The sequence below is a fragment of the Pongo abelii genome, chromosome 6 (assembly GCF_028885655.2).
Source record: "Pongo abelii isolate AG06213 chromosome 6, NHGRI_mPonAbe1-v2.0_pri, whole genome shotgun sequence".
NCBI classification, from domain to species: Eukaryota; Metazoa; Chordata; class Mammalia; order Primates; family Hominidae; genus Pongo; species Pongo abelii.
This window is the reverse complement of record NC_071991.2, coordinates 141,785,495-141,856,484: the sequence shown is the minus strand read 5'-3', so window position 1 is coordinate 141,856,484 and position 70,990 is coordinate 141,785,495. Positions and strand designations below refer to the sequence as shown.

General features: G+C 45.7%; 2 protein-coding genes and 1 long non-coding RNA gene across 3 annotated transcripts in view; 2 read left to right on the top strand and 1 right to left on the bottom strand.

The window, feature by feature from the left end:
• NOBOX (NOBOX oogenesis homeobox) overlaps positions 1-6,422 on the top strand; it is a 13,255-nt gene extending 6,833 nt beyond the window's left edge. Inside the window, 8 exon segments of the mRNA XM_002818618.4 lie at positions 1,397-1,466; positions 1,739-2,302; positions 3,031-3,233; positions 3,480-3,586; positions 3,861-3,946; positions 4,165-4,393; positions 4,758-5,062; positions 5,805-6,422. Of these exon segments, the coding sequence (XP_002818664.4) occupies positions 1,397-1,466; positions 1,739-2,302; positions 3,031-3,233; positions 3,480-3,586; positions 3,861-3,946; positions 4,165-4,393; positions 4,758-5,062; positions 5,805-6,106 (1,866 nt within the window). The 3' untranslated portion in view covers positions 6,107-6,422.
• Positions 6,423-22,667: 16,245 nt separating this feature from the next.
• Positions 22,668-47,888, bottom strand: ARHGEF5 (Rho guanine nucleotide exchange factor 5). Its single transcript, XM_009243374.4, has 15 exons — positions 47,801-47,888; positions 37,488-40,617; positions 36,906-36,963; positions 36,408-36,472; positions 35,963-36,216; positions 32,006-32,166; positions 31,299-31,451; positions 30,899-31,028; positions 30,570-30,644; positions 30,040-30,129; positions 28,423-28,580; positions 27,637-27,798; positions 26,129-26,199; positions 24,438-24,542; positions 22,668-23,402 (listed from the first exon to the last, which is right to left on the bottom strand). The coding sequence occupies exons 2-15, from the start codon at positions 40,603-40,605 to the stop codon at positions 23,245-23,247; spliced, it is 4,758 nt and encodes a 1,585-aa protein (XP_009241649.3). The 5' UTR covers positions 40,606-40,617; positions 47,801-47,888; the 3' UTR covers positions 22,668-23,244.
• LOC129060509 (uncharacterized) lies at positions 47,868-67,546 on the top strand. The gene is made up of 2 exons (XR_008527297.2): positions 47,868-47,964; positions 64,909-67,546. It is a non-coding gene; the product is annotated as an uncharacterized LOC129060509 (long non-coding RNA).
• Positions 67,547-70,990: the final 3,444 nt, after the last annotated feature.

Sequence of the window (70,990 nt, the reverse complement as noted above, 5' to 3'; positions counted from 1 at the left end):
AATCCCATAGGACACGTGCTTAGGGAGCACCCACAGTGCTGAGTACCAGGCTTTTTGCTACAGTACAAACTCTCCTAAAATGCTATAAAACAAATTTGTCCCTGCTTCCCCATACCACCAGCCAGCTTTGTCCCTTCACTTCATAGAGGCCTGCTCACCCTTTTCACCAGTCCAGACCCTCTCATGCAAGTCGGGTCCAGCCTGTGTCCTAGGAAAGGACTTGGAACAGCACCCTTGACCATGACCTTTTTCCTTGACACTCTGTTACAAAGTCATTCCCAGGGCCAGGTGTAGTGGCTCACGTCTGTAATCCCAGCACTTTGGGAGGGCGAGGCTGGTGGACTACCTGAGGTCAGGAGTTGGAGACCAGCCTGGCCAACATGGCAAAACCCCATCTCTGCTAAAAATAGAAAAATTAGCTGGGTGTGGTGGCACACACCTGTAATCCCAGCTACTTGGGAGGCAGAGGCACAAGAATCGCTTGAACCCAGGGGGCCGAGGTTGCAGTGAGCCAGAATTGCACCACTGCACTCCAGCCTGGGCGACAGAGCGAGACTCTATCTCAAAAAAAAAAAAAAAAAAAAAAAAAAAAAAAGTTATTCCTTAAGACCTATCTCATGCAATTTTCATTAAACTAACAATAGCTCTTAGTCGTTACTTAGCATTCATTACAAATGTTCCAATTTAGTTGGAAATGATAAAGCAGCTCCCTGAGCTGAGGGTTCTTGGAGTTATGAGTCAGTTGGGAGGTAAAAGTGGGGGGACCATTTGATGGCCCCAGGAAGGACTCCATGTGGTAATTAAGTACACAGAGTACGTGCTCAGGGTGCTGTGTGATCTTGGACATATTACTCTGCTGTCTCATCCTCATTTCTTCATCTGTTAGAAGGGAATATTAGCAGTGCCGTTCTTGCAGAGATTAAATATGCACTGTGCTAATCTTTGAAAGGTGCTTAGCGCCATGCCTGGAACATGGTAAGCTCCCAATGCATCAGTCAGCTCACAGAAAGGAAGGCAAGCTTTAGGGATGAGTGGTAGGGTTTTTAGTTCTAGCTGGGTCCCAGTTTCCTTACTTGAAAGAGAGGTTGACCAGAGAGTGAGATTCTGCTTTGCAGGGAGGGGGAGGAAGTGGATGTGCTGGATGGTAGGTGGAGGGGGAGTGCAGGCGGGGTGGGGGGCATGTATGGAGCTGAGGAGAGTTGGCAGAGACAGAGTTCCATGGTTCTCCCTGTTATCTCTTTTGATGCTCTTGCCTCAGCTGCTGGAGACAATTGAATCCTGCCTTGTCCCTTCTCCAAGCAATAATGCCTGTTGTGCAGCAGAAACAGCATCCCGCCTTGGGAGAAGCAGAATCTCTGTCAATCTGTTTCTCTTTGTCTTCCTGGTCCATCCCCAGCCCCAACATGATCCCTTAGAGATACCTGAACAGTCCCTCAAACTCATACCCCTGGTGTCTGGGAAAAAGGGAACTCACAGGGAGTGAGTAACCCCAAATTAGGAGATACCATGAGCTAAGGCCATCTCAGAATTGCATAAATTTGTCTACATTTTTCAAAGAAGTTGGGTTATCTGACTTAATCCTCACAATAGTCAAGCTAGGAAGGTAAGTGTGGAATTATTACCCCATTTCATAGGTAGACAAATTAAAGCTTAAGATCAAACTGTTTGCAAAACAGGAAGCGGCACTTCCTCTTGGTCCAGTTCTTCCTTCTCCCTGGTGCTAAGGTCACTGGATGTTGGCTCCCCACAGGCCCGGAAGCTGGAGAGAAGCCCCTGGCTGCAGGACCCGGGAAGGAGGAACTGCCCCGGGGCTCAGCCCCTCATGCTCAGGACACTCAGAGTGAGGAACTGCCACCCTCCTGCACCATCTCAGGAGAGAAGAAGCCGCCAGCAGTCTCTGGAGAAGCCATCGGGGCTGATGCTGGGAGACTGTGCCCGCCTCCTCGCTCCAGGGCTCCCCACAAAGACAGAACTCTAGCCCGCTCCAGGCCCCAGGCACAGGGGGAAGATTGTTCCCTCCCAGTGGGAGAGGTGAAGACAGGAAAGAGGTCCTATTCTCCAGCCCCCGGGAAGCAGAAAAAGCCTAATGCCACAGGTCTGGCCCCAACATCATCTCCTGGTGCCCCTAACTCAGCTCGTGCCACACACAACCCAGTGCCCTGTGGGTCAGGCCGGGGGCCCTGCCACCTGGCCAACCTCCTCAGTACATTGGCGCAGAGCAACCAAAACAGAGACCACAAGCAGGGGCCCCCGGAAGTGACCTGCCAAATTAGGAAAAAGACACGAACTCTATACCGCTCAGGTAAGTCCCTAAAGAGAGGAAACTGAAGAGATCTGAGGTCATCCTGGGGAAAGGTGGGGCTGTGTGAAGAATCTACCCCCAGGAGACCCAAGGGATGGGGTTAGTTTGTATGTCACTTCATCCCGGATTCTCTCTTGGGCCGTGGTAGTGCCACTATCTCTGACCCTCAGAGGGAAGGTTGGGTTATCACATCAGAAAATGAGGTTGGAGCCGGGCACAGTGGCTCATGCCTGTAATCCCAGCACTTTGGGAGGCCGAGGCAGGTGGATTACCTGAAGTCAGGAGTTTGAAACCAGCCTGGCCATCATGGTGAAACCCCACCTCTACTAAAAATACAAACATTAGCCAGACATGGTGGCCTGTGCCTGTAATCCCAGCTATTCGGTAGGTTGAAGCAGGGGAATTGCTTGAACCCAGGGGGCGGAGGTCGCAATGAGCTGAGATTGCGCCACTGCACTCCAGCCTGGGTGACAGAGTGAGACTCCGTCTAAAAAAAAAAAAAGAAAATGATGTTGGGACCAGGGTAGAAGAGTAAGGAAAGTAAACATACAGCTCTCTGCTGTAGCACCTAAAAGCGAGAAGGCCCAGCCCAATAGGAAAAAGGCTTTGGGAAAGTGTTGGGTTAGGGGCAGTGGCCCCATCTGTTGGAGATACTTGGTGAGCATCTTTCTCTTCACCTGCCTGTCACTGGCATTTGTCCTCCTCACACAAGTTTCTTCTTCTTTCAGATCAGCTGGAGGAGCTAGAGAAGATATTCCAAGAAGACCACTATCCTGACAGTGATAAACGCCGGGAGATTGCCCAGACGGTGGGGGTGACCCCTCAGCGCATCATGGTAAAGGGGGCCTGCTCACTGGTGGCAGGGTGGGGTGGTGGAGGGCCCACCATTGAAAGTCTCGAATTGCAGAGTGAGTGGTCAGCGGCAGCCTGGGTAGGAGCTGAATTGAGGCCTCAGACATGGCTGTGTCCCTGACTGTTTCCAGAGTGCCACAGCCTGAGAGCATTAGGAGAGGAAGGCACTGCAGAGACTTTTGATAAAACCAGCCTGACAGAGGCCTCAGAAGCAGAGTGCTGGAGTGACCTTCCAAGGTCCTGTAGCTCCTTGTGCAACAGCCAGGACCTAAGCCTCAGTCTCTGCCCCCCTTCTCCAGTTCTTCAAGCACCTTTCCCCCCATAGGTGTGGTTCCAGAATCGCCGGGCCAAGTGGCGAAAAATGGAGAAACTGAATGGGAAAGAAAGCAAGGACAATCCTGCAGACCCTGGCCCTGCCAGCAGTCAGTGCAGGTCAGAATTCCTCCTCTTTCTGTATCATCCCTGTGGGTAGAAATAGCGTCCGAACTGGGATCCTGAGGGTCTAGAAGGAGAGCACTGGAAGGCTAGGCATGAGTCCTGGGGTTGCCAGCTAAGGTTTAGGGAGATTTTGGCTGCCATGGGATTGGGATGTTGCCAATGCCCTGTAGGAGGCAGAGTTTGGGAATTGGTGTCTCTCCTGGCAATGAGGCGCCTGTGCAAATCCAGAGACCACCAAAGCTACAGTCTTCATTCTTCCTGCCTCCAGCTCTGCAGCTGAGCTCCTACCTGCTGTGCCCATGGAGCCAAAGCCTGACCCTTTCCCTCAGGAGTCCCCTCTGGATACCTTTCCAGGTGAGCTCCCACAAGGTGAGCTGGGGGAAAATGGTAACTAAAGATAGTGAAGACAGGCCTTGTTTGATAGAGGTGGGAGTGACTGGAGTCCTCCAGTGTTTCGGCCAGCAGGGCCTATTCAGGCGGACCTGGGCATGGCTTGTGTCTACCATTCAGCAATGCCAAACCCGCCTCCCATTTCCTTACCCTTATAGCCCCTCTTTGCCTTCTGTTCCTAGAGCCCCCCATGCTGCTGACTTCTGACCAGACTTTGGCCCCCACCCAACCCAGTGAGGGTGCTCAGAGGGTGGTGACCCCCCCACTCTTCAGCCCCCCACCTGTGCGAAGGGCTGACCTTCCTTTCCCCCTTGGCCCTGTCCACACCCCCCAACTGATGCCACTGCTGATGGATGTTGATGGCAGTGACAGCAGCCACAAGGATGGCCCCTGTGGGTCCTGGGGGACAAGGTAAGGAACCTGCGGGGGTAGGTCACTCAAGTTATCTGGGCCGGGGGTAGGGGAGTGCAGATGGAGAGAAGATAGACACAGAGAGGAGAGGGTTAACTGAGAGGAGCACAGAGTAGTACAAGAGATGGAGATGAAAGGGATAAGGGGATCTGGGGAATGACCTGGGGGATCACAGCAATAAAGCAGAAACAAGGGCAAGATGCTAGCAGCAGGAGCGGGGAGAAGAGGCAGCTGCAGCAGCCTTGCAAGGCCGGGGTTTCCATGGAGATGGGAAGGAGGTGAGAGGAAGGGACTCAGCTACTATGGTAGGAACGGGGAGCTCCCCCACCCCTGCACCTCACCAGCTGTTCCTCTATCCTTGCAGCATCACCCTGCCACCCCCCTGTTCATATTTGGAGGAGTTGGAGCCCCAGGATTACCAACAGAGCAACCAGCCAGGACCCTTCCAGTTCTCCCAGGCTCCACAGCCCCCACTTTTCCAGTCCCCTCAGCCCAAGTTTCCCTACCTCCCCACTTTCCCCTTCTCCATGCCCAGTTCACTGACGCTTCTACCATCCGAAGACTCTCTGTTTACGTTTCCCTGTGGCCCCAGCGGGGGCACATCACAGGGCTATTGCCCAGGTGCCTCCTCAGGGCAGATCCTGATGCAGCCACCTGCTGGGAATATGGGTGAGTTGAGGCTGGGAGAGAAGGTCCCCTTGAGATTGAGGAAGGTGGGAGGGGACAAAGAGCAACGTTATCTGGAGGGTAGACTGAGGCAGGTCATTGGTGGTGAATGAATCCTTCTGTTTGCCCCTAGTTCTCTTTATTAAGCTCTTCTCCCTCGAATTCTGCAGAGGCTGCAGAGCACAGTGAGTTAGCAGAGAACTCTGGAGTTTGGCATTAGGAAAACAGGTTTGAAGTCCAGCTCAGCCAGTTACTAGCTCTCCTGAGTCTCAGTTTCTGGGACTCTGAAATGGGACTCACAGTTCTATGTCAGGGAGGGATTTGGTGAGGATTAGAAACAATAGGAGTGAAAATACTTGGCATAGAGTAGATGGCAGCTAATATTCTGCTGGGCCACTTGGACCTCTGAAATCCTAGAAACATCCATCATATTAAAACTAGATTCTAGCAGAAGGGGAGGAAAGATCAGTTGGTTCCTGGTCTCCTTGTTGTGTGTATGAAACAGCATTGGCCTGATCCATGATTCACTTTGTGTCAATGTTACTAAACCACAGGACCTCGAGTGCTGGAGCCTCTGTGGTCCTAAGGACAGAGCCCAGGGCTAGAGTTTGACCCAGACTTGCACTGAGGTCCTAAGCTGCGTCTATGTGTGTTGGGGCACGGGGGGATCTGTTGTAGAACACAGTTAATGATAGTTGATACTCTCGGTCCTGTCTGGTAATTCCTACACCCTCTGACCCCACAGGTACAGCCTCCTGGAGTGACCCCTGTTTGCCAGAGCTGCCCTTCCCTGGTCCGTTCTGCCCGCAAGCTCTGGGGCATCCCCCAGGAGGGGATGGCTACTTTCCTGATCTATTTCCAACTCCCTGCCCCCAGGCTCTGGGCAGGCAGCCTTCGTCAGCTCTCTCCTGGCTGCCTGAAGAGGCCAGACCAGGGACTGGGCCTTTACTCAGCAAGGCAAAAGAGGAACCGCCAGCTGCTTCCCTGGATCAGCCCCCAGCACTGGAGGAGGCTAGAGGGGATGACAAGAATAGCCATGTCCCCTAGTTGGGGGGTCAAAGAGTGAAAAGAGGCTGCTTGGTGGGATAGGATTGGGCCCACTGAGAGGACAGGGGTTGGGGGTTTGGGAAAGAGTGTGGACTCTGTAGACTGAGGGGAGAGTCAGACGTTTCCCCTGTGTAGGCTCATCTTGTTGATATGAGAAGGAAGAAAGAGGGCTGGCCCTTCCCTTTTCTTCACACTCTGTGTGGGGGTCCTGAAGGAAGCAGGTGGCCTGTGTTACTTCTGAATGTTGTATCAGGTGTTTTTGTTTGTTTCCTATCCTTGCTTGACAAATGAGCTGGAGTGTCCACCGTAAGCAGTAAACTAGTCCGTCTTGGGGTTTTCTCTGTGGTTATGTGTCTCAATTATGTGTCTCCGCACTCACACTAATGAAGAGCTCCATTTTCGTCCTTTTATTCCACTTGGCTGAGCAGTTATTGGATGCCACTCTCAGGTGGGCACCACTGGGCATGACCACATGGAGGGCCTCTTCCCTGGGCTCATCTCTCCCACTAAAGAAGGAACTGGGCACCTTGGGCTTTTCCTTCGGTCCTGACATTTAACCATATTCCATTCCCAAACCCATGACTGACCCTGAGCAAATCTGAGTCTGGGCCTTTCTCTGGAAGTTGGGCCCCATAGGGACAGGATCACAAGAGAAGCCTGAGAATATCTGAAGTCACTTCTCTAGTATTGTGAACTATGAGTTATTTTCCCACAGCTCTTTTTTTTGTGTATGGGGGGCGGGGCTGGGGAGCACTCCAAGGATAGCAAGTAGACTGTTCTCTCCTGCACAGGAGGATGTGACAGCATCCCCAGACTATAATGGCCCAGACCTCACTGGGCCAGGATGAAGGGTCCAGAATGTTTTCTGTCTCTCCCACCCTAGCTTGCAGAGGCACCAACAGACACTTTGCTAAGCACCTTGAGAGATCACCCCCTAAAATGATCACCAACCATTTCATGCTTAACTCTCACCCATAGACTGCAATTTTACCTCCTCCATTTGTTTATGGTTACCGTTTGAGGTTGGGTGCTAATCTCGGGAGGTTTGGTTATAGGTTGAGATGTGGGAAGAGGAGGGAACAAGAGAGAACTTAACCGAAGATGGAGAATGCTCCCTAGATGTCTGCACAAGGGGTCAGGAGCTCAGGAAAGAATGGACACTGAATGAGGATGTACCACCCTCCTGTTCATTGCACAGAGTGATTCTGCATCCACATTGAACTTGAATAGCTTCCTTCTGTCCTCTGGTGGTGAGCCAAATTAGGCAAATGACAAATTAGGCAATGAAGGAAGAAACATCAATTAGACCCTATTGGTTCTATGCTTGAGATCCTGCTTTAGTATGTTAAGGGCTAAAGGGAGCATGAGAAGGAGGGTAAACAACCAATTTGTATAAAAAGAGAAGTGGGTGGTGCCTGGGAGATGGGAGAGATGGGACTGAAAAGGACCAGAAAGATGAATGAAGGGTGAAGACAGTAGTATAAGAAGTAGCAAAACATTGACTGGGTGATGAAAGAGAAAGATAACCACAGAAGAAAATCTATCGTAAAATACATTTAAACAGAAAAGGTAAGGCACAGATCTGGAGATTGGAGGAAAGGGACCTGAGGGGTCTAAAGTAGGAAAGAACAGGTCAGGAAGGGAACAAAGGAAAGAGGCTAGGGGGTGGGAGAGACAGGAGATGACACGTGAATCAGGAAGTGGAATGGAAAAAGAGCAGAGAAAGGCTGGGCGTGGTGGCTCATGCCTGTAATCCCAGCACTTTGGGAGGCCGAGGTGGGCGGATCATGAGGTCAGGAGATTGAGACCATCCTGGCTAACACGGTGAAACCCCGTCTCTACTAAAAATACAAAAAAAAAAAAAAAAAAAAAAAAAATTAGCCAGGTGTTGTGGCAGGTGCCTTTAGTCCCAGCTACTCAGGAGGCTGAGGCAGGAGAATGGGGTGAACCTGGGAGGTGGAGCTTGGCTTGCAGTGAGCTGAGATCGCACCACTGCACTTCAGCCTGGGAGACAGAGTGAGACTCCACCTCAAAAAAAAAAACAAAAAAAAGCTGAAGGGACAGGAAGATGAATATGAAAAGGGGGAAAGTCAGTAAATAGTTACAAAGATCAATGTCCTCCTAACAGATAAAGAAGAGGAGTGTTTAGGGATTAGAGAGGTGTGATTAAAACAATAGATAAGTGCAAGCCAATGAGAAAATGTCTCTGAAAGGATGCGGAAATCCACCAGAGGGGCAGAAGTCAGGAGAAAACCAGAAGGTCAACTTGGCTGGTATGTGATGGAGATTGTAATAGCCAGGTTTCAGTACCCTTAATTTAGGGACTAGGATATGTATCTGTTAAATTATGAAATGTTTTATGATGCATAACAACTGAGTTTTTAAAAGTATATATTTACATATCTCTTTTTATTTTCACATTCTGTCTCATGAGGCTCATGAAATGAACAGCCTAAAGACAGACATAGGGCAAAATAGATGGAAGACTGTAACTGCTCTTTCTATTAATCACCAGAGCATTCTGTTGCTTTCAAAGCCCTACATGGTGGCTGGATATTTTCTCCTCCAGATCTTAATTGGTTCGTGCTCCCACTATTCGATGATTAGCAGCACCTCTGTATGGAGCAAATACAGCATCTAACACCAAGAATCGAAGGGAAATCAACTTCGACATCTGTCCTTACATGCAACTCTTAGATAAAAAGTGTTGATTTAATAGCATACTAAAAATAAAATGAGTTAATTGAGAATTAAAAACAAACACTAAACAAAGAGAAAATGGTGAAAACTTCTTAGAAGCATGGAAACTTAGGGGTGAAAGAAAAAAATCCAAGCTCCTGACTTGCAGGAATCTCTTCTACCCACCATTGATGGGGCATCATTCAGTATTGTTTTCCCAGTGGAGGGCCCGGGGCTTGGGGCTAACTCCCTTTCACAAGAACCTGCAGAATTTTTGAACAGCTTTATTATAAAATTCTTCTACTAGAAATAAACCAATATCTTGTTTGATTGATCTGGGTTTTGTTTTCCAAGCACTACAAAAAATAAATCACAAATCTAAGGACTGTATATCGTTCCTATTATAAAAGCTTTGCCTTCTACAGGCGATGGTGGGAGCTCTGTGCTAGCCCTTATGGGGCTCGGGCTCCAGGCTCTTTGCCACCCTGTATGCCTCTTTTCAAATAAATGTGTTTGCCCATGTTCCTTTTAGGAGTGGTGTCAGAAATGAAGCCTACTTTGAATGTGGTCTGGTCAACACTTTGGTACAGCTGTCATCTCCACTAAATAGGATACCCTACAAATGGTGTCTCTATTAAAAACACATTAGCATTTTTGTGCAGCTGGTTCATATTCTTGGTCCAAAACTATGACCTCTAAGTCATTTAAATAGAAGCTGTTTTAAAGGCAGTTCACCCTCCTCATTTTGCACTTGGAGAATTAACATTTCTAATCTAAACATACAGAGATTTATATGGCCTGTTCAGTTTCATTTTGTTAATTTTAGCCCAATATTGAGCTTAAGATGCTCTGGAGTTCTTACATAATATTAGCCATTTTTTTTGCAGTTTTGTTCTGCCTGCAGGTCTGATCAATATGTTTTACACATTTTATAATCAAATCATTAATAAATTAGTAAACAGAATATAGGTCAGCACAGGACATTTTGGTACTCCTCTTTGAAAATACTCCATTAATGGGTACTTTTTTTTATATAGAGGGTTAAACTAGCTACAAATCTTCCTTAACTGTATTATCATCCCATACCATCCTTTACTATCTCCCTTAAGGATTTAGGAATAAAACTCCTGTATGATTCAATAAAATCAAAAACATATTCTCTGTATAGCACTCTGATAATATAACATTCTTGTAAACGTAAATATATAACAAATGAGACAGATTAGTTTGGAACACCTGTTGTCTTTTCTGGCTATTTTTTACCTAAGTGTTCATAAGCCATTTTCAAAAATCTCATAGAATTCCTTAAGATTTTACGTTAAATTTATTTTCCTTTAGTTTCAACAAATCATGTCATTGGAAATTAGGATATTTGCCTCTAGTAAGTCTTGGAAACCCTCTCTTGTCCTGTACTAGAAAACACATAGGATGATTTAAAAGTTATAAGGCTCCAATTTGGGTTTTTAAGTCCATCTTATTATTATTATTTTTTGTCCAACTCTTTTTTTTGTTTTGAGACTGAGTCTCGCCCTGTTGCCCAGGCTGAAGTGCAATGGCATGATCTCGGCTCACTGCAACCTCTGCCTCCCGGGTTCAGGCGATTCTCCTGCCTCAGACTCGCGAGTAGCTGGGATTACAGGCACACGCCACCACGCCCAGCTACTTTTTGTATTTTTAGTAGAGATGGGGTTTCACCATGTTGGCCAGGCTGGTCTCGATCTCTTGATCTCATGATCTGCCTGCCTCGGCCTCCCAAAGTGCTGGGATTACAGGCATGAGCCACTGCGCCTGGCCCAACTCTTTTAATTTCTAGAATATTTTCATTTCTTTGGGAAGATAGTCTGAAATAAAACTCAGGTGCATCTGCTGTGTTTGTATTGTATGTTGACATTATGATGTCTGCCAGCAGGAGAACATTTCTCTTTTCTCTCTCCTTCCTTTCCCAAGTTTGGTTTTATTATTATCATCGCTAGTGTTACTGTTCATATTGGTCTTCAGCATGCTTGCAGAGCGGAGTTTCTTCCAGGCTTCTCACTTTGAGATACCGTCTTTGGAATTCCAGTGTGTGCTTTCTTTTAACTTTTGCATTTTTTCAACCTTTTCAAGATCTGAGCTTGTCTGTGTAGCCACATTGTCACCTTTTGGATGACTTCCTTTGTCGCTGGTTGTAATGATGAGTGATTATATCTTTAGAATTTTGTTTCTGATAGTTCCACATCGCTTTGAGCCATCCTCAGGTGGAAGAATCTTGTGCTTCTTGCAGGAAGCTCTAGCTTTTGTTCTGGTTTTGCGTGGAGAGGGAGCAAAGTTTCTGCATGCTGGAATGGAACAATGGTCCAGGCACTCTGCTTAGAACACGAGACAAATGCATTTCAGCCTTGCTCCTATTCCATCTGCTTCCTACCCTCCCTTCCCCCAGCCCACGTCCTCCTCCGCTAACAACCTCAGGACTTCGCAGTTGGCCAGAGCAGAATCCTTCCTGGCAAACTCCAGAAAAAAAAAAAAAAAAAAAAAAATCTGTCCAGTCCTCCAATTTCAGCTTTCACTACTAGTATCTTTCCACTAGATGGCAATCTACCACCAGTTTCACTGTGGCCCTAAAATACTCTGGTTGTTTACAGCAAGAGGAGTCCATGCGAATTGTCCTCAATTCTTTCTCCAAAATGCCCCAGAGCCCCATCCTGTCAACAATATCGGGCTCAAAGCTGTTAAAGTCATTTGGGTTATAGCTTGGTTTTCCAGATTAAAGAAAGGATGTGCAGTTAACTTCGAATTTCAGAAAAACAACAAATAATTTTGTAGCATAAGCCTGTTCCTTGCACTATTTGGATATCTTGCATTTTTAATTTTTTTTTTTTTTTTTTTGCTAAACCTGGCAAATCCTAGTTGTAGCACTTTGCTAACGACATCTACATCCATGTTAGTTTCGCAGTTCAAACAGATAATCCTGAAGTTGGCCTCCATGTTTTACCCAACTTTCTTGCTATTCAGACGCCTAGGCAGTCCTGGGTTCATTGCTGGCATTTTAGTAACCCCTCACCCCACCCCTCACCATTAGGACTCTCATACAGTCTCTGCAACTGTCCAAAAACATCATTTCCTTTCGTGTTCTAAAATCTGTTTGATGCCCATTCTATTTTTTGTTCCTGTAGGCTGAATATTTTTTTAATTTTGAGACAGGGTCTCGCTCTGTTACCCAGGCTGGAGTGTAGTGGTATGATCACGGCTCACTGCAGCCTTGATCTCCTGAACTCAAGCAACCCTGTCGCCTCAGCCTCCCGAGCAGCTAGGACTACAGGCAAGCACCACCATGCCTGGCTAAATTTTTGATATTTTGTAGAGTTGGGGTCTCACTATGTTACCCAGACTGAGCTCAAGCAATCCTCCCGCCTTGGCTTCCCAAAGTTCTGGGATTACAGGCCTGAGCCACCTCACCTGGCCCTGAATCTTTTATATTATTTAGATAATTTTATGAGATAGCCCATTAGAATTAATTTTAAACGTCTATTTAAATATTATTTGCGGAAATGGAACACAAAACAGAAACAGGCTACAAAAGACAATTAGGCTTTTGTTGGTCCCACTCCAAGTAAATGGTCTTTATTAGTCAACAGCAAATCTGCTTCCCTGGAAATGATGCACCTTCTTCATTCACCCCAAAGTGCTGATATTCGAGTCCAGAGGGCCAGTCCGGGAGATTCAGCGTTCTTATGTTTGTAGTTTAGTTCATACTGTTCTTTCATAAATACCCTTTCATTTGAGTTTATAACAAAGCCCTGAGATATAGGGCAGACATCCGTTACATCAGGTGACGGGGATTTCCGGGCACAGATAGTACTGGGTGAACACAAAGATAAACAAAATCTCATCTCAGCTTTCAGGGAACTGCCACTCTCTCTGGGGAGTCTGACAATCACATGACCAGTTACAATACAGGGGGCCAATGCTGTGAGGTGCCAGCCTGGGAACAAAGAGTGGCAGGAACTCAAATGGAGGAAAAGCCATGTAAGAAAGCTCTAGAGTCTAAGGTATTAGAGCCAGCTCGTGAAGGAACAGTGGAATCTGGATAAGCAGAGAAAGGAAGGAAGGATATTTCAGGCAGAAAGTATAGCCAGTATAAGACCACTGAGATTGGTAAGAGGATGAGAGAGATGCTCAGAGTGGTAGGGTTTGAGTGGAGGGGCTGGGGTGGCAGATGAGGCTGGCAGGGAGATTGGGAAAGGCCTCACACAATGCGGAGTGTTTGCGTGTATTCTTTCGGCAAACAGTGGCACTGGCAGTTTTAACTCATGGTCATGACTTGCCCACATTTGTGTTTTAGAAAGTTGAACAGGCCGGGCACGGTGGCTCACGCCTGTAATCCCAGCACTTTGGGAGGCTGAGGTGGGCGGATCATGAGGTCAAGAGATTGAGACCATCCTGGCCAACATGGTGAAACCCCGTCTCTACTAAAAATACAAAAATTAGCTGGGTATGGTGGCGTGTGCCTGTAGTCCCAGCTACTCAGGAGGCTGAGGCAGGAGAATTGCTTGAACCCAGGAGGTGGAGGCTGCAGTGAGCCAAGATCATGCCATTGCACTTCAGCCTGGGCAACAGGGCGAGACTCCATCTCAAAAACAACAACAACAAAAAAAGAAAGTTGAACAGAGAGATTGATAGATGGAAAGAGGAGATGCAGGGACATAATCCAAGGCTACTGAGACAGCCTCACTGAGAGACGTGTAGAGTAGGGCAGGGTAAAGAGAGAAGCGTGAACAGACTCGAGGAATATTTTGAGATGGAGTTTCGCTTTTGTTGCCCAGGCTGGAGTGCAATGGCACTATCTTGGTTCACTGCAACCTCCACCTCCCAGGTTCAAGCGATTCTCCTGCCTCAGCCTCCCAAGTAGCTGGGATTACAGGCATGCACCACCACACCTGGCTGATTTTGTATTTTTAGTAGAGAGAGGGTTTCACCATGTTGGTCAGGCTGGTCTCGAACTCCAGACCTCAGGTGATCCACCCACCTCGGCCTCCCAAAGTGCCGGGATTACAGGCGTGAGCCACCGTGCCCAGCCTTGACGAATATTTAAGTCAGAATCAATTAAATAGATAGATAATTAACTGAAAGAAAATAAGACTTTGGTAACTAAGAAATGCTATAACTGAGAAAAAATAATGGAGATTGTATTATGCCGTTTTTGCATTGCTAGGCTGGATAAATAAAAGAAGTTTAACTGGCTCATGGTTCTGCAGACTGTACAGGAAGCATGGTGGCGGCATTTGCCTGGTGAGGGTCTCAGGAAGTACAGGGTCATGGCGAAGGCAAAGGGAGAGTGGGAACGAGCAAGGGAAGAGGAGGAGGGTGCCACACTCCTTTAAACAACCAGATGACCATATATGGCATGAAATCAAAGCGAGAACTCAGTCATGATTGCAAGGACAGCACCAAGCTATTCATGAGGGATCCTCCCCCATGACCCAAACACCTTCTACCAGGCCCCACCTCCAACATTGGGAATTACATTTCAACGTAAGATTTGGAAGGGACAAACATCCAGACCATATCAGAGAGGAAGTAAATTTAGGGAAAAGGAGAGCTTCGTTTATATATGTTGAGGATAAAATTCCTGTAGTTATCTGGTTAGATATGTGGTTATCTGGGTAGAGGAGGGTCTGTAAGTTCCCCCCATAGGGTAGAACTTACAGACCTTTGTTGTAAGAAAAATATAGAACTAGGGTCTGTAACAGAGACAAGGACTAAAAAGACTAAAGGCAGCTCTTAGGCCTATTAAGCATAGAGAACGCTAGTTCAAGTCAAGAGAAAGTCACGCAGGCACAGCACGTAGCAGGAAGGAAAGTGGTCTTAGGCAGACTCACTATGTTTCCTACGGAAACAACAACATAGTAAAGGAGCACTGGGCAGAAGAAAAAGTGGCATTGATATGGGTCAGGGACAGCCTGAGAGTACAAGTAGAAAGAGCTCCGAGAGGTGCTGGATTGGGAAATGATCAAAAGCCCAAACAGGGCCGTAGGTCCTGGAGGGGAGGTTGAACAGGTGTGAAAACATAAATGCAATTATCCAAAGTCACAGAGCAAGAAACAGGTTTAAATGATTACCTAAAAATGCCTTAACCAAGCTCAGGTGTGGTGGCTCATGCCTGTAATCCAGCACTTTGGGAGGCCGAGGTGGGAGGATGACTTGAGTCCAGGAGTTCAAGACCAGCCTGGGCAATATAGCGAGATTTTCCCCCCCATCTCTATTTTAAAAATTATCTTACAATTATCTCTTAAAAAAATAAAATAAATGCCTTGACCAAGTCTAGATGGAAGTCTTTTAATTTTTTTATTCTCCACTTCAGCAAGTGTAGATGGAAGAGTCTTGCTTTGGGAATGCTAATATATCTTTGAAAAAACTGAAAGAGCCTTAACAAGTAAAAGGCTATAAATGATAGGCAATTTTGTGTGCTTGTATGTTTTACAAGACCATGAGGAGCTGAAATAGCTTACTTAATCCAGAAATTGGTCCTTACACAAAATATTAATGATGATGCTAGATATTTATTTGGCATTCATCGTGTATCTAGCTCTCTGCTAGGTAATTTTATTTCACAACCACCCTATAAGGTATTCTTTGACAAATGAAAATCTGAGACTCAGAGAAGTTGGAAGTATTTGCCCAAAGTTGCAAAAGGAATACATTCTGGACATGATTTAAGCCCATTCATGAGGTGTCAACTGCAATAAGCAATGTCTAGTGATAGTTTTAGAAGGAGGTGTTAAACAAGGTCAAAAGCTGGGGTTGGGTGGGGCGTGTCAGAAAAGAGTGGGTATAAGCTAGATTCGAGTTAGAATCAAATCTTTCCACAGGCCCTGGGTCTGTGTTTAAATAACTTAAATGCTCAGTACTGTTTAGTTTGATTTAAAAAGAAATAGACACATTATTGTGATATGTAAGAGGGAAGAGAGAATAGTCGTCAAAGGGAGCAGGAAGCTGAATGTTCCAAAACTAGAAAGGGAGTTGGAATGTGTGAGAAGAACAGGTAGTGAGATTAGTGAACCTGTAACCTAAGGGGCAGTGTGAGAAACAGAGGGGGCTCATGGACGCTGGATGGCTAGGTTGGGCCCAGCATTATTACCTGGTAGACAACGAGAGGGGTAAAGAATATAAAGTCAAATTTGAGACTGTGGAACACTCTTCCAGATAGATTGTGGGTGAAAAGACTGAGAGCAGATAGACCAGTGGGGAAGTCATTCCAGTACCCAGGGATGAGGGACCCAGACCAAAACAGCAGTAGGGAAATAGGAAAGCAATCAATGTGATCAATGCTGTGAAGAAATCAATGAGTTGATTGCATGGGTAGGGAGGAGAGAACGTCAAATGGACTCTGGGTTTCAGAGCCCAGGCATCTGGGAGTAAGATGTGCAAAATACACAAGCCCAGGGGAGGAGTTGGTGTCAGACCCAGGGTTGTAGCGTCTGCACCTTACTTGCTTCTTCATTCTATAGCCTTTACATTTTATTTGTTTCTTCATCTCATTACCCTGGCAGGTTGCCTCGCACACATTCCTACTGCCACAGTTTCATTATCTGAGAATGGAATTTCCACCCACAGAGATTCCAGGGTGCTTTCTGGTACACTTTCATTCTATTGGTTTTTATGTCATTCTTTCCAGGTAATTCTACCCAACGTGCCCCTTCTCAAGCTCCTGGACCCTTACCCCAACCCATATTCTTCTAGCCTGCCAGGGATACAATCCTCTGTTTCTCAAAAGCCCCTTCATCTGAGCTACCAACCACAACAAACATTTAATGTTTCCAAGCATTCCAATTTGACTATTTCATTATTTCACTTCATTGCCCCATACAAAACAGATTGTTCATTTTGGTCTGACTTTTCTATTACTTCCTGTAAATTACTTAAATTGGTGAAATCAGGTATATTTTCATACCCGATAAACAAAAAATGTTCCCAGAACCATATTTAAAAATGACTGTCAAACACTTTAAAAAAATACACATTTGGCAGGGTGCAGTGGCTCACGCCTGTAATCCCAGCACTTTGGGAGGCCAAGGTGGGAGGATCACTTGAGTTCAGGAGTTTGAGACCAGCCTGGGTGACATACAAAGACCTCATCTCTACTAGAAATCAAAAAAATTAGTTGGGCATGGTGACACACGCCTATAGTCCCAGCTACTCTGGGAGGCTGAGGTGGGAGAATTATTTGAGCCCAGGAAGTCAAGACTGCAGTAAGCTGACATTATGCCACTGTACTCTAGCCCGGGCAACAGAGTGACATCCTGTCTCAATATATATATTCATTTCTCTTGGTTTCTTAACTGGAACATACCTTATCTTTTTTCCCTTATATTTGTTAATGCAAATATTATTTTATTTAATTCATTTTTTTTTGAGACAGAGTCTTGCTGTGTTGTCCAGGCTGGAATGCAGTGGCATGATCATGGCTCACTGCAGCCTCAACCTCCTGAGCTCCAGCTATGCTCTCACCTCAGCCTCCCCAGTAGCTGGGACTACAGGTGTGTACCACCACACCTGGCTCATTTTTAAATTTTTCGTAGAGATGAGGCTTTGCCATGTTGCCCAAGCTGGTCTTAAACTCCTGGGCCCAAGGGATCTGCCTACCTTAGCCTCCCAAAGTGTTGGGATTACAGAGGTGAGCCACTGAGTCCATCACAAGTATTATTTTATTTCAGGGAGGAAGCCCAGTCTTACTGCATAAATCCCATTTCTCCCAAAGATCTGTTTGTACTCTCCTCCCTTGAATCTAAGCAGCCACCTCTACACACACACACACACACACACACACACACACACACACACTGGACTCTTCAGTTCTTTAAGGCCCTGCTTGTGCAAGGACAATGAACTTCTTTGAAAACACCACCTTGATTCGTGTTTTCTGGATCATGTTGCCTGACTAAGCTCAATTCCATAACCCAAACCTGCTTATTAACAATTCCACAAGTCTGACCACCACCTCCTCCTGCTCTCTCAAAAATATTCTGCCTGTGCATTTTCTGTTCACTCAATCTTTGCACTGTATGGCAAGTCACCTTCACCCTTTGGGTGATGAGCAGAAGCTCAGCAGGTCACTTGCTTACATCCTAGCAGTGGACATGGAGCTGGACAAATCTGTCATTTATAAGCAACTGGCTGTATGACCTTAGGTAAATCACTTCCCCTCTCCAGGCTCCACTGTAACCAGTGAGGGTGTTAGACACAAAGACTTTCAAGGTTCTTTCAAATCCAGCAGTGGATAATTTTCTCATTTGCACCACATGTTGATCTCAATAAGAAAGTACTTTAGAACGGGCTGGCTGAGTCCCACTGAGGGCCCATCATTTCTTTGCTTTCTGCATTTCCCTTTTCTCCCTGAGACTGTCTGTTTCTGGGATAGCCTACAGTCTGTCCTGTTGGGCTGCTATGACTCTCCCACAATATCCCACAGTCTGTTGCTCTTGCCCACCCTTTCCCCAACAGTCTGAATGTTCTCCCTGGTGCTCAGGAGCCCCTTGGTCTAAGCAGATGCAGAGCCCCCATCTCACTCAGCACACCACGTGGACTGGCTCCCTCTCTCCTTCTGGGTTTCCAACTGCATTGTTCAGAGCTAGTTGCCTCTCTGAAATGCTCAGGTAAACTGCCGGAAAATATTCATCTCATCGGCCCCTTGGTGCTCCTGGAGAATGCTGTGAGCCAGACGCAGCCCCTCCCTAGAGCAAGTTCTGCCCTCAGCCCATGACTCATTCACGGAGCAGCAGACACCAGCTACCCCCACCCCAGCAGCGCGGAAAAAGTTTGTAATGCACACCAAGCCGGCTCCTCTCCTACACAGATGCCCCACTCACAGCCACTCAGAATCAACACCCTCACTCACTCACCTTCACTGCCCGAGTTTTGTCTGTGCCCTTAGCCTCGTTTTTGCGACGCTCCTTGGGAACTGCAGGGTGAATGGATGCTCTTCCAAGGAAGAAGCTAGGGAAATTTCCACTCCATGACTGTCATTTACAATGGGCGGGTCGGAAAAAATGGGTCAAAGACTATTAAGCATAGAGAATGTTTTCTAAATCTAAGCAAGAAGTGCATTTGAATCATGACTGAGTTTGGCATCTGTCTCTCTTCAGCTCATTTACTCATAACCTTTGGCCCTTCCACACACCTGACTTCAGAGTTAGAAGATTACCCTCAACTACAGGCTTGGAACTGCTGTAATCACATAGCTTCTGAGTCATGTTTACAGCCAGTGTGGCTCTGGGGTCACTGGACTGTGTTAGTGATACAGCGGAGTTACCACCACAAAAGATATTTACGTGTAAGTCTGAAACATCAACAAGTATAAACCTGCACAAGTCTCAGTGATGTGTCTTGAGGGGATGGGTGGGGAATAACTGTCTGTGAAGGGCCACTATACCAAAACACTGGAATTCTCATTTGACCCCATAAACAAGAGGAGTTTATGATAAGGGCAACATCACTAAATACTTAAAAAGCACACAGACTATCAAGAATAGACCAGGCCAGGCGCAGTGGCTCAAGCCTGTAATCCCAGCACTTTGGGAGGCCAAGGTGGGCGGATCACGAGGTGAGGAGTTCGAGACCAGCCTGGCCAAGATTGTGAAACTGCGTCTCTACTAAAAATACAAAAATTATTCTGTGGCATGCGCCTGTAATCCCAGCTACTCGGGAGGCTGAGGCAGGAGAACTGCTTGAACCCAGGGGCTGGAGGTTGCAGTGAACTGAGATCGTTCCACTGCACTCCAGCTTGGGTGACAGAGCAAGACTCCATTTCGGGGGGAAAAAAAAAAACAAAGAACAGACCAACATGAGGTCCCTAAGGGAATCAAGTTTATTTAAGGGGGTAAACGTGTGCAAAGGAAGAGGAACCAGCAAATGTAATCTGGGTTTTAAAAGACATTTTGTTGTTGTCGTTGTTGTTGTTGATGTATTTTGGGGGACGGAGTCTCGCATTGTCACCCAGGCTGGAGTGCAGTGACGTGATCTCGACTCACTGCAAGCTCCGCCTCCTGAGTTAACACCATTCTCCTGCCTCAGCCTCCCGAGTAGCTAGGACTACAGGCACCCGCCACCACGCCTGGCTAACGTTTTGTATTTTTAGTAGAGATGGGGTTTCACCGGGTTACCCAGGATGGTTTCGATCTCCTGACCTCGTGATCCACCCGCCTCGGCCTCCTAAGGTGCTGGGATTACAGGTGTGAGCCACTGCGCCCGGCCTTAAAAGACTTTTTAACCATTTCTATCCTAAAGGCTAATTTAAAACAAAATCAGTCATAGAACTCAGATTCATTTTATCTGTCATGGATATAAAAGTTATTTGAGACAAAAAACAAAATTAGGGAAAATAAACACATATTAAACTGTGTGCCTTCCAGATACTTGTAGCCTGGTCTTATTAAAATCACTATAAATGGCCAAGACAGAGCAAGTAGTGCACAGTTAAAAGCCAAAGGTCATAGTTAACTTTAAGTAAAAGTTGGTAGTAAGAATAAACTTTAAAAAATAGCTTTCTAAGCTGTGTGCTTAGGCAAACATGACAGAAGTCCAGTGTGGTCAAGTGCACAAATAAAACAATTGAGGACGCACCTATATGATTTTAAGCTCCAAGCATATTACAATTCAGAAAAGGTTCTATGAATAGAACTATTTTTGACATCTCCTGAAGACACTACTCAATGCATTGTTTTGCTTAAGAAAGCAACAAAATACTGAATAATCATACTTGCTTCAAATGCAGTTCTGTTCAAAAAGTCTTGTTTAATGATTGTTTTCATAATCTCTTTTAAGAAATGGCCAGGTAATGGTTCCAGTAATCACTGAAGAAGTTGAGTTCAATTCTGGAAATTTGAAGACGGAGGGGACAATGAGTGAACCTATATTCAATTTTTCTAAACCTAAAGTATAGTTCAGTAATTCAACTGAAGAGACATTACTCATATCTAAATTTCTCTTTTTCTTTTTTTAACCAAGGACTTAAAAGACAGGTAAAGCCTAATGCTTTCTAATATCCCAGATCAGGTGAGTATAACCCAATTAGATGAATCCATACTAAAAATCTAAAGAATAGTTTTAGTTAGAAGTCTTATAGAACTTATGTTCAAAGGGATGAGAAAGCCTTAACAACTTCAAGCAAAGAAGCAGTCATGCAACTCAAAAAATTATTTGCATTCAGAAGCTGATATTGTACCTCTCTGAGAAAATAATGGAGAATTTGCCTTGAAAATAATATAGGGCTGGATATGGAACTGTTTGAGCCATATGGCCAGTATTCAAATACTGGTTTGTACAAATAGTTTGGATTATAATTATTGTTATTGCAATCAATATGAATCAATTATTATTTTATATGTTAGTATATGCAAATTATAGCACATACAAATAATATATATTATTTACTTTAAAAATCTGGCTTTTTGAAAAGAGTGAAAAACCTCAATTGAACTTCTCTAAAACCATCCTATTTTGGATATTTTAGCAATGTCATCTTGCTTATGATAAAATAATATTAGCCTACAACTTTTTTTTTTTTTGACATGGAGTCTCACTCTGTTGCCCAGGCTGGAGTGCAGTGGCACAATTTTGGCTCAGTGCAGCCTCTGCCTCCTGGGTTCCAGCAATTCTCCTGCCTCAGCCTCCTGGGTAGCTGGGATTACAGGCATGCACCACCATGCCCAGCTAATTTTTGTATTTTTAGTAGAGACAGGGTTTCACCATGTTGGCTAGGCTGGTCTCGAACTCCTGACCTCAGGTGATCCACCCGCCTTGGCCTCCAAAGTGCTGGGGTTACAGTCGTGAGCCACCGCACCCAGCCTAGCCCACATCTTAATGATTATAGTGATAATTTTTTTCAACATTAAGTAAACTGGCCAAACACAGTGGCTCACACCTGTAATCCCAGTACTTTGGGAGGCCAAGTCAGGAGAATTGCTTAAGGCCAGGAGTTTGAGACCAGCCTGGGCAGCATAGCAAGATCCTGCCTCTATAAAAAAATTAATTAAACTTAAAACATTTAAAAAATAAAAAATTAAGCAAGCTAACATGTTAGGATACTTTGAAAACAGTGTGTCTTATTAAAACGACGACAATTATGTCACATCATTAAGTGGGCCTAGGACAAATTTTATAGCATCATTCTTACCTTTGTACGAGGCTGCAATGCAATTCTACTTTTAAGCCTCCTAAATATGAAACAGAGTAGTAGAGTGTCAAAGGAAGGACTATTATAGATGAAAAGATGGCATAAAACATGACTATGGTATTGTTATATATGGATGCTAATGAGAAAAAAATTTAGTCATATTCTTCAACTGAGACAGGCAACCTGAAAGAAACTAGAGAATAACACATTTGTTAGAGTTAAGTAGGGCTTTGGACGTTACTTGGTTCAAGGCCATGTTTTACATTTAAAGGCACAGAGACACAGAAGGGTTGAACTGTGGCAGTGTGGGGCCTGCAGTTTGGGTCTTGTGACTTGGATCCCAGGCATCTTTCCATTCTGCCTTTCACAAAGAAGAAAGCTAAAGCAGCTGAGAAGATATTTTCACAATAATTCAGGTCAGAATATAAAATCATGGATGGTCCGAGTCAGATTTGCCCAATCCACCCAAACTAGCCTATACCTATACCTTACGGGTACAGCAAAGATGGGGTTTTCATCACCTATCAATTATTTCTAACTTTTTCTACAACCTCTGAAGTTGTAACAAGCAGAAAACCTGTCCAAACTCTCAGGGGTCAGAAAGCAGGAGTCAGGAACTGCCATCACCTATGCACCACCTTAGTCTTTTATGACACCTAAACCCAACAGGCTGGAACTCTTGGGATTCCATGTTTTGAAGCTTTTTCAGTGCTGAGGAGTTTGAGAAGAAAATACTCGGAGAAGTGCCAAGTTTATTAGAGTGAGAGAGTATCACCCTCACATTGCCACCAACAGACATAGATCTCAGAGACACACTGACCTTGCACCATAATTATGGAGAATTTCTAGGTTGGAAGATACTTTAGAGGTCACCGGGCTGACCCTCCCATCTGATGTGTTAACCCCTCTTAAACATCTCCCGCCAGGAGACTGAGGTCAGATTCTGTTTAACATACGGCTATCACTGAAACTCTGGCCAGCTCTGAATCTGCAGCCTGGAGGTGGAGAATGTTTAAGCACTGTAAGGCAGTAGAAGGAAAGTTCCTTGGCTCAGGCCCCAATGGTCCCTTTTTTTTTTTAATGATAAAAGGTTCCCAGAGTCCAGTGCAAAGTCCCTCGAAATCCCCCCACCAAGCACAAAGCACAAAAGGAGGCCTGGGCCGAGGGACTGGGTTAGCTGGATTTTGTCCTTGAGCTTTGAGAAGGCCTAGTTCTCCATCCACAGAAGGCCTCTCTTGCAGGGTTCTGGGGCCAGCCCTTGCCATGAGCAGCTTGTTCTTCAGCTCAGGAAACTCCTCTCAGAGAAGACTTAGGCTTGCTGTTCCACCAGCTGTAGTCTGGCAGTCTTGACTCGATGAGCTTCCTTCAGGTTCCGCGCACGGACCTCTGGGTTGGAAATGAACTCCACCTGTTGCACAGGAAACCAGCCTCGCTCCCCGTCTGAGAGCCTCACGCCCTCCAGCCAGCCTGTGGGCACAGGGTGAGTGGGAAGAATTACCTGGGAAAGGCTCACGATAGCTTCTCTGGATCACCTTCCTGGAGACTTTTCTGAATCCTCAGGCTGAGTGAACTGGGGAGCCTCCAGCATAAACCCAGCCTCCAAGTGTCCTAACATGGCGGCCCTGGGTATGGCCCCAAGTCTACAGCTGTCCATTCCTGAGTCTTCACCACCGTTATGGTTGCATCGTGTCCCTCCCAACATTTATGCTGATGTTCTAATCCTCTGTACCGCAAAATGTGACCTTACGGGGAATGAGGTTGTCACAAATATAATTAACAAAGTTAAGATGAGGTCATACTGGAGTAAGGTAGCCATTAATCCAGCATAATTGGTGTCTACATAAAGGAGGAAAACTTGGGCTGGGCGTGGTGGCTCACGCCTGTAATCCCAGCACTTTGGGAGGCCGAGGCGGGGTAGACTGCTTGAGGTCAGGAGTTCAAGACCAGCCTGATCAATATGGTGAAACCCCATCTCTACTAAAAATACAAAAATTAGCTGGGTGTGGTGGCTCATGCAGCTATTTGGGAGACTGAGACAGGAGAATCACTTGAACCCAGGAGGTGGAGGTTGCAGTGAGCCGAGATTGCGCCACTGCACTCCAGCCTGGGCAACAGAGCAAGACTCTGTCTCAAAAATAATAATAATACATAAAATAAAAAAAAAAGGGGGAAAAACTTGGACACAGACACAGGAAGGCAGCTAGCCACAGGAAGGCAGAGGCAGAGATTGGAGGGATGCTGCCACAAGCCAAGGAACAGCTGGGGCTACCAGACTGGAAAAGGTACGGAAGGATCTTCCCTAGAGGTTTCAAAAGACACATGGCTCTGCCCACACCTTGATTTGGGACTTCTTGCCTCCAAAACTGTGAGAGAATGCATTTCTGTTGTCATAAGCCACTCAGTCCATGGTACTTTGTCACGGCAGCTGCAGGAAGTGAACACACTCCCAGCGCTGCCCTGCCTGCAGTGCCTGGCCTGCTGCTCACACGTGCTCCTGCTTACCGTCACTGCTCTGCTGAGTCACCATCACCACGTCGGCTTTCTCCAGTGCCAACTCGTCGTTCTCTCGGGGCTTGTAGGCTCGAAGGCACTGTACCTGGGGGGAGTCTTTGGAAGAGAAGAGTGGGAAGAGAGGTTAGGAGAGGCAGGGGATTAGAACACAAACAGGGACTTGGAGGGGGGGTGGCGTGGGAGGACTTGAGACAGAGACAGATTTGGGCTGTTGAAAGTCACAGACAAAAGAGGAAATTTGAAAATGGTTAATAAAGAAATAGACATACCAGAAATGAAATGGACCAAAAATTCCACTTCTCCAGAGGAGACAGGTTGAGAACTACATTGTAACCACCTTTAGTTCCTCATCTCAAATACCTGAGATCCAGCTAATGACCCACCTTCCCTCTGAAACCCTCCCTGACTCTAGTCTTCAATGGGTTCTGAACTCTTTTAAGATTCTTTGTTCATGCCAAGGCATTTATCGCTTATTTAACTGCTACATGGACGTGTTTTGCCTCTCCAACTGGATTATAAAATCTGAGTCTGTGTCTTATTCTTCATTTTCTTCCCAGTACCAGATGTGGAACCAAGAAAGACTTAACCAGTGGAGTCCCAGGTCTGACCTAAGCAAGAGACTGAATGCCCTGGAGCTTCAGTTTCCTCATCTATCAGTGATCAAGATGGTTATTGATCAAGGTTGATCAGATGAATCTTGAGGACATTCAAGATTTCTCTATTTCTATGTTTTTGAGAACCAGGGGACATGTCCATAGATCTGAAGCTCAAGAAAACAACCCTCAGAGAATACTTCACCTCTCAGTATTCCATCATATGTGGGTTTATGGCTCTTTTATGTTACCACACTGCCTTGATTCTCTTGTAAAATAAATGGAATACTGCATTACTATTTGCTTTCTCAAGATCCTCCCCATCTGCCATTCACAAGGTCAAAATGAAGGAGGAAGAATGCTCCTGCGCTCCTCACCCACTGGGGAACTGAAGCCAGCAGATGGAGCGCACAGGGAGCAAGTTAACAGTGTTCAGTTGCTACACGGCTCTCCTACTTCATTCCTACGGTTCCTTGTAGTTGTTTGTTTTCAGTCACTAAAGGTCCAGGGTTGAGATCAGATTCTCTCTGGATTTAAATTAGGGAATCTTTGCTGGAGGACAACTGTGGGGCTGACATGAGAGGCATAAGTCCAGTCCTGGTGTGAACACAGACACATACATAATGTGTGTGTGCCTGTGGCTCCCCATGGGCACCCAGAAGCCTGGGGTAGGTGACCTCAGGTCATCCTCTTAGGAGAAGTGTGGTCAAGATAGATCTGGGGTGCTATCCTCCTGCACACCTCCCACCACCATCAGGCTTTCTTCCCCTACCCCCACAAGACCTTCAAGCAGGTAAAATCTAGGCAAAATAATGTCAGCTTAGACTTAAGGGGACAAATATTTTTTAAAAGAGCAAACTATTGCCCAAGGAAGGGAATGTATGGGGAAGGGGGACTGCCATAGTGATGAGCAGTTTTAGGCAATATATTTCAGGTTTTTAAGCTCTAGAGGCCAATCTTCCACCCTGACATTTTACGGAATATCAACAAATGGAAGCCTAGAGTTCTCACCCAGCCCTTTAAACCCCTGTATCCAAAGGTGACATCTGACCCTGCTTGCTTTTCTCTCCCTCTTAGACCCTCACTCACTGTAACACTCCAGAAGGTCCAACTCCTCTCTTGGCATGGCCAAGGCTGAGATCCACCGAAGCTTTTCACTTCTGAGAAAACAAAGCAGGGTCATAGCATGAATTGTGGGGGTGTAGGAGGAGGGCCAAGGATGGGGATGTCAAGACTGTGGGAAGGACTTATCTAGTCCATGACTTCTATCAAAAACTATATAGGACTCTTTTTGGTTGGAAACATGACACAATCTTGAACTATATGTGAATGTGTCTTGTCACACTTTACTTTTCCTCTTCTCTTTCCAGAATTATCCTCCTAATGGCTTCTCATATCTTCCAAGTTGGGGCGTAAAGTCCATTAGTCATAAAGTCTATAGATTTTCTGTTTTGGAAATTGTGCTAAGCGAAGTGTCCATCTCAGTTTAGAGTCCCTCCATCATTTTGCATGATTCTTGACACTTGCTTGCCTATCTCCCTTCAACCAAATATCTCAGAGATGAACATTGTTTCATAATAATAATTAGATCAGGGAGATATGTCTACTGTTTTATTTGTTGTCGTTGCACAGTGTAATCCAAGCTTAGGTTTGTAATCATCTGAAGGTTTTTGCATTCTGTTAGCCTCTGTGCCCAGTTGGGCCTAGGTAACTGGGAACAGACACTATTACTGTTCCAGGCACAGTGCCCAAAGCACCAAACCAACAACATGCATCTGCACCTGATTATTTGACTTACGTGCCGTTTTGCACACAAACTCCTATACTAGTCCTTCTGTTCAATAAATGAGAACAGGTGTTATCAGTCCCACTCTGAAGTATCTTCCAAGGGACAAAACTGAAAAAGTGTCTACAACATAGGGATTCTCAAACACTTAGATATGTCAAACTTTTAAACGACTGTTCATATATCTTTTATAATAGCAATAACAGCTACAAGCTTTTATATGTTCAATATTGCAGGCACTGTGTTCCAGATTTTATAGGTACTATTAATACTCTCAAAAATGTATGTCTGTGTGAATGTATTTTATTTTATTATTATTGAAAACATGAGCAAATCAGTATTCTCAACACTATGGATTTCTGGTCAACAGAGGACTGGTTTGGAAGATGCGAGCACAGAAAGTAAAAGTCACCCAGCACTTGTCTTATTCACGTCTGTGCCCACCAGCTGGGGCATAGAAGGGTTTCTGCCTCAGTCATGGAGGCATGTGCTCACAGATATCAGTATTCCAATCCCTTGCTCACTCCATACCAGTCCTTCTCCTTTCTGATACTACACAGACCTTGTCCTTCTTGAGTAAGAGTATAAAATAGATGCTAAGAGGGTGACTTTGTACCCTCTCCCACCCCAATCTCCTGCAAGTGATCCATTAGTTCTAGGAGTTTGAATTTCTCTATGGTGGTCCCCAGTCCAGAATGGGCTAAACGAGGCTGTGGCTGTCTTCTGGACACATTTTCTGCCTTGGTCTCACTTCTTTTCTAGGCTGCCCATCTTCCCCCACCCCCAGTTCCTCTGCCCAGCCCCATCTCACTGAGTCTCCGTGCGGAAGAGGAACTCGGCCTGGGCGCCTTGAGTGTTCTGCCGCAGAAAGAGTCGGAACAGGTTTTTGTGAGGTCCATGTAGCTTCATTTCACACTTTTCCCCCCGAATGGAGGAGAAGGGAGCATGGTCAAATACCAGGAATCGGCTACCCCTGCAAAATACAAATCCTTTCAACCTGATTCTAGAGTTTCCATACTTCACCTACCCTCATAACCTTGGGTTCGAAATCCCTACATCTACAGCCTGCAAATTCCCACAAAAACCATAAGATGGTCCTAACTTGCTCCCAAGATGGTAGCTCCAGGGTCCTCAGGGATTTGTCCTAGTCTGGCAAACCACACACCTAGTGCAATGGATACATTACCACTTTAAAGACGTGAAGAGATAGAATTAATATACATTTCCCAAGAACCTTAAGACCAGAGACTTAAGATCTGGAATTAGCTAAGTATCTCTAGAATAGTAGGTTGAGGCCAGTCCAAAGAAGCCACAAATAGACTCATGTGAGAATGTGATAAGCTAATTTGCTACATTTTGCTCTGTGTCTATAACATAGTACATGTCCTGCCATGTGGTCTCATTACATAGTTTGATGGGATCCCCTTTTTGCTTTGGGCTTGTTTTTCTCTTCTCTAGGCTATGACCTGGGATCTATGGGTTAAGCCATTGAGAAGGGCTCTTCTAGGAACATGATCCTTCTCTCTCCCTTTCAGACCCCCCTCTTTCCTCATCCCCTTCCCCTCTTGTGCCCTGGCCTGCCACTCCAGTCACTGACTCTCGGGGCCGAGACAGCAGCAGACAGTCATTGAAGAGGTGCAGGTGGACTGGACGCGTGTTCAGCTTCCTTCGTAGCCCTGGGGAAGCACTGAACTCCAAGGCTGTCAGCTCCCCACTCTTCACCAGCCAGCGTGACTGAGAAATGAGCGGGAATATCTACAGGGCAGAGGAAGAGAGAGAAGGCAGTGTCACAGACGGGAGAAGCATGAGGTTTGCTCCTGGTCCCACCCTCCTCCCCGTGCCACTTCCATGCAAGTTCCACCTTGAACGAGCATCTCTTCCACATCTGCCTTCTAGCTCATAACCCATCACTTAGATTCTCTTTCTCCCTGAACCCTCTAACTACCACTGTCCACTGGTGTGTGGCTCCCATGGTTGTATGCTCAGGCAAATAGAAGATGCCTATGGTCCAACTCAGGATAGTGAGTGTGTGGGACAGCTCTGCCCTAGAAGCCTGAACTGAAGGAGGGATGGAAGAGTCCAATCAGGGTATGTGATGGAACAAGTCAGTGAACACTATATGTGTCTTAGAGGTTAAAATATTAGAGGCAGGTCTGGTATCAATTCCATTTTTTATTATACCAGAGATATGTGAGCAGTTGGAATCAAATGTGGGGGTGAGAAGAAGAACTAGGTGGGGCACCTTGGAGCTGGAATTTGGTTAAAGATGAGGGTGTGATCTATGCTTAGTATGTGAATAAGGGATTTTCCTTCTTTTTCAGGAGTGTAAAGATAGTATCTGTTCTAAGCACGGGCATGGTGGCTCACGCCTGTAATCTCAGCACTTTGGAAGGCAGAAGTGGGCGGATCACTTGAGGCCATGAGTTGGAGATTAGCTTGGCCAACATGGTGAAACCCCATCTCTACTAAAAATACTAAAATTAGCCAGACATGGTGGTGCAGACCTGGAATCCCAGCTACTCAGGAGGCCAAGGCATGAGAATCGCTTGAACCTGGGAGGTGGAGGTTGCAGTGAGCCAAGATCGCACCACTGCACTCTAGCCTGGGGCAACAGAGTGAGACTCTGTCAAAAAAAAAAAAAAAAAAAAAAAAAGATGGTATCTGTTCTAAGTTGGAATTTGAATGTGGAATGTCTATTTTAGATTTGTATTTCAATGAGGGATGTTGGCCCTAAATTTGGATCCAATCTTATGTGGGTTTGATTAGACTAGAAAGAGATTTGATAAAGTAATAAATGACTCAAGCACCAAAACATTCTTTTATAAAGGCTCATCCTGAAAAGTTCTCTCTCATTTGCCCATTTCTCAAATGCACCCCCCTTGTCCTCAGGTAACCACTGTTCCTTTTTTTCTTATTCTCCTTCCAGAGTTTCCTTATGCACACACAAGCAGATACCTGTATAGATTTGTATCCTCCCACTTTTATACCAAAGGTGATATAATACACACACAATTCTTTACCTTCTCTTTTCACTTAGCAATATGTCTTGGAGACCGAAGTAGGCCTCCCAGAAATAGGACAGAACAGAAGGTGGGAAGAAATGAGGGGAGGGGCTGGGGATAATGTGAGTAAGGTGGTTCCAGGTTAGGGGGTGATCTGCAGGACCTGTTAAGGGAGTTCATGGGCAGGGATGGGGTGCGTGGGACCGACTCACTTTGCACTCAAACTCAATCTTCTGGCTCAGGTAGATTAGCTCCTCTGTCCGTCGCATACTCTGGACATTGTTATTGCAGTCCCGGATCAGCTAGGGATGCAGAAAGTGGGGAAAGGGGAAGGGCACTGTGTTAGAGGCTTTGACCTTTGAGTCCCCTGCAAGCAATCTGGAAATAGGTTATGACAGCCTCGGTCATTTTTCCCAGGCTGGAATTGGGCAGGCAGTATCAAGCACAAGTCCTAGGCAACTTTGTATGACCTGGCAGAACACTCCTGGACTGAGTAAAAGTGAGACTGAATGTGGGGGTGATGGTGGAGAGGGCACAGTCCCTTGATGTGGAGTGTGCTCGGTGTGGGAGAGGTGGACGTGGGGTGTGTATGTTTGTAAGTTTGGCGGATGCAGGGAGGTGGCTGAGCTCTCCCAACAGGGTCCCACCTCCCATGCTCCCTGGAGTAGTCGTGGGCCTAGGTGGGAAAGACCTCTCTGAGAAGAACACACAGAGGGTCAGAGCGGAGGTGGTGGCTGCCTACCTGCTCCAGGGCGTGGTGCGCCTTCGTGGCCTCTGCCTCCTCCGAGGAGCCAGGCTGCGTTCTCTTCAGAATGTTCTATTGAACAGACAGTAGGCAGGAGTGAGATGGGAGGAAGAAATGGGAAACAGGAAGAAACGATTGGGGGCTGGTGAACGGAGAAGCCCAGGGACCACATTTCAGCAGCAAATATTTCAAAGCAAGCAGGCAGTGGGCAGCACGGAGTCAGGATGTGGACACCTGGCAGAATAATGGTTGGTCCTTTGTTGTGGGTCTTCCTAAGGGCATCCCTTTGAGTTAAGGGGAGAGGATCAAGGTAGCATCTGCCCTACCTGGAGCAGCAGTTTGAGGCGGGTGATGCGTTGGAAGGGCAGAATCAGAAAGGACTTGAGGGAAAGGCGCTGGCAGACGGGGTCGCTCTCCAGCTTCTCCAAGACCTCTCGGAAATTGCTGTTGCTATTCCTGCACGGAGAGCGAGTCTTAGGGGAGGGGGGATGTAGGGAGCAATGGGGGATGCAGTGAAGGCACGGAGAAGGGAGGTCAGTGGAGTATCTGTGGGCTGGGAAAGAGCGGTGGGAGCTGATGTACAGGGCGCTAAGATGTGATGGCTGGGGGAACCAATACAGAGGGTGGAATGGGGAAAGTGTGCTCTTGGGATAGCCCTCTGGGCTGGGGACTGGTGCATGGTCACCGCAGGGCCTACATGGGGATTGAATGGGGGATGAGTCTCACATCAGGCTCTGGAAGGTGCGTTCCTGATAGGTCTGGTTGGTGACATAAGGCAGGTAGACCCGGCGGAAGTCTGGGGCGTGGTTCAGGACTACGTCACAGACTTGGAAGGAGAAGATATTGTTCTCAAAGTTCTCTTCCAGGTCCGAAAGGAACCTGTACAGGATTTAAACCAGTCTCATGAGACTTCTGGACCTCAGCTAAGCAGTTAACTGGCCCCTGATGTACACTGAGCAAGTGACTTCTTCACTCCATTAGCCAATAACTTCTATTGACTCTCTGCTCTGTGCTCCTTGCTATGCACTAGAATTTGCTCTAAAACTGTCCTGAGTTTGAGCCTGATTTAACACTTTTATTCTAATATTCCATTTCTCATTCTTCTTTTGACCCTGTTCAGGTTTTCTGATCTTTAGATGGTTTTTCCACCTCATCTCCAATGCAGTGCATGACCACAGTAATTCAAAACCTCAACCTAGAAAGCATTGCTCATTTACTTATCCATTAATGGATCTATCCACCCACAGGCCCTCTCCTCTTCTTGCCATTCTTCTTCCTATAACCATCAGGAATCATGGAAGAAACTGAAGCCCAATTTCATCCCATAACTGTGAAAATGAGAGGGTTTCTAAGGGGGGAAAAAATAACGGAACATTTAAAGCCTAACAACAGTAAGCCTGAGTGAGTGGTATTTGGGAGAAGGGGAGTCTCACATGGCGCTGACGTCTCGCACATCCTGTAAACGAGAGAAGAGCCATTGGTGCTCCTGGTTGGAAAGTGTGGCCCGGAGTGAGGTTGAAAGTTGGAAATGATCCACAGCTATGTTTAGACTGCGCAGGTAGGAGGCCTCTGACACAATCAGCTCAAATTTGACCTAGGAGGTTGGAGATGAGGAAGATTAATTAAGGATTTTATTTACCCCCTGGAATATGCCAGCCACTGTGTAATGTTTTGGGGGTAGAGCGGTGAGCAAGATCCTTTTATGGTTCACAGTCACACCAGAACCTAAGTTGATCTGCGGGGAGAGGAAGAGCATTTGAGTAGGATTTAATCTAGGGTACAGGTACAGGCCTTCAAAGGTGTAAGAGAAAAATATGCTTTCAAGAAATCTAAATAACACAAAAACAAGAACAAAAAAATGAGTAACAAAGTGAGATGAATATGTTAATTTGCTTCACTAGGGTAATTCTGTTACTATTTATATGTATCCCATAACATCATGTTGTATATCTTGAATAAACACAATGAAATTTATATTAAAAAAGCTAAGTAGACTGAGCGCAGTGGCTCACGCCTGTAATCCCAACACTTTGGGAGGCTGAGGTGGGTGCATCACTTGAGTCTGGGAGTTCAGGACCAGGCTGGGTGACATAGAGAGACCCTGTCTCTGCAAAAAATACAAAAATTAGCCGGGTGTGGTGGCATGCACCTGTAGTCCCAGCTATTTGAGAGGCTGAGGCAGAAGGATTGCTTGTGCCTTGGAGGTGAAGTTGCAGTGATCCGAGATCACGCCACTGCACTTCAGCCTGGGTGACAGAGTGAGACCCCATCTCAAAACAAACAAACTAACTAACTAAACTAAATAAATTGAGCATTTTTTGAACAAAGTGTACAGCAGTAGTGGCAAGAGATGAAGCTGCAGCAGTCGAGGAGGACTGAAGGGTAATGTAAACAATGTAAAATTGTTTGGACTTAAGACAACAGAACAATGAAAACAGGCTTTACATAGGAGAATAACTTGACCAGATTTGTTTTTTATAAAGTTATTTCTGTGTGTGAGTTTTTTTTTTTTTAATTGAGATGGAGTCTTGCTCTGTCACCCAGGCTGGAGTGCAGTGGCATGATCTCAGCCCACTGCAACCTCTGCGTCCCAGGTTCAAGCAATTCTCCTGCCTCAGCCTCCTGAGTAGCTGGGATGACAGGCGTGCACCACCACGCCCAGCTAATTTTTGTATTTTTAGTAGAGACAGGGTTTCACCATATTGGCCAGGCTGTTCTCGAGCTCCTGACCTCAGTTGATCCACCCGCCTCGGCTTCCCAAAGTGCTGGGATTACATGTGTGAGCTGCTGTGCCCAGCCTGTTTTTTATAAAGTTATTTCTAAGCAGAATGAGAAGAAAAGATGAAAGGAAGCAAAAGCCATGTTAAGAAACTGTTGTAATAATTCCACATGAGAGATGAAGGCCTGAGTAGCCATGGAGCTGAAGAGAAGTCGATTAATTTTATAATTATTTATGAGGTAGAATTGGAAGGGTTGGATTATTTGCTAGAAATGGGGCCTCAAAGATAAGGAAGGTTCAAAGCTAATGTTTTGTACTCACAGCAAAAGCTTTTTGAGTCAGGCACCTGGGTGAATGATGGAGTCATTTACTGAGCCAGAGAACTTTGAAAAAGGCATAGATTTAGGGGATGAAGGTGATGAGCTCAGTTTGAGGTTTGAGGACAGATGAGAAGCAGGAGACAGAAGCAGGATATCTGAGAACAAGATGGCGCAGCTGTGGTTTAAAGCATGCCCAGCATGTGAGAACTTCTCTGGAGGTTCCAGCAAGGGGCGCTATGACTCATGACCATGCCTCTAGCTGGGCTCCTCATGCTTTTCATCCAAGCATGTGGCCTCAAGAGAGATGCCTGGATAGAAAAGAGAAAGGAGACACACCCTGATGATGACTTGGATGACCAATGACACAGCCAGATGATCCTCCCATACAACAACCCTGAACAGGGACACTGAAGGCTCATTTGCATCCTTGCTCTAACATTCACTACACGACTGACTTTGGGTGGCTCATTTAACCTCTCTGAATCTCACTTTTCTTGTCCTTTTATGTGGATATAGTGACCCCCATCTCACTGTGGAAGATGCAACAGTCGAAAGAAATGGAGCCTGTGAAAGCACTTTGTGAACCCCAGAGGTGCTACTTTATAAAATGAATACGTGTGTTTAAGAGATAGAAATGTAAAGCCCTTTCTTCTCACAAACATGAGACCAGGGCTGGAATAGGAGCCCTGATGGACTTCCCAGTATGCTGGAGTTGGTAAAAGGGAACTAGAACTTGTGTCATCTCCCACTGTTTGGTCAACAAATATGGGGAAGATGAGTTATTTTCTAAATATCTTCTCTGTACTTAAAAATTTGCAGCCAGAACAGGGCTCTCAAGTCTGAACTTTGCAAAGTCTAAAAATGTATTCTGTCTCTGACTTGGTAAAAGCATTGTCTATCCATAAGTCCTCCTGGCCCAAATTTTACTCCTCCCTGCCTCTGAAAGGCAGAGAGTACAGCGCTAATATTTATCAAACTATACATCAAATATTACTGCTAAATTAGATATGCATTATTTCATTTAAACCATTCAGCAACCCTGAAAGGTAGGCATTATTATCCTCAATTTGCAAGTGAGGAAACTGAGATTTAGTGATGTTATAAGGCTGCTTAAGCTAGTAAATGGTGAAGTCATGTTTCAAACCTAGGTCTGGCTTATTTAAAATGAAAAGTCAACATTTTTTGAGAAATTACTATGTACCAGGCATTCATGTTTCTTGATTCTTGCAGTAACTGTTTGTACCTCAGTTTTACAAATGAGGAAACCGAGGCTTAGAAAGATCACGTCATTTGGCCAAAGGTAAATTGGAAATATTAAAGTGGGCTCTGGGGCTGGGCTCAGTGGCTCATGCCTGTAATTCCAGCACTTTGGGAGGCCGAGGCGGGAGTATTGCTTCAGCCCAGTAGCTCGAGATAACTGGGCAACATAGTGAGACACCATCTTTACAAAAAATTAAAAAATTAGCTAGGCATAGTGGCACATACCTGTAGTCCTAGCTACTTGGGAGGCTGAGGCGGGAGGATTGCTCGAGCCCAGGAGGTTGAGGCTGCAGTGAACAATGACTGTACCACTGTACTCCAGCCTGAGTGACAGAGCAAGACCCTGTCTCTAATAAATAATTTAAAAAAAAAAGTGGGTTTCATATCCAGGTCATTTCTTCCAGAACCTAATTTCTTAAACATTATTCTATTCCATTGTTCCATACTGTCTTTCTGGGAAGAAAGATTTTACCCCATATTTCAGACAAATTAATAAGAGGCACTCTCCATGTAAAACTTACTAATGGTAATAGATTAGAATCAGACAAACAGCCTCCAGTTCAGTCTTGCTGTTGGGAGTAACAACCAAGCAGGGACTGATGATCACTCTAAGGCCCCTGTTAGATTGATGGACCACAGGACAGCTGCAAGGGGCCCTCTTCAAGGGACCCAACAAAGAGCCCCGGAATATGCCTTGGCTAAAGAGGAAAACTGTAGAGTAGCCTGAAACCCTGGTTGAACAGGGAAGCTTTCCTCTACCCTGAAACAGCAGTGATGATGGGATTAACTCCACATTCCTCCACACAAATTCAGAGGTAATGGCCACCCTGTATAGCCCAGACCAACAGCAGGTAGGAGCAAGTGGCCTACGGCATGAGGAGGTGAGGATGAAAGGGGAGGTGGTGAAATCCAGAAAACAATTCAACTTCTTCAGAATGGACATGACCCACAGCTGTGGTATGTACACATTCCTGTGTGGTGAGGACAGCCAACTCTTGGTGGCAGTGGTGAGCAGGAGACAGAAGGATGCTAGCAAACCAGACCTTGTCATCTTTTCTGTAGCCCCCTCCCCACTGCGGCCTGCCCAGTACCTCTTGCAGCTTTTGGTCTTCGTGGGTCATGGAGAGCAGCACGGTGCTGTTGCGCACCACAGGGATTTCCTGCCAGAGGGAGCCGCTGGAGGCCATGGAGAGCCGCTGCAGGTACGACTCGGAGGAGACCAGGGCCTTCCGAGGCTGCCGTGGAGAGCTAGGCCCGGGTGTCTCGGACAGGCTCTCCAGCCGCTGCTGGCTCTGGATCTCCTTATTCAGGACAACATCACTATACTCCTGGTAAAGCAGCTGGGCTGCAGGGCAAAGAAGCATGGGAAGGAAGAGAAGCAGGAAGAAGGGACGGTGAGCGGAGGCAGGGAAACAGATCTTCTGCAATGCCTTCTCGCTAGGGACATCCCCACCCCACTGCTGACAGCCACAAGCCCCTCTCCAGTGCTGGGCAGAATGCCCACCTGGGTCTATAGTTCCACTTCAAGGTACTCACAGGAGTTGATGAGCTTGGAGCAGCGTCTTGAAAAGCCTCCCATCACCTCCTTTGGTTTTTTCTCCCTGTGGAGTAAAGAAGGGCTCTGGGGTACCTACTGGCCATTAGACACAGAGCACCCCAGGTGACTGTGGGGGACAAAGTCTCTAGCCTCTGGGATGTGTGCTGGGATGTCAAGACCAAATCCCCCAGAGAGGCACAGAGTTGCAGCTTGACCCACTTGGGCTAACATGGAGCTTTTGTGGGGTTTAGTTCACGGCCATAGGGCTTGGGAAGATGGATGACTCGTAGGCTCAGCTGACTGAATGAGGTAGATAAAGACAATCTCCCTAAGCTGGCATCCCGGCATCTCTCTCTTCTCCTTCTTACACCAAGAAGAAACAGGAATGAGCCATTTGGGGTCTCAGAACCCTTATCAACTGAAATCCTCACTAGGGGACTCTCAGTAACCCAACTGAAGAGAGTACAGCGTGGCTGTTAGGGGAGAGGGTGACTTACCGAAAAACAACAGTGTCTGAGGGTCCCGGATGTTTCTCCATGGCTGGACTTCTTGAATCTAAAAGTGGAAATGGGGAAGATAACTGAGATATCAGAGGGATCGAGAGAGCCAACGAAGACCTAGAGCAGGAGATGTAGGGGTCCAGAAGGGAAAATGGGCTTTATTGGGAAACTGGGAGGGAAGAAAGTGGCAAAGCAGAGAGCGTGAAGATCAGTACCACTGATGTCCCGAGCCACGGGTCAGGATGGGACTAGGACAAGTACAGGAGGCCTTTTCTACCACCCAGGAGGAGAGCAAGCAGGGGACTGTAACTGAAGAGTAGAAGGGAGTCCAGAATAACCTTGGGACATCCAAAGAAGGTGCTGGTTGAGGGAGAGACAGGGAGACAGAGGGGAAGAAGGAAGAGCATCCCAAGGAGCTTGGAGGGCACTTCGGGGCTCTCTGTGTTGAGGTTAGGCACACATGTGAGCGAAGCCAGCAGAGGGAATGTTAGGAACCCTGGGGACAGAAGATGGGATGAGGTGGGAAGAGCTGGGAAAAGCTTGGTCTGATGTGTCACTGTGGTCCTGGTTCTTGCTCACCTGAAGAACCCTCAGGCAAGATGGAAGGTCTGCGCAGGCCCTGCCGGCTCCAGCCCTTGTGCTTGTTGGCCCCCTCACTAGGAGCCACAGCCTGTCCACTGCTGTCTCCTGGTGGCCTCCCTGAGTCCCGCCTGTGGGGCCAGCTGGATGCCTTCTCCAGGTGCAGATGGCTGGGTTTTTCTGGCTGCCTTGCTTGGCCCACAGGTGACCGCCCTGGGCCACTGGCTCCTTGCTGAGGGGTTGTCCTTCTCAAAGTTTCTCTCGCAGGGGCCTCAGGGTGTTCTGAGACCCCTGCTTCATCCTTAGGGGTGGGTCCCTGGAGCTCCGGAGTCCAGGGAGTGGTAGGGGAGGAGGGACATAGGAAGTTTGTCATGTTGCTGAAAGCCATGCCAGGGGACACTTCGCTCCTACTCCTGCTGGTGGAAGTGAAAGACTCTGTTGATCTACCTGTGGCTGGGGGCCAGGAGGTGCGTCCAGCAGAGGCAGGGAGGGGGACTGTCCAGTCTTGACAAGCAGGTCTTGTTTTGGCATGACCCCCTGAGTTCATATGTCCTCCCCGAGTGCTCCTGCTCCTCCCCCTGGACTTTGGGGGTAATGGGGGTGGTTCGGTGGGAGGGTCTATGATGGGTAGCGGGGGTAGAGGTCTGTAGATCCTTGAGATACCAGGAGCAGAAATGGGAGGAAGGTGGGGCTGCGGCAAATCAGGGGTAGGGGGTAGCGGCTTGTTGTATCTCCACCTGGGGGTGGCCTGAGCATGGTGGGAGCTGTCTGGGGTAGATGGCAGAGGTCGGTGCTGCCTGGCCACAGCGGGGTCAGAGGCTTGGGGAAGTGGGCCTTTATGGGGGGCATGCAGCCCTGAACCTAGGGCCAATGGAGGAGGGTGGCTATGCTGCTTCAGTGTGGGAACCACTACACGAGGATGGCCATCTGTCTCCACCACGGAGGGATGGGTGTCCCTCCTCTCTGGGGGAGGAGGGGGCAGAGGTTCGTGGATCCTCACATCCTCCATGGAGACAAAGGATGGGGAAGAACCGTAGGCGGGAGACTCTGTGGCAAAGGCTGGATTATGTGGGGAGACCCAGGGCTGGATGCTGGGAGGACTGCTGGGCCTTTCTAGATTTGAGATGGATTCTTGAGAGTCCTGCTTCAGCGTGGATAAGGCAGTAGGGGATTCTGAAACGGTGCTGTAGTCCCTACCACTCCTTCTGTCCCTTCTTGGGATCACAGAGCTGTAGATGGCAGGTTTGGGGGGCCTCTGGGGCAGCTCTGAGTGGGAGCAGGAAAGCAACATTCCCACCAGATCTGGAGTCTGCTCTGTCCTGTGAGAACCAGGGAAGGAGTCACTCTGTAAGTGCCGGATGGTGCCTGTGGAATTGGCTGGCGGCCTGGGAGGGCTGGTCCCGGCGGAGGGGAAGCCATGGAGGGCAGCCGGGCACATCTCAGAAGTCCCCCAGGGAGATGGGTCATCCATTGAGAGAGGGGCACTGGCAGTTTCTGGAGCACGTGCAGCACAAGAGGTTTCCCTCCTGGGAAAGGCAACTGGGGGCCTGGCAGATACCGAGGCAGGTGTGATGGGGGAGGCTTCAGCAGGACTGGGAGGAGCTGAATCTGGTGTCCTTGGATGAGTCACAGATGCACTGGCAAAGACCATCTCAGTCCCTTGGCTGGACACTTGAGCTATTTCCTTGTCAGGTGACTCCTCAGTTGAAAAGGAACCCAATAGAGAAATGGGCTGGTGAGAGCATCTGATGGGCTCTAGCGAGGGAGACAGAGCTGCGGGGGACAGTTCCTCAGCCCTGGACTCTGTCTGAGTCCCAGGAATCTGAGTCACGAGATATGAGGCACCTGGAAACAGGTCCCAGTGAGGAGAGTCCTCATGGGCTACCAGAGCGGGCATTGAAGGCCCATGATGCTCATTCTCCTCTTCCCTGCTCCTCGCTCCTCCCATTGCCCCCAGCCTGCCCCCATCCCAACTCACTGGCTCTTTCTCCTCCTGCCCGCCGACTGGCACTTCTTTCTCCTTTAGACCATGATCTTCTTGCTTTCCAGTAACTTCCTCTGATTTTCCCACAAAGCTTTGACTCTTCTCGTCCTGAGAGTCTGCCCTATTCTCTTCCGGCACCCGCAGCTCCCTCTTCCTCTCTTCTCCCTGTTCTGGACCTCCCTGACCCTGAGCTCTCCTCTCCATATCCTCCTGCTCCCACTCACCATCATTCAGACCCTCTGGTTCCCCAGTGAGCCTCGTTCTTTCTCCTTGTCTCCCAAGCATCACATCATCTTGTACCTGTTCCTGTTTCTGCTTCTGTTCTCCCTTTTCACCATTAACCTGCTCTATCATCTCTTCCTCCCCCAATAGCCCATCGGCACAAACATCCTCCCTCAGAGTTCCTTCCCCCCGAAATCCTGCTTCCTGTTGTCCCTGCTCCTCCAGAACTTGGACCTCCTGGGGATGCAAGAGCCCTTGACTTTCCTGCAGCTCCTCAGATGGCAGCTCTTCCCCCTGCCTGATAGTCCCACTTTCAGAGCCTTCATTCTGGTTGGTCTCTGCAGGATGCTCTTCGCAGGGAGAATAATATCTGGTCTGACCAGAGTTATCTGAAGAAGTTTCCTCTTCTTCTTCTGCCTGTCCAGATCCCAATGTCAAAGAAGTAAGTCCTGGCCAAAATTCCACTTCCTCTTCTTCGCTTCCCAGGTCACTGGAAAATGGGGCCATGTCTAGATGCTCACTCTGAATGGGGCAGGCCCAGAGCTCTGGGGGAGCTAGAGTCCTTGCTTGTCGGCCTGCCAGGCTCTGGGGTACTGCCTCCCAGTGTTCCAGAGTGTCACAGGCCTCAGCCACAAGGCTTTCCTGATTGGGCTCCACATCTGCAGAACCTTCCCTGGGAAAAGAGGGCATCGTCTCAATTGCATAGTCACACACATCCCTTAACTCGCTCTGCTGGGTTGCTGAGAGTCTGTGTTCCTCTCTCCATTTATAGGATGGGTCCTCATCTTCTTGAGCTTCAAGCCCCAAGGCAGAGACCTGGCTGCTCCTCATGGGAGCCTCAGGGATAATGCTGAATTCCTCTATGGCAGAGATGGGAGGAGAGGCTCCATGCTGGGCCTCCTCAGCCTCCATCAGGGCTGAATCCTAAGGAGGAATCAAAGACAAATGTTTCTAACAACTCTGCTTTTACCTATCAGAGGAAGAGACCATAAAAAAGAAGAGTGATGCATTTATTTGGTTCTATTTAGGGTCATTCTTTGAGACAACAGGTTCTCAACAAAATAAGCAATAGCCTCTAAAAAACTTGTCATTGATGTATTTATTTCATAAATATTTTCCTAGCAACCCTGTTAAGTGTGGGGTATTCAGTAGCGAATGAGATAAAGATCTTGTCGTCATGGAGCCTGTGGTCTTGTGAGGGAAACAGGTCATAATGAACAATTAAATTATAGCAGAGGACCATTGTCAGAGAGTGCCAAGCAGCTCCCAGTTGTCAGTTCTCTCTAGACTCCATTATGTCGTCTTTTGTCTCTCCCTGTCTACTCTTCGGACACTAGGAGTGACTCAGCCTCATATAACCCCCAGACACAGCATGGGACACACCCCAGATCTATTAGGCCAGAGAAGCAGTGTCAGGAGAGGGTCTTCCTCTTAAGCTGTGGACATCAGTTAAAATAGGCCAGGCTATGATAGCCAATGTGCGAGGTGCTATGGTTTCATCTTCTTTACAGTGGGTTTGGAGTTTACTCATCTTTCTATTTTCCATAGTGTCTACTACAGCATTGTAACTTAACAGTTTTGTTTCCAATTCTAGAGGCAGCTGTTGTAAAGTGGGATGATAACAGCCTTATTGGATTAGTGTTGAACACATTACCACCTTAAAGGAGAACCACAGAAGGGTGCCTTCTGCATCATCTTACTCTCCCCTTGGCCTCAGTATCCATATGAACTCTTCTCATTAATTCTTTTGACCTTCCTGTCTTTTGATTTCGACTTTGCTGCCTTTCTTCTCACTTCCAGCAGAACACCTCATCTCCTATTTTGCAAAGAAAATAGAAACTGATGGAACTGGGTTTCTCTCACCTCAATTTCTTGCGATCCAAAGCAACCTGTACTTCCACTCTCTTTCTATCTTCCACCCTCAGTCAGGAAAAGACGTATCCCTCCTTTCCATGCTCTGTCATTTCTAGCCTGCTTCCCCAGGGACCCTGTGCACTCATACCTTCAACATCCCTGCTGAACCACCCCTGGGGTATGGAAGCATTCCCACATTCTTCTCATCTTTCAAATGACTAGAAGGAGTTGCTCTTATCTGCTGTCTTCATACTCTCACATCCCACCTGCCTCCAACCCAGCTTTGATAAGCAGCATTCTGCCAATATTCCCTACAATCTACATGTTGTTAATTCCAAAGAAGACCCTACGGATCTTCATTTTGGGTGGTTCTTGTCAGTATTTGACAGTACTGAGGTTAGAAATACTCTCTTGTTACTTGTGGTATTACATTTTCCTGGTTTTACCCCTTCAGTTTCCTCCAGTCTTTTTTTTTCTTTTTTTTTTTTTTGAGACGGAGTCTTGCTCTGTCACCCAGGCTGGAGTGCCGTGGTGCAATCTCGGCTCATTGCTACCTTCACCTCCGGGTTCAAGCGATTCTCCTGCCTCAGCCTCCTGAGTAGCCGGGACTATAGGCGTGTGCCACCACACCCAGCTAATTTTTGTACTTTTAGTAGAGACAGGGTTTCACCATTTTGCCCAGGATGGTCTCGATCTCCTGACCTCGTGATCCACCCGCCTCAGCCTCCCGAAGTGTTGGGATTATAGGTGTAAACCACCGCACCCGGCCTCCCATGATCTTTTAACTAGGTTAAATTGTACCCCTCTTTGTAGCACTTACCAACTATAATTCACTTTACTTTTCCTTTGTAGCATTTATACAATTATAATTATATAATGATGTGTGTATTTTGATTTACCCTCTATTGCAACCAATAGATGGCAAAATTTATGAGATTAAGAACTATGACTTGCTGAATTATCCATACTTAGCCTAATACTGGCCTACACTAAGTGTTTAACAAATATTTTTCACATAAAGAATAAAATTCAGGCCAGAATAAAATGTGATCCCTTTACTTCAATGGAAAATGCCCACCTTTTCTTAAAATCATGATTAACGGTTTACACAGAACTTTAAACATTTAGCGCTGTATACACAACAAATTAATTTTTCTTATTTTTCATTCTGAAACACTAAGGTTTTCCTGCATACATGTCACTAAAAATAATGAAACGCTTCTTTAAATATGTATATGCCATACATCTAAGAGTCATCGTATAAGATGGGTACCATTATTCTGCCCATTTTACAGATGAGAAACTGAGTTTCCCCATGCACTTCATATATATAATCCTGACACTTTGGGAGGCTGAGGCAGGTCAACTGCTTGAATCTAGGAGTTTGAGACCAGCCTGGACAACGTGGTGAAACCCTGTCTCTACAAAAAATACAAAAATTGGTGGAGCATGGTGGCACATGCCTGTGGTTCCAGCTACTCGGGGGCTGAGATGGGAGGATCCCTTGAGCCCAGGAGGCAGAGGCTGCAGTGAGCCAAGATCACATCACCGCACTCCAGCCTGGGTGACAGATTGAGACCCTGTCTATAAATAAATAAATTAATTAAAATAAAATAAAATTCTTGTTTCCCTCCTGGCCCAGATTCCCCATATTTAATCAATCACCATGTGCTATTGACCTCATCTGCTAAATATCCCTTAAGACTGTCCACTTCTGTCCCATCCATCTCCACTGGTGCATGCTGCTACTGTCTCACCCGGGCCGCTGCACCCGGCCACAGCTTGGGCACTGGCCTCCACCCATTTCGCGCTATTCCAGTCCATTCTCCATCCAGCATCTAAGTGAGCTTCAAAAGCACCAGTTCTAGCTTAGATTCTTCGGCAGCCTCTGAATGCTCTTGAGATGAAATCTGAATCTTCAGCATGGGTTATACTCCCTGCACAACCTGGGTCTGCCTTCTTCTCCAGCAGCCTATTCACCTGTCACCATCTGTCCCTGTCCCCATCCCCCCTCTCCCACTGGCTTTCGGTGTCTTTAGCTCACTTCTCTCTCTGTCTCTCACCTGTAGGCCTTTGCAGGTGAGAGACTGCTCCTCTGCCTGGAATCCTCTTTTGCCTGGAATCCTCTCACACTGCTCCTCTGCTTGGAATCCTCTTTTGCAACAGAGAATCCTTTGCTTCTCCTCAAACACACCTTGCACTTGTCATGTCATATTTAATGTCTGTTTTCCAGGCTAGATTATGAGCACCATGATGGGACAAACACTGCCGTATAACCCCCTCTGCCTGAAGCTTAGTTGGCCCTCAACAAAGATGTATTGCATGAATGAATGACAGAAGAATATAGAGTTAAAAGAGTGTGGATCAGTGTTCGGTTGTGCCTCTTTGGTATCTTTGCTGGCTTTAAGACAATTGTAGAAACCATTTAATTTATTTGAACATCCATTTTCTTATCTTTAAAAAGGAGATAAAAGGATTCCTTTACAGTTCTAGTAAAGATTAAATAAGGTAACATAAAAATGTACACTGCTATCTTTAAGGGTCATAGAAATGGTGGCTGGGGTAAATACTGTTGATCTGAGCGACAGAGAATAAGTGTAAGAGAGAAACATAGGATTCATAAAGCCGGAAGGACCTTCAGAGACACACAGAAACTTTGCTCAATTTACAGATGAAGAAACTAAAGGTCAAAGACCGTAGACCCTTGCTCAAATCTCCTAAGCAAATGGGCAAACCTGAAGCAAAGTCGCTTGACTTATATCTACTGTAAGCACTTAGAGGTCCCACTGAAAAGAAAGCTGGCAGGCCATCAGTCCAGAGAAGACCCCAGAATTCTATGGACCCAATGCTGCAACTGATCTTGCACCTTTCTTGTCTGGTCCAGGCTGAAACTGAAAACTCACCTGCTCAGAATACTGTCCTGCTTTGCCACTGTGTACACACACACACGCGCACATACACACACACACACACACACACACACATACACACACAAAGCCATCCTTACAATCTCTTGCAATAGAGCCTGACATAACCAAACAGGCAGGTCCACAGCACACTGCAGAGTAGTATGTGACAAGATTCTGGCCATCCCAGAGACACAGATACCATCTATATGGGGCAAAGAGGTATGTCTGACATAATTGTACACAGGCAGAAGGACTTTTACGTCCTTTTCCAGTTAACTGACACCATGTGCTATTGGCTCCCTATGTCTAGCCCTTAAATACAAAATACTATAATCCCTATGGGTGATTCTGTGATGTGGCCCTATTCTCTCAACCACACATCGAATAATACACTTGCTCACTGTAAGACACTTTCTGAAACTTGGCTCCTTCCTGCCTAAGGAGACCATGGGACTAAACCTGTAATCTCTCCTCACCTACATCTGTATGGTTCAGGCCCTCTCCTCCATATACACCATCACGTCTTCAAAACAAGTAGCCTCTAAATATAAGTGTGTTTCTGCCATATCTAGGGTATATCTATAAATACCATGTACTACCTGGACATTTTCTGTTCCAATCTAGTGGCACAGTGCATGCCTCTGCAAGCCCATTGACACCGTTTCTAACTGTCTTTTTTCATTTGGAAATATCAGTGGTCACCTGCTCAGCCACCAGTTACCGCAAAGGGAGAACATACCCCACGTTCCCTATACTTGATCCTATCTCAGTGATCCTGTTGCAATCAGGCATGACAAAGCTAAAATGTGACAAAGTGAAAGGAAATCTGTAAATCATGGTCTTACTCACATAAAGGCATCAGGAGAGAGTTTTTTTGCAATGCTCATTACGTTAGAGTGCAAACATCCTCATCTCCTTCTCAATTGAGGGTGAATAATCACTGTTTATCTGTGTATAGGCAAAGCCAGGGCATGGGATTATGGAGATATGGCCTTGCTTCAGACCACAGACATTTTGCATCCACATAACCTCACCCACGTGTGACTTCTTGAGAGGCAAAGCTTCAAGTCATCCCTTTAACACAATGTGTGACAGAGCTCACTATCTTCCCTAGAGCCCCCCCAACACCTTGGCTCTTGTCTATTTCTAGTCACTAGAAACAACACTGTATTTCAAGGATACAACCCCTCCCTGATCAAACTGCCAATTCTTTGAACTGAGACTCAGTGCCATATATAGTTTCGAGGACCATGCTTTCTGGATTTTCTAGCAAGGTCGATTTCAAATATTCTGACTTACAAATCACTAAAATAATATTGAGGTTAAAATAAGATCACCACATAGATATATAACTTTATTCACTGTTTGACATCACTGCCCTCAATACTACAAAGATATCAAAATAGGGGTAGCTTTCTGGACCACTGACTACTACAATGTGTGTTCTGTCCATTGTAGGAAAGTCCCACCATGCCAGTGAGAGCTGTAATAAACATTTATCTATTCCCTAATGTCTGAAAATGTCACACCAACTGCTTTATAGACCAGATGGTTTATATAAGAACATTATTCGTGTCAATGCTGACTTACACTCTACAATCTCATCTGTGGTCCTGGTGGCACCCACACAGATAACATTAGTGTGAGTGACGTGTTTGTGTATCAACATAGACCTTGAGGGTGACTTTGTTCCAGTCTACCTTGCAGGCACCATAAGCGATCAGCTCCTGCTTACTCCACAGACACTGTGAGTGACCCAGCCCCTGTCTACACCAGAGCTGTTGGGTCACCTGTTTGTCTACACCACTGACACTTGAGTAATGCTGCTTCCATTGAACCCAAGACCCTACGAGTGACTCCATTCCTGTCCATACCACAGAGCGACTGATCTCTCCAGACACCACAAATGACGTATTCCTGTCTATCCCACAGACACCATGTGTAATGTGGCCACGGAACCTCAGACAGACCGCGTTAAGGGCACCGATACACTCTCAGGACCTCTAATATATGAACACTCTTCTCTCTATTGAGAATCACTATATTCTGTTGATGAGAGGGATTCCTTTGCACTCCTCCTGATTTCCCTCTCCTCCCCACTAGGACCATGACATACATTCCTCCTGCATAACAGTCTCACCCAGAACTGACATGCCCTCATCCCATCTTCCCAGCTCCCCAGGACTCCTTCACTAGCCATGGCTTCAGTTTTAGGCCCACAGATTGGTTAACAAATGACACCCATTTTGCTAAGGCCTATGTCAGGTACTTCTTCACGCTCCAAATGTGGATAAAACAGGACGTCTGAGACAGAGGCCACATCAAGAGCTTTTTAGCTGGAGCTGGGACCTCTGGATTAGGCCCAAGATGCAAGGCCAGACAGTGGAGTGCAGTAGGGGAGCAAGCTAGGGAGGAAGCTCGAAAGGAAAACCACCCTCTCTCATCTGTTTGACACACCCTTCTCTCTCAACCAGACAAGAGTCCTGGCCAGAGTTCACTTCTAGGTAGACAGGAGGGCAAATCTGTCTTTGGAACCCAAGATCCAGGAAGGGAAGAAAGGGACTGAGATATGGAAATGACGTAGTATCACAATTGGCTCTCCTCCGGCAGTCTTGCCGGAAGGTAACTGCAAAAGATGCTCAGTGGTTCTAGAGCTCTGAGTCCGCATTCTAGCACCCCGACCCCTACCTCAGCCCCCAACTCTAAATAACTTCTTTCCACCTTGCTAAGAATGCGATGTTGTGATTCACATCAAGCTTTAGGAGGCTCCCCATATGTAGGGAACTGGGGTGAGGGGCAGGGCACGAGTCACTGTTCCAGGTTACGGAGCTTTGGTTAACACGGAGAGAAGCTACACAGAGACTCACACAGTATGCAAATACCTACGGAGATACATAAGGAAAGGCCCCGGCCTGGTTAAGGAAAAGGAGCCTATAAAAGCTCTCCAGGTAAGGAACAGCCTAGAAAGGGAATCTCAGTTATTCCTTCTGATACGGCTTAGCTTTCTTCAGGGCGCCGACTTTGAAGAAAGAGCCCTGATTATTGGCCCGGAACGTCTGGGGGCAGGGTGCCCATTTCCTAGGCGGGACCCGACCGGAAGCAAACTTTTAGGCAACAACATTTCCTCCAGTTCCTCTCCTCTTCCCCACCAGGGTCCTCAGCCACACACCCCGAGCCCTGCCTGCGGGCCCAGCCCCCCCATTTCCGGAGCCTGCACCCCGGACCCAGCGGGGGCCGATCCCTGGGAAAGGCCTGGCTTCCTTTTCCTTCCTGTCCCTGCCCCACCTCCGCCGGGCTCCACAGCCGCCGGGAGTCCAGGGCCGAGACGGGAGGAGGGTACCCACCTGGTCGGTGTCACATGCTGCTTCGGCCCCAGCGTCCCCTCCAGGTCCCGGCGCCGGCCGCAGTCCCCAGCGCCGTCCCCAGCGCAGGCCCGGCCGCCCCACCCGCGGCCCGCCCCTGGCCGCCCGACGGGAGGGAGGGATCGGGTTCTCCTAGGAAGTTTCAGGTGAGGAAACAGGGACACACCTTCCCGGAGGAGGGGCAGGGCCCCTCCGCGCGCGAGCCCCATTGGTGTGAAAGAAGCTCCCGCGTCAGAGCTGGGAAGTGCCGGGCCGGCGGGGAGGGGAGCCCGGGCGCACTGGCCAGGCCGCGGGCTGTCCCAGGGAGCCCCGAGGGCGCGGTGCGCGGGCGCAGGTCGGGCGCAGGCGGGGTGACCCGGGGAAGGGGCGCGCACAGAGACAGAGGAAGCCAGCCGAGCCCTGCGGTGTCCTCGGACGCCTCCGAAATCTCCCTGAGTGTTTGTTTCTTCGGAGCTTCACCGGAGCCTGACTCTGGACCCGGCCTGTCTGCCTACTGCAGTCTGTATGTGTTTGTCTTTTGCCTTGGCCGTGCCTCTGGAAGTCTGACATCCGTGGTTGTACATGTGTCTTTATCTTCAGGCCTCAGTGGTTTTTTGTTTGTTCGTTGTTGTTTTTTTTTTTCTGAGACGGAGTCTCGCCCTGTTGCCCAGGCTGGAGTGCAATGGCGCGATCTCCACTCACTGCAACCTCCGTCTCCGGGTTCAAGAGGTTCTCCTGCCTCAGCCTCCCGAGTAGCTGGGATTACAGGTCCGCGTCACCATGCCCGGCTAATTTTTGTATTTTTTAGTAGAGGCCGGGTTTCGCCGTGTTGGCCAGGCTGGTCTGGAAACTCCTGACCTCAGGTGATGCGCCACCTCGGCCTCCCAAAGTGCTGGGATTACAGGCGTGAGCCACCGCGCCCGGCCAAGGCCTCAGTGTTAATTTCTCTTCCGTGATGTCTCCTCCTATAGAATAAAGAGTGTCTCCTCCATCTCCTCCTCCGCCCCCTTCTTCCTTTCTCTCTCTCTCTCTCCCTCCCTCCTTCCCCCTCCCTGTCCCTCTCCCTCTGCCTCTGCCTCTTCCTCTCCCCTCTTCCTTCTCCTACTTAGGGCCTAGAAGTGTGCCTCTTTGAAAGGACATGCCCGTGTCCTTCTGTATTCCCGAGTTTATTTTACAATGAGTGCATATCTCAGGGTATATGTTCCTTCTAGGGCCTGTGTGTGTGTGTGTGTGTGTGTGTGTGTGTGTGTGTGTGTGTGTATTTAAATCTCTAAGCCCATGTTTGTGTGTTTTCTTATTCCTGTATTCTTTTTTATTCTTTCGGGGAAACGTTGTGTTCTGTTAGTCTTGGAGGCCAAGGCTGAGTGGGTTTATCTCTGTGCCCCTCCAGTGACTTCAAAGAATGCCAAAAGTCTCTCGAGTGTGTGTGTGTGCACACACAGACACACACAAAGTAGGAATCCTTTACCTGGGAGACAGAGATTTCTGTTATTTTTGGTTGAATCTGACCACCCCCCAAAGCCATTCACTACTCCAGGGGTTTCCTGGACATAAGTCAAGTGAAATATTAATGGACTCCTTGCCTATTTTGCTCTTAGGAATGCCATGGTCTACAGCCCAAACAGCTTGGCTAGACCATTTCCAGATCACTGTGCCCATTGGCTGTTGCCAGTGCTCCTGGTTGAGCGTGTTCTCTAGTTATTCTGAGGTGGCTGTAGAATAGAATGTAATTAAGGAAGTATAGCCTCTTCTGTAATAGAGTCCCGAACAGCTTTATGTTCAAAGAGTGTGCTACTTCTGCCGTGTTACTCTGAAGGATTAAGTCTTAAACAGTTCAGCAGTTTTCAGCCTACTCTAAGCTGCCATGGAGTGTATGGGAAACAATAGGAAAAACTGAGATTAAGACTCAAAAATCTGGATTAAGAAGGGCAGGCCTTGCATGTATCCTAGGCTCAGCAAAGGGGTAAGAACTGGGAGTACAGAAAGGCAAAAAGTTCAAACTGGGGCTGGCTCTACTTCTAGGCTGGAATACAAAACTCATTCCCAGGTATGAGAGGGTCTTTGATTTATACTGAGTGAGCAAATTGAGTAAACTTCTGATCTAGGGCAGAAGCTGTTGACCTCTGGGTTGGGTGTGGTGACTCACACCTGTAATCCCAGCACATTGGGAGGCCTTGGCTGGTGGATCACCTGAGGTCAGGAATTTGAGGCCAACCTGGCCAAACATGGCGAAACCCCTTCTCTACTGAAAATACAAAAATGTAGCTGGGTGTGGTGGTGGGCACCTGTATTCCCAGCTACTTGGGAGGCTGAGGAAGGAGAATTGCTTGAACCCAGGAGGCAGAGGTTGCAGTGAGCTGAGATTGCACCACTGCACTACAGCCTGGGTGACAGAGTGAGACTCTGTCTAAAAAAAAAAAAAAAAATTGTTGACCTCTGGCATATTTCATGCTGCCTACTAGGGGTGGGCAATGGGGTCAGAGGTGCCAGAACTGCCTCCTGAACCAGCCTGGCTATTCTTTTTGCTTCCCTACAACTTCAGTTGGTTCTCCTTGATTACAGCATGCTCTCTCTCTCTTATCAACTCGACCTCCTCTTGTTGTGCCAGCTCTGACTTGTCAGCATATTTTGGTTTTTGAAGTCACAACCCTGGATTCTTGTGTGTTTGTCCAGAGAGTTAGCACACAAGGCTTTTCCTGACTTTTCAACTAGTAGGAAAGTTACAACCGACCATTTAGGGAGTTTGCTCTTCCCATCAAGCCTGTTCCTGTCTGCAGGGTGTATTTGCATGTGGAGGTCACTCTAGCTCTCTCAGGTATTCTTCCTTTCACTTTGCAGACTATGGTTCTCAGCATTTTATTTTTTTTCTTTTTCATTTCTTACTGCTTGGTCTTGGTGACTGGGTTTCTTAATCAGGCCTGTCATCCCATCCTGAGATTTTGATATTTTATTTGGGCCTATGTTTCCTCTATAAAGGCCTAGAGAGGAGAGAGAATGATGCAATGGAAAGAGAATGAGATTTAGATTCAGACAGGGGTAAATTTGAATCCTGCATCCCATTTACTTAATGTGAAATCTTGGGCATATTCACCTTCCTGTGCTTTCTCTGAATCTTCCTAGATTTCATTTCCCTAATGTCTTAAATGGGAATAATAATATGTAATAATACCTACGTCACTGGATTGTTGTGGTGATTCAATAATGTAATATATAGAAATCACCTTAGTATAAGTACCCGATGTGTAAAGGTGGTCAAGATGGGTTAGTTTCCTTTCCTAGCAGTGCCTGTCAGTGATGCATGTTGAATGAATACATTTATAAGAACAAAGCGATAGGGGCTGGGAACAGTAAATAGATTCAAAATAAAGCTATTTTAAAATGAAAGCTGTATTAGACGAGGCTGAATAAAAATAGCTTCTGGAACTTGGGACTACTTTAATTGACAATAATGCCTTTAAGATCAAGTTATGGGGCTTGGGGAGAGGCAGGGAATGATCCTGTGTAGTTCTAGGTATCAGGACTAAAGGAATGACAATGACCTTTTTTGAAGCAGGAACTCATCAGCATTATCCCTGGGGCTGTCATTGTCCTGACTAGGTACTGTCATGGTGCCACCATCCCACATGACTGGCTGCATTGTTCCCACGTGGTGAACTCTCTCTGACTCTCAGCTGGTCCAGTACTAGTTCTTGGAACACTCCTAAGGCCTTTCTGCCTCTGCTTTTTGCCTGATCCTGTGACCCAACATTGAACCTTTCGAACTGATTTTGAACTCAGTTCTTCTTTTTTTTTTTTTGAGATGGAGTCTTGCTCTGTCACCATGCTGGAGTGCAATGGTGTGATCTCGGCTCATGGCAACCTCTGCCTCCTGGGTTCAAGCGATTCTCCTGCCTCAGCCTCCTGAGTAGCTGGAATGACAGGCATGTGCTGCCACACCTGGCTAATTTTTGTATGTTTAGTAGAGATGGGGTTTCACCATATTGGTCAGGCTGGTCTCGAACTCCTGACCTCATGATCTACCTGCCTCGGCCTGCCAAAGTGCTGGGATTATAGGCATGAGCGACCGTTCCTGGCCCCAGTTCTTCTGTTAATGGGGCTGACTGTGGTCTCTCCATTCGTCGCTGTTGAAGCCAGGCTGGCTTGGCCACTGTGGTTCTTAGCTATCCTCTTCTATTCTGGTTTTTTAAAAATTTTATTTTATTTTATTTTATTTTATTTTATTTTATCTTATTTTTCAGAGATGGAGTCTTGCTCTGTCCAGCCCAGGCTGGAGTGCAGTGGCACGATCTAGGCTCACTGCAACCTCCGCCTCCTGGGTTCAAGTGATTCTCTTGCCTCAGCCTCCCCAGTAGCTGGGATTACAGGTGCGCACCACCATGCCTGGCTAATTTTGTGTTTTTAGTAGAGATGGGGTTTCACTATGTTGGCCAGGCTCGTCTCAAACTATTGACCCCATGTGATTGGGATTACAGGCGTGAGCCACCGTGCCCAGCCTATCCTCTTCTATTCTGATGAGCATAGTTTTATTTTCTATCCTTGGCTGCCCCTTATTTATTTTCTCAACCTTTGCACATTGATTGGCATGAGCCTAAATTTAGTGCCATTCAAGGCATACATACTAATTGCCTCATTCATTTTTTCTTCTATTCATTTACTCAGTATGCATTCTTAGAAACCAGATATACAAAGACAAGCTCTCTGCTTTCAAGAAGCTCTCAATCTGATCGAGGAGAGAAACAGGTAGCAAATAATGACAGCAGAGCGTGGTAAGTGTTATGTTGAGATGGACACAAAGTACAATGGAAGCATAAAGGAGAGAGTAGGTGGCACTGCTTGGGGAATCAGAGAAGCCTGAATGGATAAGATGGATTATATATATTTTTTTCTTTTTGAGATAGGGTCTCACTGTGTCACCTAGGCTGGAGTGTAGTGGCACAATCATGGCTCACCATAGCCTCAAACTCCTGGGCTTAGGTGATCCTCCCACCTCAGCCTCCTGGGGCTGGAACTACAGATGTGTACCACCATGCACACCTGGATAATTTTTGGTATATTTTTGTAAAGACAGAGTTTTGTCATGTTACCCAGGCTGGTCTCGAACTCCTTGACTCAAGCAATTCACTCACCTCGGCCTCCCAAAGTGCTGGGATTACAGGTGTGAGCCAATGTGCCCAGCAAAGGTGAGATTTGAGTTGACTTGTCTTTTAAAAATATTCTGTTACTGGCCGGCATGGTGGCTCACGCCTTTAATCCCAGCATTTTGGGAGGTCGAGGCGGGTGGATCACAAGACCAGGAGATTGAGACCATCCTGGCTAACACAGTGAAACCCCATCTCTACTAAAAATACAAAAAAAATTAGCCGGGCTTGGGAGACTGAGGCAGGAGAATGGCGTGAACCTGGAAGACTGAGGCAGGAGAATGGCGTGAACCTGGGAGGCAGAGCTTGCAGTGAGCCGAGATTGCACCACTGCACTCCAGCCTGGGCAACAGAGCGAAAATCTGTCTGAAAAAAAAAAAAAAAAAAAAAAAAAAAAAAAAAAAAATTCTGTTAACCTGGTATAGAGGAGGATATAGGAAAAGCATACCAATAGCAGAAGTGAAATATGCAAAAATACAAGCCTGAGCGCCCTCTGTTCAGGGATGTGCAAATAGTGTGGGTTTAACATGAGATGTGGTGAAGAAATGGCAGAGAATGAAGCTGGAAGGGTAGTCGGGCAGCCAGATCATGAAAGGCCTTGTAGGCTGTTCCTGCTACTGAGTTTGGACTTTATCCTTCTGGGGATAGGCTTCCTTGGAAGGGTTTCAAGCAAGGTCATGATGAGATCAGATTATAAGGTTAGATTTAAAAAAAAAAGCTCTGGGGGCAGTTTAGGGAATGGACTGGCGTGGGTAGTGAAGTGGAGAGGCAAGGAAGGCAATCAGATAGCTGTTGTAGCAATTAGATGGATATCGTAGTCATGTAGGTGAGAAAAGAAGACACCTTGAACGAATGCAGGGGCAATGGGAAAATAAGACAGGGAATGGATTTTAGTATTGTGCTGACTGTTTTTTGAAGATAAAATGATTAAGTCAGATTTTAAGAATTGACTGTTGGAGGTGAATAAAATGATGTCCTCTCTGAGTACTTTCTCTGTTTGTGAGAGGACTCCTTGAGGAGTTCTGCTCTTGATTTTGCAGGGGCTGCCTCTAGAGCTCTGTGTTTTATTCGCAGAAAGAAGCTTAACTATTAATACTTTGCTGCTTGCTTTGAACTTGCATTTCACAGCCTGGCCCTTTTTTTCTCAATGTTACTACTTTGCTTTCAAGATGTAGAGGCCTACTGGCCAGATAGACACATGAAAGAGCTTTGCCTAGGAGTTTAGTCACAGCTATCATCATTTGTGTCCAGGAGCCATGGGCTTCAGCTTGCCTGGTTTAATCGGCACTACCTGTTTTTCTTTTTTTTAATCAGTAGTGGTAAGTGTGGTAAGATGGGTGGTTCTGGGAAGGGTTACTGAGGAAATGGTCTGTTTTGTTGTAAAAAGAATGTTTCTATTAACTCAGACATTTAGAAATTCACTTATTCTCAGAGGTATTATGTCACGGGTGTAGGAAAAGGATGGGAGTTTAAGAAGTGAAAGAGACCACCTCAACCTGAATGAATGAATGAATTGTGAATTTTTAGTAATTCACAGTTGTGTTCACTTGTGAATTATTAATAATGTATATAACAACTAAGTGTGCAGAGGGTCTCAAAGTATAGTTTGTGGATGCGCGGGTGATCCGGCTGTGACATCTGCCACACCATAGATCAAAGTGTAGTTTGTGGTACACCTGCACTGGAGTCTCCAATTCGCTTTCTGAGTCATTCTTTTTTTTGAGATGGAGTCTTACTCTGTTGCCTAGGCTGGAGTGCAGTGGCATGATCTTGGCTCACTACAACCTCTGCCTCCCAGATTCAGGCAATTCTCTGCCTCAGCCTCCTAAGTAGCTGGGGTTGCAGGCGCCCGCTACCACGCCTAGCTAATTTTTTTGTATTTTTAGTAGAGATGGGGTTTCACCATACTGGCCAGGCTGGTCTTGAACTCCTGACCTGGTGAACCACCCGCCTCAGCCTCCGACGGGTCATTCTTAAGCACAGTAAAGCTTAGGACTCAGGGTGTTCCAGCTTGTATAGAAGGAAGAAGTACAGTGGACTGCAATGCCTGCTTTAAGGATATTAGGGAAACAAGAAAAGAAACTTCTGTGCCAGGCCACTGGGTATAAAGTTTTATGACCCGAGGATGGAAGGAAATTAGAAACAGGGATTGTAAGGCCAACAGGGAGAAAAGCAGAGCAAGTATTCAACAATTTCTTTAGGCAGTACGTGTAATCAGTTGTAGTTTAACACTGGACATGCATGTGTGATGTAATTTTTGAAGTTATGAAAGTGTAAGCAATCTTTTGTTCCGAGTTTACCCCTGGATGCTGTGGGCAATGAGGGATGAGCCTGGTGCAATGAAGAAGTAAATTGCTGCACAGCATGGTGCCTCAGGCCTGGAGCTCTTCACATCCTTTAGAGCTGGATTAAGAGATGCTGTGTGAGCTTGAGCAAAGGTCACTAGGAGTCTTTGGGTTAAATTTTTTTTTTTTTAAATCCACAAATTCTTGTAGTTCGTTGAACTTCTTTAAAGGAGGAAAGCCCAACTTGGGGTCAATAAATGGTATAGTAAATATTTGTTCAAGTTCTAAAATGGACTGTCGTTTTAAAGAGTTGATTGGCAAAGTTGAAAATACCTGATATTCTCCGTGGTTTGTATCTGTGGGAGATGTTTGGTGGAATGGTCGAGAGGGAGAGAGGGAAAGAGTGCCATTGCCTTAAAAAAAAGAACAGCCCTGGCCGGATGTGGTGGCTCATGCCTGTAATCGCAGCACTTTGGGAGGCCGAGGTGGGTGGATCACCTGAGGTCGGGAGTTCAAGACTAGCCTGGCTAACATGGTGAAACCCCACCTCTGCTAAAAAAAAAAACCAAAAATTAGCCAGGTGCAGTGGCTTGCACCTGTAATCCCAGCTACTCGGGAGGCTGAGACAGGAGAATCGCTTGAACCTGGGAGGTGGAGATTGCAGTGAGCCAAGATTGCACCACTGCACTCCAGCCTGGGTAACAAAGCAAGATTCCATCTCAAAAAAAAAAAAAAAGAACAGCCTCTTACCAGCTCTGCTGGGTTCTAAAAGATGAATAGGTTGCCTACCCTGATGTCAGTGAGCTCACAGTGTAATGGATGTGACAGATGAACAATAATGTTGAAGTGCAGTGCACTTTATGCTAGAGGTGCCATGGAAGTTTGGAGGAGGAAAAGATTATCTTGTCAGTGAGTTTATAAACCAGTGCCAAAGTGATGATGCCTCTGTGTGTTGCTAACAGGTCAGCAGTTACACCATCACTCTTCCTAAGTCTCTAGATTAGAGGCTTATATTTCTCGAATCTCCTATACAAAGACATTTTTAACTTGAGTGCATATATCGTAGAAAAATATATATGCTTCCAAATCTCATTCAGTTGAACATCTCTAAAATGTCTGGTACATAATGTCTGAGAATGCCCAGGTCCTCCTGGAGGCTGGTTATAGCTATAGTGAGGTGTTGCAGTCATGAAGAGGGAGTGGGTCCTTGCCTGCCTACCCTATAGTGAGCAGTCCCTGGAAGCGCCGTTATTCAGGTTGTCTTGCTTTTTGTCTTTTGAAATGTTTGGATTTGGGATGTTTTGGAAATTTCCCCATCCAAAATTTTTGGAAGATAGGAATGGGGATGGGAATGATCCCTGTTCCTTATTTTTTTATTTTTATTTTTTTTGAGACAGGGTCTCGCTTTGTTGCCTAGACTGGAGTGCGGTGGTGCTATCATGGCTTACTGCAGTCTCCACCTCCCAGGCTCAAGCGATCCTCCCACCTCAGCCTCCTGACTAGCTGGGACTACAGGTGCACACCACCATGCCTGGCTAATTTTTATATTGTTTTGTAGAGATGAGGGTCCCACTTTGTTGCCCAGGCTGGTCTCAAACTCCTGGGCTCAAATGATCCACCTGCCTTAACCTCCCAAAGTGCTGGCAGGATTACAGGCGTGAGCCACAGCACTCAGCCAATTCCTGTTCTTTTGAAATGGAGTCTCACTCTGTGGCCCCGGCTAGAGTGCAGTGGCATGATCTAGGCTCACTGCAAGCTCCACCTCCCGGGTTCATGCCATTCTCCTGCCTCAGCCTCCCGAGTAGCTGGGACTACAGGCAACCGCCACCACGCCCGGCTAATTTTTTGTATTTTTAGTAGAGGCAGGGTTTCACCATGTTGGCCAGGATAGTCTTGATCTCCTGACCTTGTGATCCGCCTGCCTCAGCCTCCCAAAGTGCTGGGATTACAGGCATGAGCCAACGCGCCTGGCCCAATTCCTGTTCTTAAAGAGACTATAACCAGTAAAGTTCATTTGGTGGAGTTCTGGCTCTACTGTAATTATTACCAGAAAGAGGTTCTGATCCCAACCCCAAGGGAGTGTTCATTGGCCTTGCACAAGAACGAATTTGGGGCAAGTCCGTAAGGGGGAAGCACGTTTATTAAGAAAGCAAAGGAATAAAAGAATGGGCTGTTCGACTGAGTATACTTACAGTTATTTCTTCATTATATGCTAAACAAGGGGTGGATTATTCATGAATGTTCCAAGAAAGGGACAGGCAGTTCCCAGAACTGAGGGTTCCTCTCCACTTTAGACCGTATAGGGTCTAAAGTCCAGACACTGCCTGGCATTTTAAGCTGTCATGGCACTGGTGGGAGTGTCTTTTCGCATGCTAATGAATTATAAGTAGCATATAATGAGCAGTAAGGATGACCAGAGAGGTCACTTTCATCACTATTTTGTATTTGGTGGGTTTTGGCTGGTGTCTTTACTGTATCCTGTTTTATCAGCAAGGTCCTTGTGACTTGTATCTTGTGCCGACCCCCTATCTCATCCTATGACTAAGAACGCCTAACCTCCTGGGAATGTAGCCCCGTAGGTCTCAGCTTTATTTTACCAAGTCCCTATTTATGATGGAGTCACTGTGGTGTGAACGCTTCTGACACAGTGGCTCCCAAACCTGGCAAATCAGCAAAATTTCCTTAAAATCCATCTGTTTATCTATCTATCTATCTATCTATCTATCTATCTGTCTGTCTGTCTGTCTATCTATCTATCTATCTATCTATCTATCTATCTATCTATGAGACAGGGTCTTGCTATGTCGCTTAGGCTGGAGTGCAGTGGCGTGATCATAGCTCACTGCAGCCTTGAACTCCTGGGCTCAAGCCATCCTCTCACCTCAGCCTCCCTGGTAGCTGGGACTGCAGGTACACACCACCATGTATAGCTAATTTTTAATTTTTTTGTAGAGATGGGGTCTCACTACTCTCTATTTTCCCAGACTGATTTTGAACTCTTGGCCTCAAGGGATCCTCCTCCCTCAGCTTCCCTGGGTGCAGGGGTTGCAGGCATGAGCCACTGGGCATGACTGTTGTTTGTTTTTAAGATGATTATGATCAGGATGAGAAGCCAGGTTTAGGAATCCTGATAGAAAAGCAGTGTTTCTTTAGCAGAGGCTTCTATCATAATCATCTGATCAGCATTCTGAATTTGCCATTGCCCTAAACCCATGGAGTTTTAATTCTGTAGGTTTGGGGTCAAACAGAACTAATTGAAAATAGCTCCTTGCTGATTTGGATGCCTAATAATAGTGGAAACTCTCTGGCCCACAGCAGTGATTTTTAAACATCTTTCATCCTACCTCCTGTCAATAAAAAAATTTTGAGCGGCATTTTCCCAATATATATATGTTTTATTTATTTATGAATTGTGTATGTGTACTTCTGTATGATATGCAAACACAGATGTTTTAAAATAATGAGGTAAAGATAAATGCCATTTAAAGTTCTAATATTTTTATCTCGTTCCCCCAGTGGATACACTGAGGATCCCATTGTGTAGAACATTGAGAGAAAGAACAGGGCCAGTGGTTCCGTAATTGACTCCAACTCTTACTTAGCTGCTACTGACATGGGTAGCTGTCTGAAACAGAATCACCTGTTCCCACCCCAACCAAAGCACTCCTACTCCATTCCTTAATTTATGCAATCATTCAACACATGTATAGGTTTAGCAGACCTAATCCTCAAATCCCAAATCCAAAATGCTCCAAATTGTGAGATATGATACTCAAAGGAAGTGTTCATTGGAACATTTGACATTTGGGATTTTTGGATTTGGGATGCTCAACTGGTTAAGTACCTGCAAATATTCCCAAATCCAAAGAAATCCATAATCCAAAACACTTCTGGTCCCAAACATTTCAGATAAGGGATACTCAACCCATATTGTGCAAAGCATTGAATGAGGGGCTAGGGATATAGTTGTGCACGTGGTCTTTGATCTCAAGGACCTAGGTTATGCCCACATAAACATTAAACAAATGATTACTTAATATTAAATTACTATAATTTTGATGGATGCTAAAAAGTGTGAACTCAAAAGTACCTGAGACAAGTCTCAAAGAAAGTTTAGGAAGTTTATTTTGCCAAAGTTAAGGATGTACCCATGACAGGGTTTCAGGAGGTTCCGATGACGTGCCCGAGGTGGTCAGGGTATAGCTTGCTTTTATACATTTTTGGGGAGACATAATACATCAATCAATACATGTAAGATTCACATTGGTTCAATCTGGAAGGGTGGGACAATTTGAGGGTGGGGGTAGGAGGGCTTGCAGGTCATAGGTAGATTTATAAATTTTCTGATTAGTAACTGGTCAAAATAATTATTATCAATAGGAAGGAATGTCTGGGATATGTTAAGGGGTTGTGGAGACCAAGGTTTTATCGTGTAGATGAAGCTTCCAAGTAGCAGGCTTCAGAGAGAATAGATGGTAAATATTTCTTATCAGACCTTAGGTCTGTGTTGATGTTAATGCTGGTCGGCTTTTCCTGAATTCCAAAAAAGAGGAGGGCATAATGAGGCATGTCTGACCCCCACTTCCATCATGGCCTGAAACAGTTTTTCAGCTTAACTTTGGAATGCCCTTGGCCTAGAGGAGGTGTCCTTTCAGATGGCTGGGAGGCCTTAGAGTTTTGTTTTTGATTTCTGAAAGTATATATATATATAACCTGAGAATGACCTCTTCTGGAGGGTTTGAGAAATCTGTAATTTGGAGGCAGGAGTGTCATTGAAGGAAAGCTAGAGAATTTCAGATCTGGAGGACAGAGGTGGAAATACCATAGCACAAGATGAAACTGAAGATGTGAGCAGAGACCAGGGATCACGTGGGCCTAGTAGACCATATTAAGGAATTTGATCTTTATTTTGAGGGCAAGGTAATCCATTGAAGGATCTAAGGGAGAGTGACAGGGCCAGATTTTCATCTCAAAAAGATCACTTAAAGGTACAATAAGTTGTATCAATTCTTTCCCTTCTTTCTCTTTTTGAGATAGGGTCTCATTCTGTCGCCCAGGCTGGAGTGCAGTGACGTGATCATGGCTCACTTCTGCCTCAACCTCCTGGGCTAAAGCCATCCTTCCACCTCGGCCTCCCAAATAGCTGGGACTACAGGCATGCACCACCACACCTGGCTCATTTTTAATTTTTTTGTAGACATGTGGTCTCACTATGTTGCACAGGCTGCTGTCAAACTCCAGGGCTCAAGTGATCCTCCCACCTCAGCCTCCCAAGGTGCTGGGATTGTAGGTATGAGCCACTGCACCCAGCCTATTCTTTCCTTTCTTATCTTTTGCTTGTATTTAGAAACCTTTGCTTTTACAGTTGCCCTCAGATTACACTCCCCCTTTTCCTACTTTCTATAAAGTCTTACAAGTCCTCCAAGACCCATCTCTGTTGTCACCTTCTTGGTGAAGCCTTTTCTTATTCTCTCCTCCAAACATCCACACCCTTTAGAGCTAATGTATTTTATGTATATATTTTTTAATTTATATGGTATATGTGCTGCTGAAGCAAGCACTAGAGCTAATCTCTATAAAGGCACTTTGTAGGTTTAATTGCAATGTACCTATTTTGGTAAATTAGGGGAGGGCAGATGCAGAAAATAGAATTAGTTGAAATCTTCATGGCATAGTATCATTTGGTTTCTTTGGTTTGTTCAAGCTCCTGCGTTATTTTACTTATTTCTTTCTTATTATAACAAATTCTGCACTGTTTGTATGTGTTTTTAATTTACATAAATGCTGTCTTTTATCGACTTTACATTTTTTACTTTTTAAAATTAGGACGAGTTTTAAACATCTACTCATTTTCCTTTGTGTATCTGTAGTCTTTTGCTTCTAACCAGTGCTTGCTGTTCCACAGTCTGAATTCATCATATTTTACCTATCCTCACTTTCAGTGGTGGCCACCCAAATCCTTTCACCTTCCCTGTATCACAAACAATGCTGTAAGGAGCAGCCTTGTGTACATCCTTTACAGACCTGTGTGAGAATTTCTGTGGGATGTGAACATCCAGGATCGGAATTCTGGGGTTGGAAAGTGATGGTGTGCTTATTTAGCCAGATCCTAGCTATTGCTGCCTAGGATGGCTGCACTGACTGTGTGTTCATCACAGTGCAAGAGTCTCTGTAGCCCCATGTCCTCACCAACACTGGGCATGTTTTGATCAATTGAGTAGCTTCAAAGCGGTATTACACTGCTGTTTAATTTTCATTTCTCTGGTTACTAGTGGGTTGAGGATCTCAGTAAATTTGTTGTCATGTTATTATTCACGTTGCCTGTCATGCCTTTGTCTACTTTTCTGTTGAGTTACTCTCATTTTCTTGTTGCCTTGCAAAACTTTCTTGTATCCTTGCAAAACTTTCTTGTTGCCTTGCAAAAGCCTAGGTGGAAGGATGGCTTGAGCCAGGGAGATTGAGGCTGCCGTGAGCCAGGATCATGTCATTGTACTCCAGCCTGGGTGACAGAATGAGACCCTATCTCAAAAAGAAAAAGGAAAAGAAGAGAAAGAGTAGATACAATTTGCTGCACCCTTAGGTGATCTTTTTGAGATGCAAATCTGGCTCTGTCACTTGTATAATTTCAATGTTAGTTATCTGTAAGTTTTAGATATTGAAAACATTGTCTTCTAGTAATCTGAACAGAAATGTGTAACAATTTTGCCACACATTAATTCTTCTATATTATCTTAACAGTTTAATTTTCCATCCTGAGTCTATTTTTTAGTCTAATGATATTGAGCAGATACTTAATTATGTCAGTTTATTATGTCAGTTTTTAAACTCCAATTTTCATCTTTTCTTGATTTATGCTACCAACTTTATTATGTATTACATTCTTATAAGTACATGAGTCTGTTTCTGACGCTTACCCTCTGTTCTGTTCTACTTGTCCATTTAAATGTTCTTGCTCGGAATTGTTTCTATGACAGTGGCTTTGTAGTACATCTGTGGATTTGGTTGGGACACTCCCTCTCCTACTTCTACTTTTCTCCTCTTTCTCAACGTTTATTTAGTTATTTGTGGACCTTTATTGTTCCATGTAGATGATAGAGGTTTTCAGAGATCCTCAGAAAACCCAACTGAAATCTTACTTGAGGTTAATTTGGGGGAGAATTGAGATTTTATGATAATAAACCACCCTTCCCAAAAGTATAGGCTGTCTCCCCAATTATTCTTCTCATCTTATATGTTCTTTAGACTAATTTAAAACTTTTTCTTTGTACTTTTTATTAAATAAGGTTATCAATACTTTATAGATTTTTATGCTATTGTGAATTAAATCTTATTTTTGAATTCTGTTTTTCTAGTGAGTTTTCCTTGTCTAGAGAAATGTTCTTGATTTTAATTTATTCACTATGCTGTGTTTCTCAAGAGCAGAGGCTGCATCTTTTGTCTCTGTATTCTGAGTGTTTAAAACATTGCATGGTAAGTGATCAATGAGTGTTTGTTGAATGAATGAATGAATGAATGAATGAATGAGCAGGATACGTAAAACAGAATGGGCTGCTATGATATTTGGGTCCATATAGAGGCTTCATGGCAACATCCATGACAGTTCCAGTAGACACCCCACCACAAGGACCAAGGGAAGGGGCAGCCAATTCCTTTACATGGCTATCTTCCTGGGTGTGATCAATTAATTCCCCAAAGTAGCTCAATTAGCCTTAGTTGGTACCCTCCCCAATTTTCCTCAGACCACATAGATGTTTTTGAACATAGCTTTTTGCTATTTACTATGACTTCTTCTGGACACCCACTCTTAGCTCAAATTTACACATCCATTTTGGAAGCCTTCACTGCCAGACTGGTGGTCAGACTAAAAAGCTTGACTTGGGTCTCCAAGCCATAGTTATGAAGTACCATAGGACTCATTGTCCTCCTGGTACTTTCTTCTCCTCAGAAATGAAGCAAGCACTTAGACCTGTTAACTGCTGATGAGCCCAGCTTGGATCCCTAAAAGTGGAAAAGAGAATTTGAATACCAAGACCCAGCTACCCTTAGGACTGGAGGAAGATTGGACACATAGATATAGGTGCTCTTGGTAATGTTAGACAAAGGCAAAGGCAACACACAAAGGAAAGTTAGGCTTTTAAAATGACAGTTCATTTATTTTACAAAAATTGTACTGAGTGCAATATAAAGGCCTTTCACAGTCTGACTCCTGCTTCTTTCCCAGGCTCCCCCTTGGTCACTATCTTTTTCTGTCTCTACCATACATGCTTTGTGCTCAAGCCATTATATGCCAGTTCTTTTTTTATTCCTGGATCTTGCTAGACAGTATTCTCTGTGTCTAAAATGCTCTTCCTACCTTTCTCTGTCTATTTATCAAACCTCTATTAATTCTTTTCAATGATGAATTCATGTTACCATATCTCTGAAACTTTTCCTGACTTCTCCAAGTAGAATGGTTATCTTTCATTCTGTGTGGCACCTTAATGTATTCAATATAGCCTTCTGTTAGTATATTTTTAATGCTGTGATATTGTAACATTTATTTTTATTTTCTTATCTGCTTATTTTCCATTGCAAGCTTCTTAAGATTTGGGACCATACATTCTCTATCTTTGTGACTCAAAGCTGAGCATAGCTTCTAGCATGCAGTAGGTGATCAGTTAGCAAATAATTAAGTTGAACAAATAATTAAGTAAGCTCACCATGAAGAGAATGAAATTTTGATCCTATACTGGTCATGTGGTTCTAGAAAAGCAACTAATCTTTCTATTCATCTGTAAAGTAAATTTATATATGTATTTGCTGAATTGTGAAGATGTTATATTAGTCATCTTGGGTTGCTGTAACCAAATCCCACAGGCTGGTTGGCTCAAACAACAGACACTTATTTCTCACAGTTCTGGAGGCTAGTAAGTCCAAGATCAAGATGCCAATAGATTTGACTCATGATGGGGGCTCTCTTCCTGGCTTGCACATGGCTGCCTTCTCATATTCTGCAGAGAGGAAGGTCCAGTGTCTCTTCCTCTAGTTATAATGGCACTAATCCCATCAAGGGGGATCTACCCTCCTGACCTCCTCTAAGCACAATTATTTTCCAAAGGCCCCACCTCCCAATACCATTGCACTGAGGTTAGAGCTTCCTATATGAATGAGAGGGTGGAGGAAAGAACACAAACATTCAGTTTATTATATATCTTATACAATATTATGAATCTGGTTAAAGTATTTTCAAAGAAATGTTTTAACTATGGAGACCAGATGAGTGAACAATGAACCTTGCCATAAATATGACAGCAGAGAAAAAAATGACTATCCCTGATATGGTTTGGCTATGTCCCCACCCAAATCTCAACTTGAATTGTATCTCTCAGAATTCCCACATGTTGTGGGAGGGACTCACGAGGAGGTAATTGAATCTGAAATGCTCTTCCTATCTTTCTCTGCTTATTTATCAATCCTCTACTAATTCTTTTCAATGATTGATTCAATGATGAATTCCCATGCTGTTCTCATGATAGTGAATTAAGTCTCATGAGATCTGATGGGTTTATCAGGGGTTTTCACTTTTGCTTCTTCCTCATTTTCTCTTGCCACCGCCATGTAAGAAGTGCCTTTTGCCTCCTACCATGATTCTGAGGCCTCCCCAGCCATGTGCAACTGTAAGTCCAGTTAAACCTCTTTTTCTTCCCAGTCTCGGATATGTCTTTATCAGGAGTATGAAAACGGACTAATACAGTAAATTGGTACCAGTGGAGTGGGGCGCTACTGAAAAGATACCTGAAAATGTGGAAGTGACTTTGGAACTGGGTAACAGGCAGCGATTGAAACAGTTTGGAGGGCTCAGAAGAAGACAAGAAAATGTGGGAAAGTTTGGAACTTCCTAAAGACTTATTGAATGGCTTTGACAAAAATGCTGATACTGATATGGACAATAAGGTCCAGGCTGAGGTGGTCTCAGATGGAGATGAGGAACTTGTAGGGAACTGGAGCAAAGATGACTGTTGTTATGTTTTAGCAAAGAGACTGGTGGCATTTTGCCCTGCCATAGAGATTTGTGGAACTTTGAACTTGAGAGAGATGATTTAGGGTATCTGGCGGAAGAAATTTCTAAGCAGCAAAACATTCAAGAGGTGATTTGGGTGCTGTTAAAAGCATTTCATTTTAAAAGGGAAACAGCATAAAAGTTTGGAAAATTTGCAGCCAATTGATGCGGCAGAAGAGAGAAACCTGTTTTTTGAGAAGAAATTCAAGCTGGCTGCAGAAATTTGCATAAGTTACATGGAGCTGAATGTTAATCTCCAAGACAATGGGGAAAATGTCTCCAGGGCATGTCACAGGTCTTCATGGAAGCCCCTCCCATCACAGACCCTGAAGACTAGGAGGAAAAAATGGTTTTGTGGGCCAGGCCCAGGGTCCCCATGCTGTGTGCAGCCTAGGGACTTGGTGCCCTGCATCCTAGCTGCTCCAGCCATTGCTGAAAGGGCCAAGGTACAGCTCTGCCCATGGTTTCAGAGGGTGCAAGCCTCAAACCTTGGCAGCTTCCCTGTGGTGTGAGCCTGCAGGTGCATGGAAGTCAAGAATTGAGGTTTGGGAACCTCCACCTAGATTTCAGAAGATGTATGGAATCGCCTGGATGCCCAGGCAAAAGTTTGCTCCAGGGGCAGGGCCCTCTTGGAGAACCTCTGCTAAGGCAGTGTGAAGGGAAATGTGGGGTTGGAGCCCCTACACAGAATCCCTACTGGGGCACCACCTAGTGGAGCTGTGCGAAGAGGGCCACCGTCCTCCAGACCCCAGAATGGTAGATCCACCGACAGCTTGTACTGTGCACCTGGAAAAGCCGCAGACCCTCAACGCCAGCCCGTGAAAGCAGCCAGGAGCAGGAGCTATACCCTGCGAAGCCACAGGGGCAGAGCTGCCCAAGACTATGGGAACCTACCTCTTGCATCAGTGTGACCTGGATGTGAGGCATGGAGTCAGAGGCGATCATTTTGGAACGTTGTAATTTGACTGCCTCGCTGGATTTTGGACTTGGCATGGGGCCTGTAACACCTTTGTTTTGGGCAGTTTCTCCCATTTGTAATGGCTGTATTTCCCCAAACCTGTACCCCCATTGTATGTAGGAAGTAACTAGCTTGCTTTTGATTTTACAGGATCATGGGTGGAAGGGACTTGCCTTGTCTCAGATGAGACTGGACTATGGACTTTTGGGTTAATGCTGAGATGAGTAAGACTTTGGGGGACTGTTTGGAAGGCATGATTGGTTTTGAAATGTGCGAACATGAGATTTGGAGGGGCCAGGGGCAGAATGATATGGTTTGGCTGTGGCCCCACCCAAATCTCAACTTGAATTGTTATCTCCCAGAATTCCCAGGTGTTGTTGGAGGGACCCAGGGGGAGGTAACTGAATCATGGGGGCTGGTCTTTCCCATGCTATTCTTGTGATAGTGAATAAGTCTCAGGAGATCTGATGGGTTTATCAGGGGTTTCTGCTTTTGTTTCTCTCTCATTTTCTCTTGCCGCTGCCATATAAGAAGTGCCTTTTGCCTTCCACCGTGATTCTGAGGCCTCCCCCGCCATGTGCAACTGTAAGTCCAATTAAACCTCTTTTTCTCCCCAGTCTCGGGTATGTCTTTATCAGCAGTGTGAAAATGGACTAACACGATCACCTTCTTCTTTGTTCTCCTATTTCATCTCTAATTTTTTTTGGCATTTGGGGGGTGCTATACATTTCAAAAGTTGAGGACTCACTAATTCTACTACTCACTGTATATCAAGGTAATCTGTCAGGGGTTTGGTTTTATATAAGAAACAAATGAGTCCCCAGAACATACAAGTTAAGATTATTCAATCAAGGGAGGCAGTCGTTACCCTTTAACCTCTGAAAGAAAACTGCAGGTAGGCATCAAACTAACCCTGAGATAGGAGAGAGTAGAAATTCCCACACCCAGTGAATTGTAGGACATTAGGTAATTATTGATGGGAAGTATATTTGAGTGGGGAACTGAATTTCAACTGACTTTTATCCTTGAAGATGGTGCTTCTATTTTCTCAAGTTAGAAGGTTATGAAAATTGCATCTGAACAACAAGTTGTATTAGCATAAGTTCTAGAAGAAACTGAGAAAGCAAGGCTAGTCTGATGAAAATTTATACCGCTCTCATTTCCCTTCTGAATTGGAGAATAGAATTGAATAGCAAAATTGTAACCTACCTTTCAAAGATGCATTGTATAGTGAAGTATATTTTGTGAACTTTCATATCTTCTTATTTTTCTATTGCCCTATTTTAAAATCTATCTTGAATTTATTAAATGTATATGTCTCTGTTTATATATTTATGAGTAATATGGTTGTCTTTTTGGTATCAGATGAGAACCCAACACAGGCAAATACATACTGACACATACAAAGATGTTTATACTGCCTCTTACATCTGTCGGAAGAGAGAGGGTTCCAAGAATTCCTGTGATGTGAGCTTAAAGCCAAATATTTTTGTTATCATTTTATACATATATAATATATTCTATTTGGGAGAAGCTAGAAAACACGCATTACTTTTTTTTGTATCTTTTCTGTTTTAGACTAAAATCTGCTGCTATTCAAAGAATAAATTGAATTGTATCTTTGTGTATTCTGATAGACATAATAAGTAAGTTGTATAAGTAAGTAAGTTATAATTATATATAAATAAGCAAGTTGTATCTTTGTGTACTCTTCTTCTGGTAGGCATAATAATATAAGACAAACCCAATAACAGCATGCTGTTTATTTTGAACACAGAAATGTCCTTAGTTCGGCCTAACTCTGTCCTTCCTTTTTGCTGATGGAAAGTCTTTGGCCTCATCCCTCATCTCATGTCCTTGATGTCTATTTCTTGAGGTGTTCCATCCACTGTCAAAGTCCCCAGTCAGTGATTGTTCTTAGGTATGAGTATTCTTTTCCATCCTAATCCATATTATCCCACTCATCTTCCAAAAGGCAGCCTCTACTCCTAGAGCAGCACAACAGGTTTCCTCCTCTACTCTTGATGGTGAGCCCAGAGTACCCTGTTGTCCCTGTGGCCCTAGGCTTCCACTTACCCTGCCCTTACCTCTGTGGCAGTGGAGAGGATATGGTAGCAAAAGAGAGCAGGAGTGATCCACCATGTCATCCTAGGGGATTGGTTCCAAGGACCCTTCCCACCCCCTACAGATACCCAAATCCCCAGATGCTCAAGTCTCTGAAATAAAATGGCTTAGTCTTTGCCTATAACGTATGCACATCCTCCTGTACACTTTAAGACATCTCTAGATTAATACCTAGGACAATGTAAATCCTATGAAAATAGTCGTTATACTCTGTTGTTTAGGGAACAATAATAAGAAAAAAAGTCTGTACATTTTCAGTACAGACACAACCATCCATTTTTTTTCCTGAATTTTTTGATTCATTGTTGGTTGAAGCTACGATGTGGAGCCTGTGGATAAGGAGGGCTGACTGTACAGCTACGTCACATTTTTTACTATCAAGGCACAGAGGCACAGAATAAAATAGAGAAAAATGGAGACAAGAATAAAGATGAGGCCGGTGTAGTGGCTCACGCCTGTAATCCCAGCACTTTGGGAGGTGGAGGCAGAAGAATCACTTGAGCTCAGGAGTTCAAGACCAGCTTGGAAAACATAGTGAGACCCCATCTCTATTTAAAAAAAAATTTTTTTTTTTTTGAGACAGAGTCTTGCTCTGTCACCCAGGCTGGAGTGCAGTGGTGTGATCTCAGCCCACTGCAACCTCCACCTCCCAGGTTCAAGCGATTCTCCTGTCTCAGCCTCCCGAGTAGCTGGGACTATAGGTGCCCGCCACCACTCTCGGCTAATTTTTGTGTTTTTAGTAGAGGTGGGGTTTCACCATGTTGGCCAGGCTGATCTCGAACTCCTGATCTCAAATGATCCACCCACCTCGGCCTCCCAAAGTGCTGGAATTACAGGTGTAAGCCACCATGCCTGGCCAAAAAAATTTTCTTTTAAAGAATAGAGATGAATAGGAAGGGAGGTGCCATTCACTTCAGCAGAAACATCCTTCTATTTCCCTTGTGATGCAAAGATTCCCACCTCTATGACTCTGTCAGGAGAGGGATACTGAAGATGTTAAAGTCATTAAAACAAGATATTTAAAAAATCAGAACAGTTTAATCCTGTCCTGTTAGAGATGATCAAACAACTCCAAAGAGGTGATGACTTAACATATTTCTAGGTCCAAGTAGTGGCCAACCGGGGCCAGCATCCTTCCAGTCACCCAGGCTGCCAACCAAGGTGACTGAATACTTGCTTGAGATTGCTAGCATTTGTGATATCATCACTGTGCATAATTTCAAGGTAGGATCCTCGTTGCTGTGGGCTATAAAATGGACTCTGCCCACCCCCCGCAGCCCGCCAAAACTTGGCACACTTAGATGGAAATGGAAAAATGGTATTCTAAAACATTCTGTTGCATTATTATTTGTACCCCTAGGCAGGTGTGATTCACGTGGGACAGAGTGGCAAGGAAAGGCTCTATTGAAGGGGCGAGACTTGAGCTGCCCCTGGGTGGAAGTGTGGGTGGCCGTGGGAGCTGCATTTCCATGGTGGTGGGAACTCTGGGCCACTTCTCAATCCCATGTCTGACACACAAACACATACCCACCCACCCCTGATAGTAGGAAGAGCAGCATTTTGGACAAAGAGGAGGCTGAAGGCTGCATGACGCCTTGAGACATCAACTCAGGTATGTGTGGAGGTGGCGGAAGGTATTATTACCTGGAACAATCTTCACCCTTTAGGCCCAAATCAACCTCCACCTCCACCGGGACATTTTTGCACAATGTGTTTCTTTGATAGACTCACCAGAGCGCATGCAGATTTTGTTCTCAATTAGAAACATATTTTGTATTTCTAGTTCCTAAAGGAAATGTGAGTTTTGTACTTAGCAGAAGCTATAGCACCATCTTGTGGAAATAAATGCATTGGATCACAAGCTTGCTCTGAAAATTTTAGTCATCTTAAAAAAAAAAAAAGTAAATCTTGATATGACTTCATAGCTCTAAATCACTCTTGGAATGCACAATCTATTAGTAGCAAAAGGCTTCTCATATATTCTAATTGTATGAGGGTGGAGTTAGCATTCTCCACCAGCTGCAGCTTTCTTTCTGTTTTGCTTTTGAGATAGTGTCTTACTCTGTCCCCCAGGCTGGAGTGCAGTGGTGTGATTATAGCTCACTACAGTCTCGAAGTCCCAGGCTCAAGCAATTCTCCTGCATCAGTCTCCTGAGTAGCATAGTGTGCCACTATACCCAGCTAATTTTTTGTAGAGATGGGGTCTCTCCATGCTGCCCAGGCCGGCACTGGCGACTTTCTTCTTTTTAGAATAATTACCATACTTAGGATCCAATATTCTTCCCATCTCAGGCTCATTTCTTTTAGAATGTGTGTCCTCAGGTTTGGATTTTAACCATGTCCCAAGGGATCTTGCCTTCTAAATAAAGGAACACTCACTGGGTACCAATGTTCTTTTCTGTCTCTTCTGGCGAATCAGACACCTCTCTTCTTAATAGAGTTCATTGATAAAGGGCTTGGGAAAAGGAGGTCCCTTCATTATTGAGAATCTAAAGCATTGGATTTGGAGCTCACAGAAGAACTGGAACAGAGTCTGAGGCAGGAGGATCACTTGAGCCCAGGAGTTCGAGGTTGTAATGAACTATAATCGCACCACTACACTCCAGCCTGGGTGACGGAGTGAGACCCCATCTCAAAAAAAAAAAAAAA

Coding starts and splice junctions, on each gene's coding strand:
- ARHGEF5 (XM_009243374.4), bottom strand. CDS start 40,605: ATGGAGGCTGAGGAGGCCCAGCATGGAGCCTCTCCTCCCATCTCTGCC. Junction 31,452..32,005: donor GTGCGAGACGTCAGCGCCAT/GTGAGACTCCCC, acceptor AATCCTGTACAG/GTTCCTTTCGGACCTGGAAG. Junction 23,403..24,437: donor GACTCAGCAGAGCAGTGACG/GTAAGCAGGAGC, acceptor CTGTGCCCACAG/GCTGGCTGGAGGGCGTGAGG.